General features: G+C 43.8%; 1 protein-coding gene and 2 pseudogenes across 3 annotated transcripts in view; all 3 read left to right on the top strand.

The window, feature by feature from the left end:
* Lsm6 (LSM6 homolog, U6 small nuclear RNA and mRNA degradation associated) overlaps nucleotides 1-15,362 on the top strand; it is a 16,285-nt gene extending 923 nt beyond the window's left edge. Inside the window, exons 2-5 of one of the 3 annotated variants that reach the window (NM_001191004.1) lie at nucleotides 145-243; nucleotides 7,150-7,254; nucleotides 10,170-10,283; nucleotides 11,985-15,362. In NM_001191004.1, the coding sequence (NP_001177933.1) occupies nucleotides 7,161-7,254; nucleotides 10,170-10,283; nucleotides 11,985-12,019 (243 nt within the window). In that variant the 5' untranslated portion in view covers nucleotides 145-243; nucleotides 7,150-7,160 and the 3' untranslated portion in view covers nucleotides 12,020-15,362. Of the gene's footprint in view, nucleotides 1-144; nucleotides 244-4,447; nucleotides 4,596-7,149; nucleotides 7,255-10,169; nucleotides 10,284-11,984 lie in introns of those variants that run through there. The other 2 variants (XM_030243855.1, NM_030145.3) reach the window with 2 other exon arrangements.
* Nucleotides 15,363-35,239: 19,877 nt separating this feature from the next.
* Gm45446 lies at nucleotides 35,240-44,453 on the top strand (annotated as a pseudogene).
* Nucleotides 45,580-65,268, top strand: Gm47209 (predicted gene, 47209; annotated as a pseudogene).

The raw sequence follows: 72,089 nt of genomic DNA, 5'->3' as shown, positions 1-72,089 counted from the left end.
AGAGAGATAGAGAGACAGACAGACAGACAGACAGACAGAGACAGACAGAGAGACAGACTGACTGACTGACTGCACATGTTAATCAGATGCTGGAACAGGAAGAGACAGCCAGTACCCATCTAGCCTAACTTCCTTATTTTGCAGATGAGCCTGGGGCCGTGACAGGTGAAATGGTGATGAGTTACGCAAGCTGCACAGATAATTAAGTAGCAGAGATTAGAACTCAGGTTTCCTGCCTCCCAAGTGAGTACCCCTAACGACTGCAGCAGCTCTTCTCTCACTGAAGGGTGGCCTACTAGATAATAGAACTTCTTTAAAGAAAGTTTTGTTTTGTTTTTAACTCCCTGGCTTATTTTCTACTTTTGGATTGAGGGACTGGAAAATAGAAAAGTTACATTTTTGTGTTCAGCACTAGAAATTTATTTATTTTTTTGAAGGTCAACCCTTTCAAGACTTTGACGATTGCTTCCAGCTTCCCCGTGTTGGGATCAGATACTTCTGATAAGTGCTACTGTTATCCCTCCCAGTACCGAAAAGTGCATGGACGTTCAGGTTTCCTCTGTGTTTACATATAAACTGTGCAGTCTTCCTGTGCCCTTCACATCATCTCTAGATTACTCACAACGTGCCATTTAATGTCACTGGTTGCAGTAGAGTATTGCTTAGGGAGTACAGCAAGGGGAAAGTCTGTGTCTGGGTAGCAGAGAGACCGCTGGACAAGTAATTACAGCTTCATTTTACCAGGTGAGGCAAGGTTGGCTGGATCCGTAAACACTTTAAACCCACAGACACAGAGGGGCTTGCCTACTCAGCATCTGGTTCTCACGCCAAGGCTCGCCTTTCCTAAAATCCCGTGGTGTTTAAGCCAGAAAACCGAGAGAGAGGGAACGAGGTGGTGGCTAGGGCTCCCTGGCAGCATTTCTGTCAGCTGACGTGTTGAACCACTCCCACCACTCAGTCCTTCGTTGTAGAGTGCTGTCCTCTGAGCCAGCAGTTCCCACCCCAAGGTCACAGCCCCTTTGGGGGTGTCTGGCGACCCTTCCTCGGGAATTGCATGTGCATATCAGAGATTTACATTACAAATCATAACAGTAGCAATAAAATTAACCTTATGGTTGGGCTCACTATACCATGAGGAACTGTGTTAAGGGCTCACACATTAGGGAGGTTGAGAACCACTGCTGTACACTGTAGAGTCTTGAGGGACATCCCTGACCTCTGTAAACTAGATCCTAGTTACCACTCTCCTGTAGTGACAGTACAGACTGTAGACATTTTCAAATGTCCCCAGGGTGAGGCACAAAAGTCACCTCTGGTTGAGAGCAGCTTGCTTTTAGGAGTTAGCCTAAGTAACCCAATTGTCAGGGCACTCATGGCCAAACCTGGACACCTCGCAAGGGTGACCTCTGACATCATATGCACGCTGGAGCAGCTGCTTCTGCCCCGCCCCACTACATAAGACAAACGAGAAAAACATGCAGTAAGAAGCAAACACTGAGTAAGTGTCAGAAATCTGTATGTGACCAGGCTTCTTCCTAGGCTTGGCTCTGACCACCAAGCATTTCTGTTTTCCTTTCTTTTAGTATTTAATGGTTGTTAGAAAAGAATTGCAGGCTCGTAGCTGTTGAAGTGCGTGCATGATGCTTTAGTAGCCATGCCTGTTTAGTAGCTATGGTTGTAGACGGGTAAGGGAGGGATTGGACTTTCTGATACCATCTTTGAATGCCTCTTCCACACACAGTCTGTTCAGGTGCCAAGACTACTAGAGAAGTGAGATTTTTCTTGTCCTCTTGAATTTTTAAAGTCTCTTTGGAGACTGAGTCTAACATGGCTAATATATATCACTGGGTGAATACAGTTTGATACACACACTGCATGTGCCCTTCCCTTTACTTCATTGTTTAACTATGAAAAAAGTTGCTGTAGAGCAAATATTCTCTTACTAGACCTCTTAGTGGCTTCTCTCAGGAAATAGAGTGCCATGACCATGCACTTATGAAAATAGGTTACTTACACGGGCCTGCATAGGAGGCAGGAGAGGGTGATGCTGCAGCCGTAGACATGAGTGTATCTAATTTTGAAGGAAGAACTTTTGCCAAGGTGACCCTGGCAGAAGGAACTCTTTTTCTTGTGTTTATGGTTCAAGAGTCTTATCTCTTGCTTCAGAAATTGTCAGAACTATTCCTTCTGCCTTATCCAATTTAAAAGATGAAAACTTAAAATTACTTGAGCCAAGTGATGGAAAAAATTGTGGTGTCAAGACCAATTTACTTGTACAAAATGGATTTATGGGCAAGTCATTAAGTAACAGGGTGTACCAAGGAAGCCTAATGAAGACTAATGCAAAGGGTCTGGCTTCCTGTGTGATGAATAAATCGAGTTTGAGTCAACCATACTTGTTCCATATAACTTCAAAAGCATCCTTTCAAACCACCGAGCAGAAAGTACGCTAGAGAACAAATGAGGGGTTTGCGTCCAGCTCCTCCTCTCATGTGGCCTGAAGTCTTCTGAGCAAAGCGCCTATCTTCCTATACAGTGTAGATTGTGGACACACAGGGAAGCAGGAGTCCAGAGCTATTGCTGTGGCTCTGCCACCTAAATAGGAAGCAGAACCAAGAAGATTGCTGCGTAGGGTTTTCCTGTGCCCTCCTACCATGGTATCCAGCTAGCTAATATCGGATAATTGACCCTGGGGAGGCTAACCCAGAAATCTTGGTCTCTCACCCAGGGGCGAAAGTGGCCCTGCACTCCTACAGCCACCTGTCTCCTTTTGCAGGGTAGATTGTACTTTCAAAGCCAGAGACTCAGTGCCCTTGCTAAATAAGGCTGGTGGCCTATGTCCAACTTGGCTCAAGGGTTCAGAAACCCTCCTCTGATGTGCCATGTCTGGGCTCAGTCTTGTCTTGGTAGCCCTCTGTACATAATTCCATCCCAGTCATGCAGCCTTTGTGAGATATGTCGATACTGGTGTGTTTCTCTCTCTGGAGAGGAAGTGCCAGGGACCCAAACCACGTCTTCCCTGCAATGGAGGCTTAGTAAGCCCTCCATGAAGTGTGAATTGCCCTCGGAAGAGGTGGATGTTAACTGAAATAAAGACCAAGCTTAACAGAGAGAAGGGTACAGACAGTTAACAGTTTTAAAGCACTGAGTACTGTCAAGCCTAGTTTATAGGTTTTTTTTCACCACTTTTTTCGTCCTAAAGCATAAATGGTATAGGTAGAGGTGAAATTAATAATCCCTACATTTTGAGGTCGAAGGATGTTGCATTCCCTGGAACTGAAGTTACAAGCAGTTGTGTGTCACCTGGGTAAGTTCTGGGAATCAAACCTGGGTCCTCTGTAAGAGAAGTCCATATCAACCACTGAGCAATCTCTCTGATTCAATTGTAGACTTTTTAGTGTAGAGAAATGCACAATCAATCCACATGTGGTCAGTATGTGTGTACATATGTTATAACATATAGTTTCAAAGGCCAATGTGTTTGCATTCATCTTTTAACCTTGTTTAAGTATCTGAACAACACTGTAAGTAGAGTCTGCATCTGCTTACCCTGACTTTTCTCTATGGAATAGGACACTACAGGGACTTACCTTTAAATAAGTTTCCCTTTCTTCCCCCAGTTAACATGCAGTATTAAGCTGAAAAAATTTCCTACATTTACTATGAACTTTGTTTTCAAAAACATGGATTTTACTTAGAATATGAGAGTGTGTGCCTGGGGTTAGCGGTATGTGTGTATACATTCCATTTGGAGGCCAGGGGTTGACTTTAATGGGCTCTACAAAGCTCCTCACGTGACCTCTCAGGGAAGCTGGAGCTCAGTGTTTTGGCTAGGCGAGGCTAGTTAGCAAGTCCCCTGGGGCCTCCTGTTGGTGCCCCTAGTGCCAGAGTTACAGGTGTGTCTCCGGGCACCTACCTTCTAATGGTCCTGTGGAGCCAAACCCAGGGTCTCACACTGAAACAATAGGCCCTTACCCACCAAACCAGCTTTCCTCTCATACTAGGTTTTGTTTTGGGGTTTGATTTTTAATGCAAAATAGATGCTCTTTGTATTTCTGATTGTACATGAAGGAACTGGAGTCGTGGGATTTAGCCTCTGGTTGGACTCGAGAGGACTCTGGGCCTTCAAGGTTAATAGTGTCTGTAGCAGTGTTTAGCTGTAGAACAAGCAGCATGTGTACACAATACGGATGTGTGGCTTAGAGGTGAGCAGAAGATTTGTTTATACTAAACTCATGAAAAAGTACTGAACCTGTCACAGTAGTTACCATTTTCTCTATAAACTCAAAACAACATAAATAAAATTGTTGTGTAGCCAGTGGCAGTTGTAATTTCAGCTCTTAATTAAGATTGCAGAGCTAAGACATGAACTGGCAGCTCAGTGGAAACATTGACATTTGCTGAGCAAAATAATCAGTTGATGAATTTCTTTCTTTAATCTTTGAAGGCTTGCGGGTATCAGCTGTGAATGGCCCAGGATTACCTGAGTACTTGGCTTCTTGGGTAAAGAGAATTGTTTTCCTTAGATTATTGTCCCTTTGATTTGTTCATGCCTCCTAAGAGAGTGCTTAACTTCTGGAGTCTCTGTTCCTAAGGTAAAACTCTGGCATGTATCCTTACGTTGCCTTGCACAGTCTGTACCTTTACACTTTTGTTGAACTGATGAAAAATCTGCCGCATGGCATTCCAGCTTCACCAAGTGGCTAAGCCTGCATGCATGGGACTGGGGAGCAGCTTCGCAGCACCGAGTGGGCCGGGCGGACACTGGGGGGAAGTCAGCAGTACTATCTATAGAGAAAGTGTAGTTTTATTGAAAACAAAAATGTAGAATTGGAGGAGCAGTGAGTGTTTAAAATAATATGTCTATACCAGCTTTTAAGTCTCATGCTACATAAGAGGTCACTGAACTTCACTGAAACAAAAACCAGTTTCTAGTCTCTATAATTTTTGCTTGAGTGACTAGTATTTTTCTTTATTTACTGAATATTTTTGAGAGGTAGCTATTGCACAAGTAAAGTTTGTAAGATATGATGGCCAACTTTGATATTCCTGGTCCAGTAAATTTGGGTATGCAATTCTGTTCTGTGTTTGACTCTTAGAAATGAATTTTCAAGACTTTTCCCCTTGTTACTTAGAGCACTCCTGCCATAATTGTAACTGAACAATTCAAAATCTAACTTAACTCTCTGGCTTTGAGTGGGTGTTTAGCTACCTGTAAACTGAGGATAAAGCAGTACCTGCTAGGGCTAGGGAGGTGGCTGCCAGAAAAGGGTTTGCTGAGTAAGCATAAAGACCTCAGGTCCCGGACCTGCACCCTTGTGAAAAGCCTGGTATGACAGCATGCCTGTCTTAACTAGGGTGTCATTGCTGTGAGGAGACACCATGACCAAGGCGACTCTTATCAAAGAAAACATTTAATTAGAACTGGCTTCTAGTTTCTGAGGTTTAGTCCATTATCATCATGGCAGGAAGCATGGCAGCATCCAGGCAGATATAGTGATGGAGGAGCTGAGAGTTTTTCATCTTGTTCTGCAGATAGCCAGGAATTCACACAAGAATTTAAGACCTCAGCCCCCCTCAGCCCCCCCCCCCCCAGTGACACACTTCCTCTAACAAGGCCGCACCTCCTAATAGTACCACTTGCTTTGGCCAAGCATTCAAACACGTGAGTCTATGGGGTCATCCCTAGTCAAGCCGTCAAGGGCCCTATAACTCTAGCACTGGAGATCAGAGACAGACAGACAGACGAGGGCGGGCGCTGGAGGGCTCCTTGCCCACCCAGTCTAGCCAAACCAGTAAGCTTTTGGTTCAGTGGAAAACCCTGAATCTAATAGAAGAGAAAGTGGGGGAAAGCCTCGAACACGTGAGCACAGGGGAGACATTCCTGAACAGAACACCAATGGCTTGTGCTCTAAGATCAACAGTCGACAAATGGGACCTCATAAAATTGCAAAGCAATAGGACAAAACAGCAACCACAGATTGGGAAAAGATCTTTACCAACCCTACATCCGATAGAGGGCTAATAACCAATATATACAAAGAACTCAAGAAGTTAGACTCCAGAGAACCAAATAACCCTATTTAAAAATGGGGAACAGAGCTAAACACAGAATTCTCAACTGAGGAGGTCCCGGGGACTGGACCACCAACCAAAGAGTACACATGGAGGAACCCATGGCTCCAGCCTCATATGTGGCAGAGGATGGCCTTGTTGGACATCAGTGGGGGGGGGGGGGGCGGCTCTTGGGCCTGAAGGTGTTTGATACTCCAGTGTAGGGGCATGCCAGGACAGGGAAGACAAGAGTGTGTGGGTGGGGGAGCACCCTCATAGAGGCAGGGGAGGGAGGAGATAGGGGGCTTCTGAAAGGGAGACCTGGAAAAGGGAAGACATTTGAAATGTAAATAAAGAAATATCCAGTAAGGAAAACAAAGAACAACAAAAAAAGAAAAACCCTGTCTCCAAACAATTGGGTGGATAGAGACGGAGGAAGACTCAGCATCAGCCTCTGGCTGCCACATTCGTGTGTAAGTGGCACTTTTGCACACACCAATAACTGCCTCATTGTAGTGAAGTTTAAGTGAATCCATACAGTGAAGGACTTAGGTACAGTATGTCTATATCACTTTTTAGGTTTCAATTAGGATTTTCCAGAGAAATGTTTAGATGTCAGTTGTTGATGAGTGGGCCTGCTTTGTTGGTTCGAAGTTGAATTAACTTAAATATTCTGTCATATTTTTGTTTCACAACAATTTGCTACAAGTTATTTAATGTTTCTATTCTGTTTTTATCAGTAAAGTGGGCATGTTACGCCTTCTCCCAGCGCCCTAACATGTGGCATTTATAGATGTCAGTACAGTTGTTAGCAGAGAACAAGTGTTCATTAACTGAGCCTTGGTGGTGGCAGCTGTAAGGGTGTCGTGTGTGACACATTAGGACAGGTGGTTAGGAATCCCTGCTCTGTAAACAGCTCTGAGGCTGTGCCCTGACCTGCTGGGGCTGGGGAGATGCGTGTGAGACACAGGTCCTCGAGTCCTTTCATGCTTCATTCCTTACAGATATGTTAAAGGCCCAAGAGTTTTGTTTTGCTTTTTGGTGAATAATTAACTTTAGTGTGTACATGTATTACTCTTTCCCGTTTCTAATCAGGGTTGTTAAACATGAGCCTGCGGAAGCAAACCCCTAGCGACTTCTTAAAGCAGATCATCGGACGGCCAGTTGTGGTGAAATTAAATTCTGGCGTGGATTATCGAGGTAGGATTTTCATGTTTGATCGTAACTGGTATAACCAAAATAAGAAAATGTGACTAACCTCTTAAATGTGCTCAACAGACCAGAAACATTGTTCATTGACAGGTTTTTGTTTGTTTTTTGTTTGTTAGTTGGTTTTTTTAATCTTCTGCCTCTGAGGCGGTTCGGGTTGTTGTTGTTATTTGCAGTTCCTCTTATAGTAAAATGCCTGCCTGTGGTGTGCTTTTGACTTGCAGTGTTTGTGAATTCTGTCTCCTGTCTGTCCTGAGGTCAGGTCTGCCTGAGTTCCCGGAAAGTAGCTAGGGAGTCATCAGCAACTCCGCTGTGCAGAGCTGGGACGAGAGGACACCTGGGTTCGGCAGCATTTGTTTTGGCAGAAGAGTTCACAGTTGGCAAGCTTTTATTTAGCCAGAATCATTTCACAGTGTGACCTTCACAGCCACGTAATGAAGTCGCCAAAGATGCTTTTCTGTTCCTGTAGAGAATCCTTTTTAAGGCGCTCTGGGTGCTGTCTTGTGATCCCAGCACTGGGGAAGAGACAGGAAGAGTCAGAGTTTGAGGATAATTTCAGCTATCTCTGATTTTGAGGCAAGCCTGGACTCAATATGACCCTATCTCAAAACAAAAACAACCAACCTGAAAGGAAATGAAGAATACTGAAGACAAGGCAGAGGCCATCGGAGGTGGACATAGTGTCATATGGTTGGAGCTGCATCTCAGCAACTCATAAGTAGTTCTGGGAAATGATAGCAGATTCTGTTTAAAATAATGACATGCCTACTCTTCTCAAATTGAGATGTGCTAAGCTGCTTAGGCTGTCTCACAGCGAGATGACTGATTCAGCAGAGTTGTGTGGCTATCTCGGTCTCTTCTCTAAAGTTCTTTAAACTTTTCCTTTCCCCACACATTGACATGTGTGCTAAGCACTTTAATACGTTGTCACTTTGTTCTCTATAAACTCTGAGATTTTGTGGTTGTTCTCACTAGGAAGTGAGGAGCTAGCACTTACTGAAGCTTGACTGGAAACCGGTGTTAAGAAATTGCTGACTCAGCAGATAAGAGCACTGGCTGCTCTTGCAGAGGACCCAGATTCAGTTCCCACCACCCACGAGGCATCTCACAACCGTCTCTAACTCCAGTTCCAAGGGATCCGATGCCTCTTCTGACCTCTGGAGGCAGAAGACAATGCACATGCAGGGGAGACACTCGCACATATAAAATGAAAATAAATATTTAGTAACCCACTAAGTTCTAGCACAGGGTATAGTAGTTCTAGTAGGAGGGTTCCACCCCCAGCACTGCCAAAAGGTAAGGGGCTAGAGAAATGGCTCTGCAGTTAGGAGTGCATAATGCTCTCCAAGAGGACCTGGATTCTATTCCTGGTGCTCACATTGGCAGCTCCCAACCTCCTGGAACTCCAGCTCCAACCTCTGGCCTCTGAGGACACCTATACTCGTGTGCATGTACCTACACCCATACACACCATAACAAGTAAAATGAAATCTTTAAAAACATAGAGGGGGAAATCACTTTGTTTTTGTCTTAGTTTTTTGACGTAAATAGCCTGTTGCCAATATTTTGTGTATGTTTGGTTACTTGCTTTTGAGTCAGGGTCGTCCTATGATAGCCAGCTATCTTCAAGCCCTTTTTCTTTCTGCTTGTTCCCTCCCAGTCTCAACTCACAAACAGTGAATAATAGTGATGTTACATTTTGAATGACCCTGTTGTCTAATTCCATATCATGCAGTGCAAGTTTCCTACTCGTCTCTGAATATGCTTTCAGTGTAGCATAGCAGAGAAGAAGCAAACTGGGAGACTGTCTTAAGCTTTCTTTGGCTAGGAAGTTATTGTTCTTGATAGTTGACAGTCCAGTCTGATTCTTTGAAAGTTTATCCCTTCTCATAGAATTCTGTTCGGTTAATGTCTTGTGCTCAGATTACACACACAGAGATTTGAAAAGAAACCTCTGTCTAGAGGATAATGGGGGCAGAGCAGAGAGCCAGGAGCATATTAATGAAGTTAAGATCTTAAATGGGACTATTGACTTAGTTAATTGAATTGAATCTGTGGTGTGTTTTTATTCTCTTTTAAAATATCAGTTTTGCTTAGAGATGAGAATTAGAAGCTTACTAGCTTCATCTTTTGAAAAAAATCTTCTGGTCAGATTTTAGAAATTTATGCCATCTTAACACGAGTAAAAATCCACCCGAGCTGTTTTCCTTGAAAGCTCCCTGGCATGTTTGTAGCCGTTTTTCTCTATTAGTTTTGATTTTAAAAATAGTCCAACTCTGACAAAACAGAATGCAGTGTGTTGTAATGCAATATGTTGCTCTCTGTTCCCAAGCTGCTCCTCGCTGAGAGCCACAGCTCTGAGATGGTCTCTCAGGAGCACCTGCTGTCTATTATCTTAACAGATTGTGGAGACTTCCTCTTCACCCTGGGTCCATTCATCTGCTGCAGTAGATGTTGTGAAAGACTGAGACAAACTGCCAGATCCCTATTTCACCGAGCGAGCGAGTGGCTGAAGTAACAAATGTCACCTCGATGGAGGCTCATTTGTCCCTGCATAGTTGCCATGTCTGTCCCGGGCTCCCATAGAAGGGCATTTTGGTTGGAATATTCTAATGCTTATACTTTTGTGAAGGCTTTCAAAGTTGCTGTGGTGAGCACACGTCCCAGGAGGGAGTGACAGTTGGCTGCCTGTCTTGTGGTGGATGCACAGCTCCTCTCATGCTCTGCCCGCCCAGCCTTCATTCACAGGGGCACCGAGGAAAGGCAGGCGCCTTTTGTGTTTAAGTCTATTGAGTTTTGTTTACAGTGTGAATTTTTATATTATGTGTCTGAAGGCTAATGAATAAAGTGATTGTCAGTTCTAAGATATAGCCTGTAATTTTGAATTCTGTCTTACTTTTCTCCAGGGGTCCTGGCCTGCCTGGATGGCTACATGAATATAGCCCTGGAACAGACAGAGGAGTATGTAAATGGACAGCTGAAGAATAAGTACGGAGATGCGTTCATCCGAGGAAACAATGGTAAGAGCTTCCCTTCCATTGAGTGTTCAGAATAGGCCGTTCCTGCGTGTAATAGGGAGCTGCGGGGCGTCTAAGTGTTAAGGTTCTCTTTACTTTTGCTTGTTTGTTGTACTTATATTTTAGGTCTTTAGTATAAACCAGGTCTGTTTGTGAGTGGGAAGAGGATTTTCCATGGAGGTTGGAACTAGAAATTCTCTTTCTCAGTTGCTGAGGGGTATTGGTATACTAAGCAGGCCCATTAGACCAGGGACCCAGAGGGTGTGCGGCACACAACCACATACTGTACTCTCGCAGTGCTGTCTGGGAGTGGAAGCCATCCTGTGCCACAAAACGCCCTTGACATTTAGCCTGTCCTTTGTCCTTTTTCTGTTCAAGATTTAGGTGCCTTTTGTGGAGCTTTGTACCTTTCCGTGTGTCAGAAGTAGGACAGAAGGCGTGGCTCTCAAGTTCTCTTCTTAAAAGCCTTAAAAGTTAGGTCTCGTTAGGAATTAAATATCCTGACTTTTGTAGACATACCTTGCTTGCAGTTCAGTAGAATTTCTTCTATTTCATGTTATTCTTACTTGCCCTCCTCCTTTTGCTTGGAAATATTATGCTCTTAAGTAGCCCCCATAGCAGGAGCCATTCCTACACTGACATCCACCTAGCCTGTCTGGTTTCCCAGGCAGTGGCTTTCCTCCTATTCTGATGGCTCCTACACTTTACTGCCATCCTCAGTAACAGGTGTCATTATTCCTACTACTTGTAGTTGGGTCTTAAAGAGGATCCTAGTTCACTTGATTGAAGTCTGTGCTGGACTCTTTGAGGAAACATCTACTGTTCACTTTGAACAAGCTTGTTCGTATCTGAAGATGTGTGGGATGGGAGAGGGAGGGTACACCTTAGGTGACAGCCTGACCAGAGCCCCTTTTGTCCTATCTCTGTGCAGCACACATTCCACTGTGCTAAGAATGACTGGCGAAAATACATGTTGGATGACACCAAAGGTTTATACTAATCTCAGAATAAGGACTTTGCTTTCTTAAAAATGTTTTCTCATTTTTTTCCTCCTATGGAAATTATCAGAGTAAACCAATTTACAGAGTAAACTGGGGAGATAAACGAAAATAATGCCATTTCTTTCTTTTACATTTTTTTCATGTGTATGAGTGTTTGTCTGCATGTCTGTAAGTACATCATATGCGTGCCTGGTAGTTGAGGAGGCCACACAAGGTCACTGGACTCCCTGGAACTAGATTTACAGTTGGTTGTGAACTGCTTTGTAGGAATTGGGGACCCAGCCCTGTTGCTCCGTAACATCTGCAAGTTACATCTGCTCTTAAGTGATGGGCGTCGTCTCTCCAGACACATGTGCTAGTCATTCTGAATGTGACACCTAACCTAACAGATCTGGCTGATTCGCCCTTTTCAAAACTTGTGATATAGCTATTTACAAATCATTCTTACATTTTAGGCACTTTCACTTTTCTAATTCCCAGTCATAATTTGTAAAGTCAGTAACATGCATAGATAAGACTAGTTATAATCAGGTAAGATGTCCAAGCCCGGTCTAGACGCAAAGCTTGTTTTATAGAGACCTTCATTGCATGGTAGAAACAGTCTTTTAAAGTGTTCGAGGTGTAGGCCAGGACCCATGAATGCCTTTAAAACTGAACCGATGCTGTGCCCCTCGAGTGACTGCTCGTTCTCTTGTCTTTCCAGTGCTGTACATAAGTACACAGAAGAGGCGGATGTGAAGACACCAGGAGGCAGTGCTCTTCAGAGATGGATAGATGAAGTGGTTTTGGTTCTCTTACCATCTTAGTTGGCCTGTTTTCATGGTGGCTGGTGGGGGTTTGTTTGTTTGTTTGTTTAATTGACATTGGAATAAGATAGAGGTATTGCATTACAGATCGACTCTTAAGTTTTTCACATTTATGTCTCAGTCTTTATCATTTCTGCCTGTACAGAATGCTAAAACTAAAACAGTTTGTTTCTCCAGGATTATTTTACCTAAGATTCCTGCCCTGTCATTCCATTGGTTGATTACGTATTCAGCTGACTAAGTGGTACATCCCGGAACCTGTGATCAAGCATTCTGGAGGCATCCTTTGTCTCTTTCTCTACTCACCATCCGTACCATTTAAAGCAGGTAGATAGAAAGTCATATGGTTTCAGCCTTGGGCTATAAAGGGACAAGAGGTCAGAAAATCAGCTGTTTATTTAGTCACCTAGTTAGTGGTGGTATCTCCACAAAGGAGTGCAACTGTAGAGTCAGGAATTGGAAAGGTCAGCCACGTGAGGTGAGACACTGCCTGGAAGCCTCCTGTGCAGTTAGACTCTTCATGTTAACTTGCTCCCTGTTGAGAGTGTTGGTGCAATGGCTGGTTACGCCAGCCAGGGGAGGAGCTCTACTGTTCCTGAGAAACTGGCTGTGGCTGAGGTGGTGCAAGCCCAGAGTGCTTAGACTCAGTTTCCAGGCACTGAGCTTCGGCTGCGAAAGTTTCTCCTGCTTTTTGCTTTAGCAAGTGGCCTTGGGGAAAGGGTTGTATTCTTGGCCTTCAGGTCACGTGACTCCCGCTGAGCGGGCTTGTGCTGTCTGTGGACTGTGTGTGGGTGCTTTGGTTGCATGGACGCTAGGGCTTTCCTTACCCTCCTTCAATCTAAACAGATCCCTGTCTCGGGAGGTCGGACAGTTTTAGAGCAATTGCCCGGCTGGAGGAAGTGGAGGCAGATGGACAGCTAAGGAGGGAGGGTGTGCTTTCTGGAGAGGTGTATATATGGCATTTGTCTAATTTAAATAGTAATCAGAAACAATTAATAACTCAGGAAAGAGAGGAGTAAGGTTTGATGGTGTGCACACTGAAAATAAAACACTTTATCCTAAGCTTCAGTAATTCATCACTTCCTGACAGGGGCTTGCAAAGGCACCAGTGTGTAAGTACAAATCACCAATTTGCTCTTTTATAAATGGCTTCTTTAAAGGAGAAAATGGATGTCTCTCGGAGTGGAGCACACATGTTCTCATTTGTTTTTTAGAGTGTGTGAGGCCGCCAGGTTACTGCATCCCTTCATTCATCCCCTCAGCTGCCCTGAAAGCAGCCCTGCTGTTATCTCCAGCAGTCTGTAACATCCCGGCTCTGCTCATTTCTTCCCTGACCTCCCCTCCAGCCTGCAGGTCTTTATTTCCCTCTTGCCATTTCTAGCTTAATAGCGCTACTGCAGAATATTGTTTTCATCCATGGAACCGCTTTTAATCAAGATGGACTTTGGGAAATGCTACCATTTTTATGGTAATAACCATATTATGCATCTGGACCAGCACATGTTGTCCCCTGTGCATACCTTCTTGTGATAGAATTCTGAAACAAATTGTAAATGGTAAAATTACTTTTTTTTTAACTGTAGTCTCCTCGTGGTCTGTGAATGGTTTTCAGTTGGATGGTAGCAAAGACAATTGTTGTAGGGTGAAAATTTTTCACTTGAGTAAATACATTTTCCGTGTCCCTATGCCCCCAACCACAGTTGCCACCATCTTTCTCTTGGGCCGTGACAAAACAGAATGTCTAGCAGGAAACAGAACTTGTGCTTGCTTTCCAGACTATCTGCCTTCATATTTTGTTTTGGTCTGTGAGCTATTCCTTGGCTAATCTTGCAGACTGAATCAATTCTTACTTCAAAAGTGTTTATCCCAAACAGAGCTGTAGACGAGTACAAATACAGATGGCGGCCATGTGGTCTGAACCATGTTCCCCCTCAGCCTGCAGACAGGGTTCACATCTTGAGCATCATGTTTGAGGCCATATGTAATGCATGCGAGGAGTTCCTAATGATGTGACAGATAGTAACAAATGCTTAAGGGATTTCCTCAAGGTTGGAAACAGCAGCATCGACTTAAGTGTGAGCCGCATCACCCTGGAGGCTACAGTCAGCTTCATTAGAAACAAGCACTGTGGGAAAACTGTCTTTGATATTCACAGTGCCTCTTGGATGACAGCATTCCAGGCCAAGGAGCCAGTCTGTCCCTCAGTGCAGATTAGCATACATGCCCGTCTTTACAGTGACTTTTGGTTTAAGAGAAAATGGTGTATTGGCTTGTTCCTCTTGTGGGAAGATCTCAACCTTGGAGTTCTCATAGCCAATCTATGCTTGTCACGTTTTATTTGTTTTTCCTGCCCCAAAACAAATTATTGGTGAAAGAAGCCAACTGCAGTTTTTCCCTCACGACCTTCAAGCGGCTGTGCTCCACAGCAGCTACCTGTTCTAATCAGCTGGCTTCTGAGAGTACACGGCTAGGTGTGCTCTGATCTGAATAATGTCCAGCAGGGGGTTTTATCCCAGGAGCTGCTGCCGTGTCTACTGTAGTTGGCCAAGCAGTTATGAGTGTTTCCATTGATCAACCATTTGTGATTCCACAAAGTCTTGCCTAAAGGACAGGGTGGACAGTATGCACCTCTTATGTAATAGGGCAAGAGACAGCCTCAAGTGATGCTTGCTTATTGTCTTAGTTGTTACTGCTGTGAACAGACACCACGACCAAGGCAACTCTTATAAGGACCACATTTAACTGGGGCCGGCTTACAGGTTCAGAGATTCAGTTCATTATCATCAAGGCAGGAACATGGCAGCATCCAGGCAGGCATGGTGCAGGAGGAGCTGAGAGATCTACATCTTCATCTGCAGGCCACTAGGAGAAGACTGGCTTCCAGGCAGCTAGGACAAGCTAAAGCCCACGCCTCAGCGACACATGTCCAAAGAAGTGCCACTCTCTGGGCCAAAATTCAAGCCACCACACTTACTTTCTTGAAAAGTTAGAGGAGCTAACTAGGGAGGGGAGTTGGAAGAAATGATGTTGATGATCAGCGCCCACTGAATGGCAGCTGTGGACAGGATCTATGTGGTACCCTAAATGAATAAGTGAGATACTACCCCCTGTGCACGATAGGAAGTCACTTGCAAGTCTGGCTATTTATAGGAGAAAGTACCTGACACTGTCTTTTTAGATGGGACAGGATTTTAAAATAGTTCATAAATGCATTTGATGTCTCAGCTATGTTCATACCTTAAAATTTCAGATAAACTTGGAACTGGAAAACCTTGAAATCTGATCTTTCCCATCTATGCATTGTTCATGGGTCTGTTGGTTTCCTGTTTTTACACATTTTTATCTATCCAACAAAAGCCAGATTTTCTGACTTAGCTAAATTCTCATGCTATCTTTGCCCTCACACCATTACACACCAGTTTGAATGCTATCATCTGAAGTATTGAAGGATTTATTTTCTTGGTAGTAGTTTAAGGTCTGTAGCAGACAGAAATGTAAACATATTTTAGAACTTTATAAAATCATCCAACATTTGAACAATTGAAATAGAGAAGTTTTCAAGGCCTACTTTGCAAAACTGGTCAAGTCCACGTGGGCTCTGTTTATTCTAAGCCTTCTAGTAGAAATGATCCTGGTCACATACACACACAAACTGGTTAAAGGAGGACTCGGTTTGTGAAAGCCTGCGTAAAATAATTTCAGAGAAGCGGGTTTATTACCACAAACTGCATATGTTAGTCCAAACACTATTCAGTGTTTCTGTCCGAAGCCCTATTGGAATTACAACAAAAAGGAAAAGCTAAGAATTTGTTGTGTACTACTGAGTAAATGGCCAGACAGAACAGTCCCCCTCCTGAGTGGTGTCTTAGAGGCAGTCTCCAAATCCTAAAGGTTTAAAACCAGTAACTCTGATGTTACAGGAGCCTATAGGTAAAGCTCTACTGTGGACACGCGGGAGAGTATTAAGAATTATTCCGTAGCCGGGCAGTGGTGGTGCACACCTTTAATCCCAGCACTTGGGAGGCAGAGGCAGGCGGATTTCAGAGTTCAAGTCTGGTCTACAGAGTGAGTTCCATGACAACCAGGGCTACACAGAGAAACCCTGTCTCGAAAAACCAAAAAAATAGAAGAAGAAGGAGGAAGAGGAGGAGGAGGAGGAGGAGGAGGGAAGAAGAAGGAAGAAGAAAGAAGAAGAAAAGACTCCTTCCCTAGCTTTTGTGTTTTTGCTTCGACTTGATGCCACTCACTTCTGATTCATATTAGCCAAGCAAGTTGCATGGCCATGATTTAAGTTTTTTCCAGTAAAATAAAATCCTTTCATGGACATAGAAAACCAAAAATCCTGGCAGAGATTGGTTAAACTTTGTGTCAATCATGCTTCTCCATAGAGACAGAGGGTGATGTGTATGCAAAGAGAGGCATGTGAAGGAACTGACGACACTCCTGCACTGGCAGGGTAGCCCTGCTGCAGAAGAGCTGCAGTTTGACCTGGAGGTAGCCCGTCTGTTAAACCCCTTCCTCTAAGGTCAGTCTTATTATTAAAACCTTCAGCTGGTCGGATGAGGCCCAGCGGCGAGGTGAAGATAAGGTGGTACACTACTTAGTTCAATCTTTTTACTAAAGTATTAATCTCATTTAGAAAATACTTACACAGACAGGGTAGTGTTTGACCGCATCTATGGTTACTGTAGTCCAACCCATTTATCACAAAGTCAGCCATGCGTTAACTAGCCTTTGCATTATCGATGTCCTTAACAGCCCTCTGTGAAGTGTATAGAAGCAGAGTGCAGTGAGATTTTTTTATTGCATTGAAAAGGGAATTTTTTAAGACTGAGTTCACAAGACCCGTGTCCCTAATGTCTTATTCAGTTAATCAGACCAAAGACAAATAGTGGCGACTCTATCATGACTTCAGAAGCTGGGTCTGTCTGGGTAGATTGTTTCATGCCAGGTTGACTTGTAGAATTCCCAGCTAATATATTTCTAGATTTCAGTGGAAATATTGAAAGTGATAACAGCAAAGCCAATATATCTTCTACCCACACTGTAGGTGGATGACAATGGAGCTTTTAGTCTGCATCACAGCACGTCTTGTTAAATGTTTCAAAGCTATGGGTTGTGCAACATCAGAACAGTCTAGGCATTAGGGTTATGTGGCGTGCTTTTTAGTGCATCCAAAACCCCTTTACCTCGAGGATGAATGTGCAGACTCATTCAAAACGGTGCAGTTATTAGGACTGGACTGGCAGTTTGCTTGTTTCCTTCTGACCGTGAGATCTTTGGTGGCGTCTGCTTCAGACCCACTTGTTATGGGGATTTTGATTTCTTTAAAAACACTGAAATATAAGACTCTGGTTTTGGTTTAATCCCAGGTGTAGGATACGGGGCTGCTTCAGATTGTCCTCATGCTCTAGCCAGCAGCAGATAGTTTCTGCAATTGCATGGCATTTAGAATTCTGGGGATTTTTGCAAATAAGTGCTAGGGCCTTGAGAGGTGTGGTGGGTTGTTGGTTGTTGGCTGGTCGCTGTTGGTTGTTGCTTGAGGTTTGATTAGTTGTGCACAAAGAAGAAATTAGATGTCCTGACAGTGAAGATCAAACTTGCTCCAAGCAACTCATATTCTAATCAGGAGGAAATAGTCTATCAATAATGCCACCCTGTTTCCTTTCTATCCTTTGTTCTCTCCTATCTAGTGTTAGGGGCTTGGAAGGGTGGAGAAGAGTGGAGAAGAGTGGAGAAACGAAGAACCCCACAGAGAGCGAGAGTCGAGCTACACCCACTCACCATTCCTCCCGAGCTACACCCACTCACCATTCCTCCCGAGCTACACCCACTCACCATTCCTCCCGAGCTACACCCACTCACCATTCCTCCCGAGCTACACCCACTCACCATTCCTCCCGAGCTACACCCACTCACCATTCCTCCCGAGCTACACCCATTCACCATTCCTCCCGAGCTACACCCACTCACCGTTCCTCCCGAGCTACACCTATTCACCATTCCTCCCGAGCTACACCCACTCACCATTCCTCCCGAGCTACACCCATTCACCATTCCTCCCGAGCTACACCCACTCACCGTTCCTCCCGAGCTACACCTATTCATTCCTCCAGCACTGGCATTGGTGCAGGTGCTTGCAAGGGGGGTTTTCCAGCATCTCAGAGGAGCAACCCGGACACCAACGCCTCTACACATACATACCCTCTGGTGTCCTTAGCAAAACTAATCCTGGTCACTAAATAAAAGTCTTTTTTCAGATGAAGACACTTGAGGCACAGAGGTTAAGTTGACAGGGTCACCTGGGGAGTCCCTGCAGTCAGAAAAACCACACTTGAGTGCTGGGTTGCTTCATTTCTGTCAATAAATCAGTTTTTCTTCCCTCCTATTCATGGAACAGGAAAAAAGTCCCAGGATGTACATGTAGGCTACTGTCTTCCACATCCAGAAATGCTACAGTGATTCATTACTGAAGTGTAACAGGGAAGAACATAGGTGGTCAGTAGGCTTTACACACTAGGCTTTTACACACTAGGCCAAAGTAGAAACCTGCCCCCTTGGCTTGTGTCAATAGACAACATTTGTAGAGACTTAGTTTTTGAATTATCTACCTTTTAAAGTTTGTTCGTCTCTAAAATCTTCCTGGTTCTAGTTACTACTCAACAGTCTCCACAGCAGAGGGTGTGCGTGCGTCATCAGCCTTCCCAGGACACTGCAGAACGGAGTCCGACTGTGGCCCTGCCCCCTTCCTCCTAAGCTCAGTACCAGCTCCATTTGTACATTACACACTTGCACTCAGGTGTGTAAGGGCAACTGGAGTGGTTAGGTGCCTTGTCTAAATCTTAAATGGCCACCAAAGGCTACGTGAGAAAGGCTTGGTCACCAGCTTGCTAGTGGAAGATATTGGGACTTTTTAGTAGGAGGTGGAGCCTAGCAAGTTTTAAGTCATTAGGACGTGATTTTGAAGGTTATATTAGAATTACTCCCCTTCCCCTTGTTTTTCTTTGCTTTTTGGCCACCACAAGGTGAGTATCATTGCATACTCACATGGTCCCTGCTATGGTGTTTTGCCTCACCACAAGCCAAAGCAATAGAACCACCTGATCATGGACAGGAAAAGCTGAGAAAAAAATAAGGCATCTTTGCTAAGTTGATTTTCTCAAGTGCTTTGTCATTGTGACAAAAGGCTGACTCATACATCTTGTCCTGTGACCTCTTTACCCAGCGCCCCGACTCTTTGCCATAATGCCTATGCTGTGTGTGCTCTTATACCCCTGACAGCACCTTTCCAGTTGTTCTGCATTCATCTTCAACCAGGCCAGTTTGTGTGTTTCATCTTATTTTTTTTCCCATTTTTTATTAGGTATTTAGCTCATTTACATTTCCAATGCTATACCAAAAGTCCCCCATACCCACCCACCCCCACTCCCCTACCCACCCACTCCCCCTTTTTGGCCCTGGCGTTCCCCTGTACTGGGGCATATAAAGTTTGCAAGTCCAATGGGCCTCTCTTTCCAGTGATGGCCGACTAGGCCATCTTTTGATACATATGCAGCTAGAGTCAAGAGCTCCGGGGTACTGGTTAGTTCATAATGTTGTTCCACCTTGGGTTTTAGTTACAGTTTCTCTTTTGATCTCATATTTTTCAACACAACACTTAAGAAACATTTAAAATAGAAAAATTTTCTTTGAAACTGATCATTTTGTAAACTCAGGAAAATTCCATGATGTCAAGAGGTGTAAACAGCCCTGATCCAGTGACTACTAGCTTCTGTGTGAGAAGAAAGGGTGAAACATGTATTTGGAGAAATACTTAAGGGCTGGAGGTGCAGCTCAGTTGGCTTGGTGCTAGCAGCATGGCTTTGATCCCAGGAACAACACACACACACACACACACACACACACACACACACACACACACACACACACACACCAGTAAGAGGTCAGGGGACTCTTCTCCCCAATTAAGCTGTGCTTTTCTAATCAAACATGTTCTGTCTCTTCAGAGAAGTGGAATTAGTTTAAGCCAGTAGGAAACCAACTAAAATGATCAAGTTAGAAGATGCAAGCTCTGTCCTTATTAAAAACCAGTGCAGACATCAATAGGAGTCCTGTTCCTGCCAGCCGTTTCTTTAGGGAAACCCATGTCCTCCCCTTCCCCCCTCCCCTGTTTTGTGGAAGAGCCCAGATGACCAGCTCTTACAGCACACTGTAGTCCCCATTCCTCTCACCCACACCTCCTGAATCACATTTCATTCTCTAGGTTGCCTCTGTGTGACTATCATTTCTATTTGTTACTTCAATACTAAGGATTGAGCCCAGGGTCTTGCATATGCCAGGCAATATGTAGTGGCCAAGCTATACCCCCAGCCTGTGTTTTTGTATTATTTTTATCATGTTAGCCATTCCTCGAGCTTCCTATGAGGGTAAGGATATGTTCCCACACCATAGAGTGTTACTGAGTGGTACCTTGTGGGAGACCCGGGTGCTTTAAGGAATGACTGGAAAGTGTTTCCCGTCAGGCATGAGTATGCGAGAGTTTAGAGCACACTGCTGAGATAACAGAAGAAACACCAAGGGGATGGCATGGTCATCAGTGAATGCTGTAGTTCAGTGCAGGACGTGTTCCCCAGGGGCTCATCCATGTCAACTCTTGGCCCTAGCTCTTTGAAAAGGTTGTAGAACCTTTAGGAGGTAGAGGCCTGCCTGGAGGAAGGTTCCTGGGGCCAGGCCTTGGAAGTCATGGTAATCAGTCTCTGCTTCCTGAGTGAGGCTGCTACAAACCTCAGACCATGCCGGTGAAGGCCAGCTCCTAGGTTCTCATACCTAGAACCTAACCTTTCAGACTGAGTTCAGTGGAACCCGTCCTTTGGGTGCCTTATCACTGATCAGAAACGCACCATACAAGAGCAAGTGACAGGAACTGTGGAGAGAAAGTAACGGCCATCTTGCCATGCTGACCAGAATAAAGAACATGGAACGTTACAGCCAGGCACATGCTACGGCAGCTCTGTGGAAACAGGTGTCAGATGGCTCAACATCCGCAGGTCTGTGAGGACTCAGCCTGTACACAACCTGGAAAGAGAAAGAAAACCTTCAGAGAGATGTTTTGGTTGCTTTGTAAGTGTTTTGAAGTATACATGTTCAATTTGGTTAATTTGCGCAAGAGCCTAATATGCCTCTTACTGTCCTACGAGTGAGGAGACACTAACTTGCTCCATATCCCGTCAGGGCAGGGAACAGGGCAGAAGGTCACTCACTGTCTGCCTTCAGGGACAGTAAGCCACATGAGTAAGTCAAGGCCATCTGCAACTCAGTGCTGAGGCCTTCAGAACCTGGACAGCAGAGGCAGCAGGGTAAAGGCTAGGATTGTGTTTTATTTCTTCAAAACATTCCTAGGTGAGAAACAATGCACTAATTGCAGGCTTCTCTAGGTTAACTCCTGGTTAACACACAAAACAACCTACAGGTGGCACAGAAGTTGGGAGCCTGTGAGTGAGTGGGGGGTGGGGAGAGATGTGGGCAACCTTTGTGTTTAGATTGTATGTAGAGAAAGGAAGTGATAGGCCAGTCACAAAACAAGGTTAAAATCTTGAAATTGGCTTTGGGGTGGGGGTTGGATGGCTGAGTCATGCTTTTGTTTGTTTTAAGGTAGCAGTTTGGGTTTTGTTGGGTTTTGTTTAAGACTAGCCCCGGCTGGCCTAGAACTCAATATGTAGACCAAGCTGACCTTGAACACACAGAGATCCATGTGGCCTTGCTTCTTTAGTATTGGATCAGAGGTGTGTGCCACTATGCCGGGCTAACACTCTGCTTTCAGACAGGTCCTGACCACAGAACATTTTCACTGCTAAGTATCTAGAGCATTAAAGTAGAAGGCTAGTCTAATGTGGCATTACTGTTGTCCCCCAGTCAGCACCTTCCTGGTCATTCTCCTGGGCCAGCCTCTGGCACTGAGTGCATCATTTCATCTCCAGAGCCTACTGACTCATGGCATAATCATGGTCTCTGTTAATCCTTAAACACCGAACAGTTTCTCGGCTCAGTGCAGAAAACCACAATGGAGTAGTTGTTAGCGTGACCAGAAGACTGGTACCTGCTCTCAAAAGAAGCAGCCGTGTGATAGCAGGCTTTCAGTGTGCTGCTGCCGTTCGTGACCATTGCACCGTCACTCTCTTCACCAGCTCCTCAGTAAAGGAACGAAGGATTCTCCACATGATGGGGAACAGGCAAGCACAGAGGGCTGGGAAGAACAGTGAAGAGAAGCGTGTTCGTGCTCCCCGAGTTCCACTCCCAGCACTCACGGTAGACAGCTCACAGCTGCCTGTAACTCTAGCGTCAGGGAAGCCGGTGCCCTCCCTCGGGCCTCTGCAGGACCGGCATTCACATTCACAACCCCACACGCAGATACACATAGTTAAAAATAAGCAAATCTTTTCAAAAGAGAGGCCAGAATAACGGTTTTTCTTGAAGCTCGGGAGAAGCACAACTGCTACCTGCTGCTGTTGAATGGAATTCTTGGCGTGGAGGCCCAAGCAGTCTCGCACACTTGTTTTCTAGTCTGGAGTATGCTGTGCTGTAGTACAGCGTGAGAAATGCAATCAACTTAGTAGGCAAGAGTCTACACTAAAAAGATTAAATAGAAAAAAAAATCCCTGTTCAAATGGAGGAATTTTTAGTGTTTTTGTGTTAGGCTCATGTTTCAGATGGTGGTTGAAAACTTGAGAGCCGCTGTGTGCTTCTCCGTTGCTTCCTTAATAGGCACTGTGGCAAAGAAGCCTAGGGATGTCTGTTCTGTCTGTTCCGTCCACCTCCCAGGAAGCTCTGCTTTTAATGTTAAACTCCCACTTGTCCCATTGTAGCCTGAATGGATTGGTCATGCCTCAACCCTGACACATGCTGGATGTGTGATCATTGCTCAAGTCAACGTGCATCCTTTTTAAAACTTTTTTATTTTATGTGTATGAATGTTTGTCTGCCTTGTATGTATGTTGTCATGTGTATACATGATACCCATGGAGGCCAGAGAGGATATCAGATCCTCCGGAGCTGGAAGAGTGTGTGTGTGAGTGTGTGTGTGTGTGTGTGTGTGTGTGTACTCACAAACGTGCACACACATGAGCACACATACTCCTGTTGAGGAAGGGGACTGTGGGTGAGCTGCCATGTGGGTGCTAGGAAACAACTCCCAGACTTTCTCTTTCCCCACATTTATTAGATATTTTCTTCATTTACATTTCAAATGCTATCCCAAAAGTCCCCTATACCCTCCCTGCCGCCCTGCTCCCCTAACCACTCACTCCCACTTCTTGGCCCTGGCGTTCCCCTGTACTGGGGCATATAAAGTTTGCAAAACCAAGGGTCCTCTCTTCCCAATGATGGCCGACTAGGCCATCTTCTGCTACATAGCAGCTAGAGACACGAGCTCTGGGGATACTGATTAGTTCATATTGTTGTTCCACCTATAGGGTTGCAGGCCCCTTCAGCTCTTGGGTACTTTCTTTAGCTCCTATATTGGGGGCCCTGTGTTCCATCCTATAGATGACTGTGAGCATCCACTTCTGTATTTGCCAGGCACTGGTAAAGCCTCACAGGAGACAGCTATATCAGGGTTCCTTCAGCAAAATCTTGCTGGCATATGCAATAGTGTCTGCATTTGGTGGCTGATTATGGGATGGACCCCCAGGTGGGGCAGTCTCTGGATGGTCAAACAAATTAGTGGCCTTTCTCTACACAAAGAATAAACAGGATGAAAAAGAAATTAGAGAAACAACACCCTTCACAATAGTCACAAATAATATAAAATACCTTGGTGTGACTCTAAGGAAGTGAAAGATCTGTCTGACAAGAACTTCAAGTCTCTGAAGAAAGAAATTGAAGATCTCAGAAGATGGAAAGATCTCCCATGCTCATGGATTGGCAGGATTAATATAGTAAAAATGGCTATCCTGCCGAAAGCAATCTACAGATTCAATGCAATCCCCATCAAAATTCCAACTCAATTCTTCACTGAGTTAGAAAGGGCAATTTGCAAATTCATCGGGAAAAACAAAAAACCTAGGATAGCAAAAACTATTCTCAACAATAAAAGAACCTCTGGGGGAATCACCATGCCTGACCTGAAGCTGTACTACAGAGCAATTGTGATAAAAACTGCATGGTACTGGTACAGCGACAGACAGGTAGATCAATGGAATAGAATTGAACACCCAGAAATGAACCCACACACCTATGGTCAATCCCAGACCTCTTTAAGAGCAGCTAGTGCCTTTTAACTGCTGAGCCAGCTCTCTAGTATGTACTGTGTGTCTTTTACCTAAAGGCTGTTTCTAAAAATGAAAATATTACTATTAATAAAACAGTAATGTTTTCCAAATATCACTATTGTAAAATCAACTTTATTTTCTTACATTGATTTACTTATGGAGCTGTAGAGTTGGCTCCATGGTTAAGTGCACGGACTACTCTTACAGATTGCCTGGGCTTGAGAAGAGCTCAGTTTGGTTCCCAGCACACACGTCAGGTTGCCCGAAACCCCCAGGGGATCTGAGACCTCTGGCCTCTGCAGGACCCACACGTGCCCACACACACAGAGACATAATTTAAAGTTATAAGTATAAATATAAAATACTACTTATTTTGTGGTACTAAGAATTGAATCCAGGACCCTGCAGAAGGTAAGCAAATGTTTTGCCCCCAAAATACACTCTCAACACAGTAATTTAATTTTTTAGAGAGAAGGCACTGTTTGTTTGTTTGTTTGTTTGTTTGTTTGTTTGTTTTTGAGAAAGCACATTTAAAAGCTGGACAAGCCTAATTTTTCCCGTCAGGCCTTCAGTTCCTGGAGAAAACTGCCACCAACATGCTCCCTCCAGGAAGACACTTCTCATACTCTCTTTCGAAGTGCACACTGTGGAGTCAGTAAGCTGCCTGCCCGTGTCTTCTGAATGCACTGCACACTGCACACGCTCACTCTGTTCTTCTGAATACATTGCACACGCTCACTCTGTTCTTCTGAATGCGCTGCACACTGCACACACTCACTCTGTTCTTCTGAATGCACTGCACACGCTCACTCTGTTCTTCTGAATGCACTGCACACGCTCACTCTGTTCTTCTGAATGCGCTGCACACTGCACACGCTCACTCTGTTCTTCTGAATGCGCTGCACACTGCACACGCTCACTCTGTTCTTCTGAATGCACTGCACACTGCACATGCTCACTCTGTTCTTCTGAATGCAGTGCACACTGCACACGCTCTGTTCTTCTGAATGCACTGCACACTGCACACGCTCACTCTGTTCTTCTGAATGCAGTGCACACTGCACACACTCTGTTCTTCTGAATGCACTGCACACTGCACACGCTCACTCTGTTCTTCTGAATGCACTGCACACTGCACACGCTCACTCTGTTCTTCTGAATGCACTGCACACGCTCACTCTGTTCTTCTGAATGCAGTGCACACTGCACACGCTCACTCTGTTCTTCTGAATGCAGTGCACACTGCACACGCTCACTCTGTTCTTCTGAATGCACTGCACACTGCACACGCTCACTCTGTTCTTCTGAATGCAGTGCACACTGCACACGCTCACTCTGTTCTTCTGAATGCACTGCACACGCTCACTCTGTTCTTCTGAATGCAGTGCACACTGCACACGCTCACTCTGTTCTTCTGAATGCACTGCACACTGCACACGCTCACTCTGTTCTTCTGAATGCACTGCACACTGCACATGCTCACTCTGTTCTTCTGAATGCAGTGCACACTGCACACGCTCACTCTGTTCTTCTGAATGCACTGCACACTGCACACGCTCACTCTGTTCTTCTGAATGCAGTGCACACTGCACACGCTCACTCTGTTCTTCTGAATGCACTGCACACGCTCACTCTGTTCTTCTGAATGCGCTGCACACTGCACACGCTCACTCTGTTCTTCTGAATGCGCTGCACACGCTCACTCTGTTCTTCTGAATGCAGTGCACACTGCACACGCTCACTCTGTTCTTCTGAATGCAGTGCACACTGCACACGCTCACTCTGTTCTTCTGAATGCACTGCACACTGCACACGCTCATTCTGTTCTTCTGAATGCACTGCACACGCTCACTTTGTTCTGTTTACAGTGTGCAGTGTAAGAAATTACTTGCAAGCAATGAAAGTAGCTGGGCTGGGCAGAAGAGCTTATTGATAATCCATTTGAATAACCTTTTATGGTGACATGTGCCCCACCTGCCATGGGAATCTAGCCTCCAAGGGGGACCTTGACCTAAAATACAAAGGAATGTCTAACTTACTCAGAAGACAGGAATACAAAAAAAAGACAAGAATACAGTTTAAAACTTTTGTTTGTTGTTTTAGAACCTGTTCTCAATTTAAAGCCTAAGTCTCTCTCCCCCCTCCCTCTTCTTCTCCCTCTCTCTCCTCTCTCCCCCCCTCCCTTCCTCTCCTCTCCCCCCCCCCACCATTTCTCTTTCCTCCACTTTGAGTTTCTTCCCCACCCCTGACCTAAGAAAAGCATTTAACATTTGTCCTTGTTTAATTTCATCTTGTTAGATTCAGCTCATTGCTCTGGCCTGAGCTCAAGACCATTTTTTATCATTAATCTGTCACTCAGTTGCATGCCAGATCGGCCTAATGTCTGGCCAGGCCGTGGCTGCATCCTTGCCACACCTTCTTCATCCACCGAGAGACTTCAGAGAACCCCATGCGAGCCATGAGATGAAGCTGACAGTCAACATTCCTGGTGGAGAGGCTCCCAGTCAGCTCACAAGTTACCTAGTTACCCTGACATCCTTTTAGTCCATTGTTCCTCATAGGCCATAAAGGTAATGAGAAGTGAGGCTTGCTCCACTGCCAGGAAGCTCAGAGCCTGGGCCAGCCTCCATTTTCATGGATCTCAACCGTGTGTGTGTGTGTGTGTGTGTGTGTGTGTGTGTGTGTGTGTGTACATATATATTACATAATTATGTATTATATATAAATAAAAATAAGGGGTGGCTCAGCAGTTAAAGATGTTTGTTTAATTATGAGGACCACAGTTAGATCTCAACACGCACATAATAATAAGCCAGGCATCCTGCACAGTAAATCTGGTTTTACGGAAGGCAGAGCCAGAGGGATTGCTGATGCTTGCTGGCTTCTGAGAGCCACTGCCTCACAGGAAAAGTGGAAACTGAGAGAAGATAACACCTAATGCCCTCTCTGGCCTCCATGTGCATATACATCTCCACTCACATACATGTCCACACAGACACACATGAATACATACATACATACATACATAAGTCTTTAAAAGATACGTAAAACTGAATACATGTAAAGTATTAGGATTGTCCAGATACACAAAACTAATTGAAGATATAAATACATTCACATATGAACTTGTAGGGAGGGATTTACTGTCACAATTATGGGGGCTGGGAGATTTCTCGTGCTGGAATTGTAGGGAGGCTTAAAAGCTAAAGTTCAATATCAAATTCCCCTTGGTGGAGTAGCGCCCACAGTCATCCCCATGGTGGAGTAGCGCCCCAGCAGCCAGAAAACTCAGCTGTCTTCTGTTTTTATTTACTCAGATGCTCAGTACCCTGGGTGGGTGATGCTTACCCACACAAGGGTGGGCCAACTGTTTGCTTGAGCCACCAGTCAAAGTCAGTCCTCTCAAAACACTGTCCCAGACACACCTAGAAATAATGTTTAAATAGTTACTTACCATCCCAAGGTTTGTGAAGATGACACGGTAAATACACAAAATTCAAAAAAGCTCTAAACAGACAACAAAAACCTAGGATTGTGTCTGTAATCATAGTATTTGGGAGGCTGAGGTAAGAGAGCCATACTATCTAGGCCAGCCTGGACTATGCAGTAAGTGAGAACTTCACTCAAAAAAACATTAGTAAATGGATCAAAGACAAAATCTGAAGAAAATTTGAAAAAGTAATTTGTATATTATACATACCTATACAAAGTAAGTCTTAACTTGGGACCTCTCTCTGTCTTCTTTATTTCAAGTAGTCTCATTTCTTCATGCCTCACAGAAAAGCAAAGCATGTTAGCACTGCCCTATTGGAATTTCGGGGTAATATTTTTCTCCTTCAGTGCACAGGTGAGTCAGGCTTTGGAAGGAAATACAGGTGCTCTGATTGGAGGAGTCCCTCCAGTGCTGGCTATTGCTGCTCCTTAGCCTGCTGAAGGAAGAGAGCAGACTATCAGGGCAAGGGCAGCAGTAAGGTGGGATTGCTGGCTTAGTCTGTGGAAGCTTAGTTAAGCCCTCAAGGTTGCCCCTGTCATGTGAACAAAGAGGATAGGTTGCAGTCTTAGATCTTTTTCAAAATCTACTTTAATTAGGGTTCTTAAACACTTCAACCTCCCTTCTAACTCACTGACCAGAGGTAGCAGAGAAAGAAGGTTAATAGGAAAAGAGTTGTTTAGAAATAGTTCTTTGGAATGACTCCAGTCTTCACTGTCAGGATATCAGCAGTCTAGTCCAATAGCAAACACCAAACATGAATCAGTAGCTGAGGTTTGATCCAGCAGAAACTGCAAACTGGCAGCGGAAGCAGCAGGAATCAATCAGACTACCACGAGAAGTTCTTTGGTGCATGAAGTGGAAATTCCTGCTTTCTTTGGAGACTCAGTTGTGTCACATGATGTTTTTCTGAAAACCGTCTTATGAGATGTTTTGCTGTAGCAGACACCTAGGACGAAGTTTTGCTGAGAACAGACAAGTGTTTTTCTGAAAGCAACCTGGAAGAGGGGCATGTGATGTTTTGCTAGAGAGGATGCTTGAGAGAACCCGTGATGTTTAGAAAAAGTATAAATATAACCCAACAGACAGTGGACAATGCTGTGTCATATTGGTTCACCTTGCCACTCTTTGCTGGTCTTCCTTGGGCTTGGCTGATGTTGGTCTTCACTGACAATGCTCTCTGGTATTGGTTCACTCTTTCATTCTTTGCTGGTCTTCCTTGGGTTTTGCTGATTATCGTTTGTCATAATTTCATAGAGAGAAACTCACCAAAGAACTTACGGTGGTGTTCCAGTGGCTTTTTGAGGCTTCTGCAGACTCAGGCAGAGCCTCATGGTTTCTTCTGGATTGAACTACCATTGCTGGTTTGTGAATGGTGTTTGTCTTAGTCAGGGTTTCAATTCCTGCACAAACATCATGACCAAGAAACAAGTTGGGGAGGAAAGGGTTTATTCGGCTTACACTTCCATGCTATTGTTCATCACCAAGGAAGTCAGGACTGGAACTCAAGCAGGTCAGGAATCAAGAGCTGATGCAGAAGCCATGAAGGGATGTTCTTTACTGGCTTGCTTCCCCTGGCTTGCTCAGCCTGGTTTCTTATAGAACCCAAGACTACCAGCCCAGAGATGGCACCACCCACAAGGGGCCCTCCCCCTTTGGCCACTAATTGAGAAAATGCCCCACAGCTGGATCTCATGGATCCCAATTGAAGCTCCTTTCTCTGTCATAACTCCTCATGTGTCAAGTTGACACACAAAAGCAGCCAGTACAGTCTCTGCAAGTATTTTGAGTGACTGAACCGCTGATATCCTGACAATGCAGACTGGATTCGCCCCAAAGAACTATTTCTAAACAGGTCCACACCCTCCCTTGCCCTATAAATCTTTCCTTTCCACTACCTCTGGTGGGTGATGGGCTAGAAGGGAGGTTAAAGCATTTAAGTACACTTATTAAAGTAGGTTTTGAAGAATATAAGCCTACAGGCTTGTTTCTCTCTACAAAGTTGAAGCCCAGCAAAGCACTGCAAGGTTTAGCAGTGCAAAAGCGTCCACTCACTGTCCGTGGGGTTATAGTTATATTCTTTCTAAACATCGTGTGACCTCTCAAGTATCCACTCCAACAAAACATCATATGCCCTCTCACATATCTGCTTCAGCAAAACATCCTCTCACAAGACAGCTCCCAGAGAAATATCACGTGATACAACTGAGTTTCCAAAGAAACCAGAGATTCCTACTTCAGTAGGTAGCATGGAAAAGTCAGTTTCTCCTTCCACTTTCCTGATTGCTGTCATGGGTCAGAGCAAATTATTAGTTTTTTAAAAGTGTAGCAAGCTCATGAGGATGATCCATGCTAATGAGCTAGGGCTGTGCTCAGAGGACCCATGGAATTCACTGCTGTCACAGACAGTGTCTGAGAACTTACCTGAGTTGCTGATAGTGAGGTGAGACGCAACGTTTCAAGGTGCTGAGGCACTGCCAAGATTCAGGGTCAATCAATCTACCTGCTCCACACAGGACTTCAGCAAGGAGGCCAGCCAGGTTTAATGTCTGTGTGGTGGAGGGCCATGAAACAACAGTCCCAAGGTTGGTTTGGAGTCACTACAGCCTGGGGTTGAGGGTCATAAAACAAAAAGGAGGCATTTGTCCTGTGCAAACACCCTATGAACAGGAACCAGGGAGTCATTTGGAACTTGCTGCTCATAGTTGCCTAAGAAACATGTTTCCTTTTTTTCTTTTACTGAAGTAGATTTTGTCACGCATTGTGTTCTGGTTATAACTCCTCACACTCTACACTCAGCTCCTCCTATCTCTCTCTCCTCTGTCTTTCATTAGAAAAGAACGGGCTTCTACGAGATAATCAAACATGACAAAATAAGATATAATAAGATAAAACAATACCACATCAAGGGTGAACAAGGCAACCAGACAGGAGGAAAAGATCTCCAAGAATAGGCACAGGAGCCAGAGACAAGCACTTGGGAATCCCATAAAAATACTAAGCTAATATATACACCGAGGACCTGATGCAGCCCCATGTAGGCTGTTCTGCTGTCCCCTAACCCACCTGGCTCTCATAGTCTTTCTGCCTCCTCAGGATTCCCTGAGCTCTGAGGTGAGGGATTTGGTGTGCATACTATCCATAGAACAAATCAGACATTGGTTGGCTTCTCCCACACGTTCTGTACCATCACTGCCCTAGTTTGCAAACACTGAACAGGTTGTAGGTTGAAGGTTTTGTGGCTGAGTTGGTGTCCAGGTTTCTCTTTCAGTGGCCTGCACAGAACCTTCCTGTTCCACAGGGACTGAAATGTAGGGGTCAGGGCTCCAGGTAGGCACCAGCTTGACTTCTCCATGGTCAATGAATTGTGTGGGTGTTGTTTTCAACAATGGAACCCAGCTGACAGTTTGCAGAGAGCAGCCTTTTGTCTTAGCAGCAGCCCGGGTTGATTAGGGAGTTCAATGGGACCTCCTTGACCAACGACTCAATTGAATGTGCCCTGCTCTCACCACTGGAAGCCTTGCCTGGCTACAAAGATGACTAGTTGGGACTCTGTATTCCGCATTACCAGGACCCCTCACTAGGATCACCTTCATAGATTCCAGGAAGTTTCCACTGAACAAGGTTTCCACACCACTCTCCAAACCACACTCACCCCCTACTCCAGGCATCTTTCCCTCCACCTATCTCTCCCACACCTGATCCCTGCAACCCTTTCACATCCCCACCCACTCCTAGTCTACTCATAAAATCTACTTTATCTCCAGAGAGAGCCATGTGCATACACCCCAGACCCCTCCTCTCTACCTAACTTCCTAGGGTCTACATATTATAGCTTGGTTATCATTTACTTAACAGCTAATATCCCCTTATAAGTGAATATATATTATATTTATCTTCCTGGGTCTTGGATACTTCACTCAGTATGATTATTTTTCTGGTTCCATCCATTTGTCATTTTTTAACAACTGAGTAATACTCCATTGTGCAAACGTACCACATTTTCTTTATCAATTCTTCGATTGAAGGACATCTAGGTGGTTTCTCCAGTTTCTGGTTATTATCAACACGGCACAATGAGCATAGCTGAGCAAGTGTGCGTGTGATCGGCTGGATTGTCCTTTGGATATGCTGAAGAACGGTATAGCTGAGTCTTGAGGTAGATTGATTCCCACCTTTCTAAGGAACTGTCATATTGATTTCCATGGTGGGTGTACATTGTTACACTCCCACCAACAATGGGAGGACTGTTCCCCATGCTCCACATTCTCACCAGCATGAGCTGTCACTTGTGTTAGTGATCCTACCCATTCTGACAGGTAGAACCTCTAAGTAGTTGTCAATTGCATTTTCCTCATGGCTAAAGATGTTGGACAGTTTGGCAAGTGTTTCTCATCCATTTGAAATTCCTTTGTTGAGAATTCTTGGTTTAGATATGTCCTCCCATTTTTAATTGGATTGTCTTGTTTTGTTTTGATATCTTTCTTGGTTTTGATATATATATATATATTGGATATCAGTCCTCTAACTGAAGTAGAGTTGATAAAAAATCTTTTCCTAATCTGTGAGCCACCATTTTGTCCTATTGGCAGTGTTCCTCATCTTACAGAAGCTTTTCCGTTTAATGAGGAAACGTATTGATTATTTATCTTAGTGCCTGTGCTATCAGTGTTCTAGTCAGAAAGTCTTCTCCTCTACCAATGAGTTCAAGGCTATTCTCCACTTTCTCTTCTGTTAGGTTCTGTTAGGTTTTATGTTGAGGTCTTTGATCCACTTGGACTTGAGTTTTGTGTATACGGTGATAAACATGGATCTATTTGCCTCCTTCTACATGCCAACATCCAGTCTAACCAGCACCATTTTTTGAATATGCTTTCTTTTTTTCCATTGTATAATTTGGCTTCTTTATAAAATAAAAAAAGCAGGTGTTAATAGGTGTGTGGGTTTACATCTGTCTCTTCAACTTGATTCCATTGATCAACTTGCCTGTTTTTATACCAATACCATACAGTTTTTATTACTATAGATCTGTAGTACAACTTGAGGTCAGAAATTGTGAGAACTCTAGTAGTTCTTTTATTGTTCAGGTTGTTTTAGCTATCCTGTTTTTTTTTTCTTATGAAGTTGAAATGTCCTTTCAAGATCTATAAAGAATTATGTTGAAATTTTGAAGTTTCTATCATATGAGTCTTTCACTTACTTGGTTAGAATTACCCCCAAGATATTTTATATTATTTTAGGTTACTGTGAAGAGTGTTGTTTCCTGGTTTCTTTCTCAGTTTATTTGTCATTTGCATTTAATAGGAGGGCTACTTTTTTAAAACTTAATCTTGTATCTACCCACTATGATGAAAGTATTTATCAGCTGTAGGAGTTCTCTGGTAGAATTTGAGGGGCCGCTTATGTATATTGTCATATCATCTGCAATTAGCAATACTTTTACTTCTTCCTTTCCAATCTGCATCCCCTTGATATCTTTTAGTTGTATTATTGCTCTGGCTAGGACTTCAAGTACTATGTTAAATAGATAGGGAGAGAGTGGACACATTTGCCTTGTCCCTGGTTTTAGCAGAATTGCTTTAAGTTTCTCTCCATTTAATTTGATGTTGACTATCAGATTGCTGTATATTGCATTTATTATTTTTAGGTATGACCCTTTTATCCATGATCATGTCAAGAATTTTATCATGAAGAAGTGCTGGATTTTGTCAAAGACTTTTTCAGCATCTAATGAGATGCTCATATTTTTTCCAGTTTGTTTATATGGTGGATTGCAATGAGATTTTTGTATGTTGAGCCATCCCTGCATCTCTGGAATAAAGCATACTTGATCATGGTTGATGATTTTTTTGATGTGTTCTTGAATGCAGTTTGCAATTATTTTATTGAGTATTTTGCTTTTAGGTTCATATGGAATATTGGTCTGTAATTCTCTTTTTTCATTGTTGTTGACTCTTGGTTTGGGTATTAGGATAATTGTGGCCTCAAAAAATGAATTTGGTAGTGTTCCTGCTGCTTCTGTTTTGTAGATTAATTTAAGGAGTGTTGGCATTAACTCTTCTTTGAAGGTCTGGTCCTAGACTTCTTTTGGTTGGGAGACTTGTAATGACTGCTTCTGTTTCACTAGGTTATAGGTATATTTAAATTGCTTATCTGGTCTTGATTTAACTTTGGTAAGTGGTATCTATCAAGACAATTATCCATTTTTAAAATATTTTTCCAATTTGACGGAGTACAAGATTTAAACGTATCCTTATGATTCTCTGGATTTCCTAGGTGTAATAGGTGTAATATCCCCCACCCCCCACCCCGTTTCACTTCTGGTTTTGTTAATTTAGATATGTTCTCTCTGCCTTTTAGTCAGGGTTTGTCTATCTTGTTGATTTTCTCAAAGAACCAAGGCTGTTTCATTGATTCTTTTTACTCTCTTTGTTTCTATTTTATTGATTTCATTCCTCAGTTTGACTATTTCCTGCCATCTACTCCTCTTGGGTGTCATTACTTCTTTTTGTTCTAAGCTTTCTGGTGTACTGTTAAAATTACTTGTATAAAATCTCAAGGTTTTTATGTGGGCACTTCATGCCTGCATAAACTTTTCCCTTAGCACCACTTTTATTGTGTTCTGTAGTTTGAGTATGCTGTGTATTCCTTTTCACTGATTTCTAGAAAGTCTTTAATATCTTCCTTTATTTCTGCCTTGCCCATTTGTCATCAGCAGAGAGTTTTTCAGTTTCCATGGGTTAATGAGCTTTCTGATGTTGTTTCTCTTGTTGTTGATGGCTTTAATCGGAGTTATTTCATTTCTCTTGTATCTGTTGAGATTTGTTTTGTGTTCTCCTACGTGGTCAATTTTGGAAAAAGCTCCATGAGGTACAGGTGAAATGTCTTATAAATAAATATAAATCTTCTGTTAGGTTCATTTGGTTTATAAAGTCTGTTAGCTCCAGTATTTCTGTTTAGAACTGTCTGGATGACCTGTTTGTTGGTGAAAGTGGGGTTTTGAAAGTTTTCCTGGGTAGAATAATCTGGACTTGCATCTGTGGTCTCTTAGAGTCTGCAGCATATCTGTAAAGTCCTTTCTGTCTTTTAGAGTCTCAATTGAGAAGTCAGATATAATTGCAATAGTTTGCCTTTCTGTGTTACTTGCAGCCTTTTAATATTTTTTTCTTTTTTTTTTTTCCTTTTTCTTTGTTTTGTATTGTTTTGTTTATTATGTGAAAAGGGAACTTTATTTTCTGGTCCAATCTGTTTGGTGTTCTGTAAGCTTCTTGTATGTTTATAGGCATCTCCTTCTTTAGGTTAGGAAATTTTTCTTTTATGATTTTGTTGATAATATTTTCTGAACCCAAAGTTTTTATTCTTCTTTACCTATCTTTTTTTTTTTTTAGGTATGATCATTTTTTCAGAGTCCCAGATTTCCTGGATGTTTTGTGTCGGAGTTTTTAGATTTAACATTTTTTTTGACTTATGTATCTATCCGTTTTTCAAAAGCATATCTTCAATGCCAGATATTCTCTCTCCCATCTCTTGTATTCTGTTGGTGAGGCTTGCCTTGTAGTTCCTGTGTGAACTCCTACATTTTTCATTTCCAAAATGCCCTCAGTTGTTTCCTTTATTGCTTCTATTCCATTTTCAGGTCTTGGACAGTTTTATTGTTTTCTTTAACTGTTTGTTTTCTCCTGGCTTTCTTTAGCTGCCTGTTGTCTATTGTGTTTTTAAGCTGGTGTCTTGGCATCTGGATTTGGGATGGTTACAGTCTAGGTGCTGATTTCTGGTTTTGTCTTTGCTAGGTGGGTGTTTTGTTCTTTTCCTCTCTGAATTTTCTGAGAGTGTGATGGTCATGTGCTGCCCGTTGAGCTGTTGTCTTCACAGGGAATGCCTGCTGGATGACTTGAGGGGGAGGAAGGTTGGAAGAGATCTTGTGATTCACTGGGGATGGGGCCACAGAGAACAGGGAGACCACAGCAGGTTTCCGGGTACAGAAGTGGAAATGAGACTGGGGGATTGGATCTCAGGAGCAGAAGGAGAGGTGTGAGTCCACCTTCAGGCCATTTGTTACCTTTGGAGGAGCAGCCCTTCTGGTTAGCAGAGGCTCCTGTTGGTGTTAGGGTCTGGGACAAAGTAACAAGTGGGGGAGGGAGGTTGGGAGGAGATGGTTTGTGGGATCCTCAGGAGATGAGGGCAGGAGTGAGGAAAGGTACATCTGATGTTCTGTTGTAGTGCTAGGGAAGAGATTGGGGGATTTCGGCCTGGGGGAACAGAGAGGAGAAGGTCTTCAGGCAGCCTAGCTGGTTTTCAGGTAGATGTGGCCTGTGTTGAAAATATTTTAAAGGAAGCACACATACAAGCCTGACACAGACTTCAATATTTGGGATTTTGGTATTTCTCACCATTAGGCAAGATAGGGGATGGACCCATTCAGTTGTTCCCACTCCAGATAGGCAGGGAGCTTAGATGTCCCTTGTCTATTTTTTTCCTTTTCTTCTTTCTTCCTTTGCTGGAGATTGGGTCCAGGGCCTCATGTGTGCCAATCACCACTCTATCCCCTAGCCACATCCCCAGCCCTAGCCCACTGCTTAGATGGTGTGACTACTTTTGTTTCGGGGAATAAATTGCAGGATGGAAGGAATGAAAATAGTTGATGATATTTAGATACTCAAACGTAAGTGCTACATTGATTTTTAACAAAGAGACAATGAAAATACTCTCATCATTTAAAATTGTTCTCTGAGAAAATTAGCCATAGGGGAGGGCAAGGAAAACACATGCAATGTCCAAAAACCTAAGGAGGACTTGGGAAGTGGAGGCATGTGTTAGTGTTGTATGTTATATATAAGTTAAAATATACACATTGGGAGGGAATGCTTCACAGTCAGTTCACTGGGGGAGAGCAGGCTTAGAACATCAGGTCCACAGTGAAAGAAAGTTCCAGGTCTTATCTAGACCTTTGCTACCATTAGAGAAGCAGGAAACTGAACTGCTATCATTAGTAGGCCCTGAAGAATCAACACACTATTTTTTGATCACATGGTGACCATTTGAACCCATATAGAGGCTGGGATGTCTCGGAATTGTTCTGATTAGTCCTGACTTCAGACAAGTTAACCTTTCTCTTCCTCAGTTTCCTAATCAGAATGTTTTACAGGGTAGTGGTGAGAATTACGGTAAAGTCTTGGCTGTGTGAGTCCCTGAAAAGCATGGACTTCTGAACAGAGAGATGCACGCATCTTGGTTGGCTTGTACCTCCAGCTAAATTGTTGTTGTTGTCATTGTTGATGCTAGGAGAGCTGTTGATGCTAGGTTGTTGTCGTGTGAAATATATTTGCATGAGTGCACATGCTCATGCCTGTGTGGAATCCAAAGAAGGATGCCAGGTGTCTCCGTCTCGTCACTCCCCACCCCAATCTCCATCCTCTGCAGCCCTGGGATCACAGGTTCATGCTGCGATACCTGGCTTTTTCATGGGGATCCAAACTGGGGTGCTCATTCTTGGGCAGCAAGAGTTCTTAACCATTGAGCCACCTCCCCAACCCTCTGCTAAATTATTTAATATGTGATTCACAGGATGTCTGGTACTGTACCACGGTGCTACAGCACGGGAGCTAAGCGATTGTAAACTGAGTCCTACTAACCAGGGGCTAAGTCTACAGAAAAGACAGCGGACCTAAAGCTGATCTGCTACAGTTCAGAGCAGTGGTAGGCCCGGTGCCTACGTGAGGATCAAGTGCAAGCACAGTGACAATACATAGCAACTGTGGATGGAGAGGCTCACCCCAGTTCCTCAACAGTGCCACTGAGCAGGTTTCCAAAGGCAACAGGAAATTCTCTCTGCACTCCAGGATCTTCTCTTTGTATGCTGCTGTCCCAACACGGGGCCACATCTCTGTGGTCATTTATCGCATTGTTTGTAATTTTCTGCTGCTACACTAGTCTCAGTTACCAGTTCCAGAGAGAAGGAAAGCGCCTGCTATTCATCTTTATAGCCCCAGCACGTGACCTGTACTTGGTGGCATTTAGTAAAGGTTGGCTGGAGAGTGAATGCTCAGACCGCATTGCCGCCATTTATAACACTGACTGCCACCAATGTCTCCCTTTCAGATACTGAATTGAATGTATTTATTTTTCTAAGCTTTCTAAGTGTCGGGCAGTTTTGACACCCTCCATTGCCTCCTTAACAAACAGTTTTCAAAGTTTGGGGATTCTTATTTTTTTACTTCCATTTCCTCTATCAGCAACTCAGTTAAGGGGAATATCACTTCAACTCCGAATGCTGACAGCAAATGGCTGACCCCACCATTACAACCTCTTTCCAGCTCACTTCTGCTGGTCTGTTCATCCTGCCTATCTATCCAGACTCCAAGATTTGAAGCAACCTCTCTTGCTTCTAATTGAGTTGTTCTATCCATCTCAGACACTGGCAACCTGGGTTTTAATCTTTCTTCTGACAACAGCTTCTAATCACTGCCAGAGTGTCCAGTCCTTACTACATCCTCATGGGAAACTATATCTTGCCTATTTCACAGATGGGGAAATTGGGGTGCTTTCGTATGAACTTGCCAAGGTCACACAACTGGCATTTGATATCTAACTCTAGAGCTGGGGGCGGGGGAGTATTTCACTATGTAGTCCACATTGAACCTGCACTCACTCTGTAACCTGGTCTGGCCTCAACCTGTCCAGTATCCTGTCTCAGCCTCCTGAGAGGGTAGTCAGATAGTAAGTATGTATGCCATCATACCTGACCAGAGTTCTTGACCTTGCCTCAAGCAAAATGGCCCCTTCTAGAGAAAACCTGTTGATAGTTTCATATACAGCTCTGTTTGCACATGTTGCTTTGTAGTTACTAACAATTGAAATGTAAATGTAGGCTGGGGATATTGCTTAGTGATAGAGTGTTTGTCTAGAACTCACCAGGTTCTTGAGTAGGTCCTCAACGTACCAGTGAAAAAAGAAGAGAGGGCAGGATGTAGGGAATGAGGGATGGAGAGAAGGAGAGAGGGAAGAGGAAAAAGAAAGAGAAGACCCCTCCATGTTAGTGAAAACGCTGTTTGTCTGCACCATTCCATGGGAGAGAGGAGGAGAAGATCAGGGAACAAACTAGCCCCAAGTGATTCTGGTTTTTAATAGTAGAAACTATAAAAAATTTGTCTAGAAAAAAAAGGCAAAATTAAAGTTGAACTTGGAGAGAAACATAGAAATTTCTTTCTTAGAGACAATCTGAGTACCTCGGAATCTATAGAAATTTCTATTTACTTTCATTTTTATTTATCAAGACATTAAAATGTTCATTACAATAAAGTCAGCTCAAATCAGCAATGTCCATATAGAAACACTGGTCAGCTTGGATGGAAGTTCTTCATGGAGAATGAAGAACACAGTGAAAAGTAGGTCCTGAGGCAGGCCTGCAAGTGTGAGCTCCACACATCGTGCTGCATGAAGATGCTCTCCATCCAGGAGGGCTGCAGGAAGGTGTCACTGGTGGTGCGTATGGACCAGACCTGAATCCACATAAAGATTGTATAAGAGCAGCTCATTTTTCTACTGTTGTCTCTAAACAAAGCATCAAGCACATGTATAGTTCTCTCACTGGAAGAAATCTAAGAGATTATTCAATTCAGACATTTTATTTTATACCCGGGGCAACCCAGAGAAGTTAAGTGATTTGCCAAAGAGTACAAACCGGCTGATTTATAACCACAGAACTCACCACAAGACTCCTGTGTGTGGCAGTAATATAACTGTTCTGGTCAGGGCCGAGGGATGACAGTGTAATGGATTTTGTCCTGCTAATCTATCAAGACTCAGCCAAAAAGCTAGTATGAAATGCCCTCCAACAGATTCGTGAAAGGAAGGAAGGCTTTCTTACTTTGTAGGACATACATGCTGAGACTCAGTCCTGCTCACTGCTCTTTGCCTGTTCTCTCTCACTGTCATACTCCGTGGGCTCCTGGGGATTTCAGGGTACCTCTGTGAGCACAAGCACCCCTGGCTACCCCCCTATGCTCATGAGCCCTTCCTGTGCGTCCTTCCCTACACCACATGCTAACTTTGTACTGTTTTACACCTCAGTGGCATCTTGGTATATGAATATATTTCCATTCTATAGATGAGAATGCAATGGCACTTGGAAGCAGAGCAACCCTGAGGAACCCCGTTGTTGTAGCTCGAGAGCTCTGTGCACTTAAGTAGAATCTGGGCGGACCTGGAACCAGGCTTCACCTGTAAAATGGGACAACAACACTGCAGTCCTCAACTCTTGCTTCCGAGGAAACTTTGTTTTGTTTTTCATGACAGGGTCTCTCTGTGTTGCCCTGGATGTCCTGAATCTCACTCTGCAGACCAGGCTGGCCTTGAACTCAGAAAGATCTGCCTGCATCTGCCTCCTAATTGCTGGGATTAAAGGAGTGTGTCACCACCACCCATTCCACTGAGGTGATTTATTAGCTACTTTGCTAAAGTTCCTGCTCCCATGTAAGCATTGCACACACACACACACACACACACACACACTGCTATATGTCTTACACATCTTGTATATGGAACCTTGCCACTGTCAGACCTGCCCCTATAGCATCACCTCTGTTCACCCACTTTCCCTGGCACACACTGGTGCTTGCCTACCAAGTGTGGTTCCTGAGCACTTGACATTCTGCTAGTCTGAACTGAGATGTGCTACAAGTAAAAGATATACATGGAGGACCTGGAGAGATGGCTCAGTGCTTAAGAGCATTTCCCGTTCTTATAGAGGGCTGGAGTTCAGTTTGCAGGACCTACGCACAGCACGGAGGTCTGTAACTCCAGTTCTCGGAATTCTGACATCCTCTTCTGGTTCCACACCACACATGAAGGCAAAACATTCACACATGTAAAAATCTTTTTTAAAAGCAATAGATGCTGAACACCAGAGACTACTGTGTAAAAAGTGCAAAATATCTTGCTAATAAGTTTTTGCACCAGTTACATAAGAAATATTACTTCTAATATATTCAGCTTGTAGATATCCCAAAATATATGACATTAGTTTTAGTTTTTACAAGACATGTAAGGGTTTTGTTTTGGTTTGGTTTGTTTTGTTTTATACATGTGGCTCCATTTTGGTTTAGCATTGTGGAGTAGCTTTCTACGGGCCGTCATTGTTACTATTTATTGTTGGTCCGCTATGGATTTCTACGCTCTGTTATTGTTATTGTTTATTTGTTGGTCTGCTGGTCATGAGTGTGGAAATGACAGGCGTCGTGTCAGGCATCATGTCTAGGCTGTGTCTGGAGGCAATCTTCTCGTCTCCAAAAGAAATGTTCCCTGAGTGACCAGTGAGATGAAGTGACCACGCAATCTTAGAAAACATGATGAACAGCAGTTCCCCAAATTTTCCAGCCACTTAAGTTTTCTCATGTCTTAGGAAGAATTGAGATTTCTTCTGTCCTAGCGGGACAGAAACTCAGAGGCCCTGGATTTTAAACATTTGGTTTCATTTGGGGTGATGGTGATGGATTGGGGGTGCTGCAGTCCCAGGTCACAGGAGGTCAAATTCCCTGAGTGCTTATAGTCTCATTTACCCAGGCAATGGTAGTCCACCCAACATGGTCTCTCAGCCAGTGCTTTGGTTTAGTAAGACACTCTCCTCAGTGCTCTGAAGTAGAGACCGCGTGCCTAGTGGTGAGACAACTGCTCTCTCTGGAGAAGTGTCTCACCTGTCCCACTTTCACCATCTAGGGTCCTCTCAGTGGCACCCTGCACTCATCAAGACATTAAAGCCGACCCAGGCCATGCCACCCACCAGCACTCTGCATCTCTTCACTGCCATCACAACAAGGATGATGCTGATGTATGCGCTGCCCCTGGGACTCCATTTTGAGAACCGCAGTCTCTCTGCTATTACCGGAGGTGATTCTGGGTTGGTTTTTGTGATTAGGTGGTGGTCGTTGTTTGAGACAGTCTCTCTACATACCCTTGACTGTCCTGGAACTCACTCTGTAAAGCAGGCTAGCTTCAAATTCAGAGATTCCCCTGCCTCTGCCTCCTGGGTGCTGGGATTAAAAGCATGTTTTTAAAACCCATCTTGCAGGTAGGGGTCCTGGGTGACTTTGGACGTCCACTCAGCCAGGTTGCCGAAGTGGCTTAGCATGTGTCCTAATCTCTCTGCGTGTAGGTTGGCCTGTGCCACAAACATGCTCCACCAGCTCCTCGGGCAAGCCGAGAAACATCCCAGCGGGGTACTGGAGCAGCACTGTATGTGATGCGCTTGCCACTGTTCAATCTAGATGTCAGCTGGGGCAGGAAGAACAACCCAGAGCCTTGGAACAAACTGGGTCCCAATAAACAATAGAAGTTCTACTCAGTGAATGAGGACTACAGCAAACTGAAAACGAAGGCCCAGACGTCTAAACTCTGAAGGTCACTGTAAAGCTGCTGATAATGAAGGTCTTTCAGAAGCCATCCGCACAATTTTCCACATAAGCAGGAAATACGTCTCTGAATACATGAAATCATGTTGATTTTTTTGGAGTTTATTACACTGATGAATAAGTCTCTGAAACTTGAAAAGAAAACCCATCTTGCTTTGTGTTATTTTTGAGACACAGTTTTGCCAGGTAGCTCAGGCTAGCCTTTAATTAGACATTTTTTTGCTACAGTGTCCTGAATGCTGGGATTACAGGCAAGAGCCACTATGCCCTTCTGGTGATTCCTTAAGTTTGTGAATTTCAGTTTTAGTATAATCCACATGGAAAGAGTACTTTACATGAATTGTTTTAGCACGAAGCTTTGCTGTTGGCTGTCAGTCCCAGGGGTAACCTGTTCACCCCGTATTGACTCTGGAAGCACAGAATGTTAGGATAGGTTGGCTTCAAACATCTTCCCTTTGACAGACAAACCAGGATGGAGCCATCTGCCCTCTGCCAACTTAGGTGACCACACCAGGTACATGTAAAACCAGCCCCAGCTCTTTCTAGCTCTTCTCCCGACCTTGAGCACAGCCACAGTTAGAGGCTCAGGGTCTGAATGTGCTTTTAGAGAAAAATCATGGGATTTAGGTTGGATTTAGACACGGAAGAATAGTTCCTATTGGCTCTAAGGATTAATGGTAACAGCCAATGTACTGTTAGGGGAAAGACTGGGGGAAAGAAAAGACAGACTTTAGGGTGTGTCTACGCAACTCTGCCTGGGAGCTGCCCCACCCCGACAAGAACAGTGTGTGTCTAGGTGAGTGTGTGGTTTTCAAGGTTCGTGGAAGCAGATGGTAAAACATGACCTCTAGGTCTAAAGTGGGGAAGTGTGGTAGGCCTGGGAGTATGTCCTCTCCTCTTTTGGCCGCTGTTTGATCCATTATTTCTGAAAGACTACCACACAGCTACCAGCAAGGGTTCTGGGAACATTCTCCGGTTGTTCTTGTGAAAAGAACGTGGCCAATGCTTTGTCACCTCCCCTGAGACTTCTCCTTCGGCTCACCAGGCACTATCTATCTGATAATTCCTAGGAAGCTGAAGTCGTGACCCTTGCGGAATAGAGCCTTGTAGAGAATAAGGCAATCGGGAAAAGGCACTGTCTGAAAGACCCTTAAGAAGAGTTGGGTAGATCATGTTCCTCCCTCTGCATTCACCATAACCCAACCCTGGAGGAGAGTGTGTGCATAGCATAGGACACACTGCGTGGGTCATCTGCATTGCTTTGTTAGGCTGGAACCCCTGCTCGTCCCCTGCACAAGCTGGGAAACCCCGTCTGTCCTCCTTCCCCCATCCTCACCTGCACAGTGAAAACTCCAGGCTAACACATCTTTCCCGGCTCGAAATTTCCTGCAACTCACTCATGAGGCCCACACAGGGACTCAGCTCTTTTACCTTATATGGGCACAATCCCATAGATGCTGAAAAAGTCTTTGACAAAATCCAGCACTTCTTCATGATAAAATTTTTGACATGATCATGGATAAAAGGGTCATACCTAAAAATAATAAATGCAATATACAGCAATCTGATAGTCAACATCAAATTAAATGGAGAGAAACTTAAAGCAATTCTGCTAAAACCAGGGACAAGGCAAATGTGTCCACTCTCTCCCTATCTATTTAACATAGTACTTGAAGTCCTAGCCAGAGCAATAATACAACTAAAAGATATCAAGGGGATGCAGATTGGAAAGGAAGAAGTAAAAGTATTGCTAATTGCAGATGATATGACAATATACATAAGCGGCCCCTCAAATTCTACCAGAGAACTCCTACAGCTGATAAATACTTTCATCATAGTGGGTAGATACAAGATTAAGTTTTTTAAAAGTAGCCCTCCTATTATATGGGCACAATCCCAACTGGTAGCTTACATGTCATCACCCTGTGCCCAAGACCTGTAAACCCCCTTGTTTTAACCTGGATGTGTGATGTCGCTGACCTTCACCTGTGAGATCGGTAAACCCACTTGAGAGCTGCCTCTTAATAAACCTGCCTTTATCCACTTTTAGTCTGGTCTATATCTGTATCACCACGGGAGAGAAAAAGCCCACTTTCTTCTCCTACTACTGTCACCACTAAAGTATTTTAGATTTTTTTTTCCTTTTAACCTACTGTTAAAAGAGGAGAGTATTGCCAGGCAGTGGTGGCGCACACCTTTAATCCCAGCACTTGGGAGGCAGAGGCAGGCGGATTTCTGAGTTCGAGACCAGCCTGGTCTACAGAGTGAGTTCCAGGACAGCCAAGGCTACACAGAGAAACCCTGTCTTGAAAAACCAAAAAAAAAAAAAAAAAAAAAAAAGAGGAGAGTATTGCTTTCAATTACAAATAATAGCCAAACTTTATCAGTGCCTGAGCATGGGACTATCAAAAGGTTAAAAAAAATTTTTTTAAATGCCTAAGATTGCGCTAAATATCCTAGAACCCCTGTAAATGTAGAACTAGTCCTGGTGGGAGTGTCATGTGACAACACTTTCACTGTGGAGACTCAACACATATATCTGATCACCCCAGATAGGGATCCCACAACAGACAGGACAGATAGGACTCAAAGACCGCTGCATCACCAAGGCCCACCCCAGCATGGGTGACAGCTCACAATCCTGGGAACCACAGCACACTGGGCATCCTGCAGGCAGCTCAGCAGGCTGGCGAGTGTCCTTTCCAGGTGCCTGGGTTGCTCTAAACCTCTCCCAGAAACTGGTCTGGTCTCAAATCCTCTTTCTGTCTTTTCTCCTGAGAGTCATCTTTGCAGCTTGGCTTCCTCCTCCTCTGAGAGGGACTCCTCACCTTTATTACTTACTCTGGCAGTGATCTGGTCAGTTTCAGGGACTTCCTAAACTCTTTTGAGTTGTTACCTTCCTGTTTAAGGAGCTTCCTGCAGGATGAAATATTTTAACCTCAGAGGAAACTAACAGAACCGAGACACACAGGCCAATCCCTAAGGCATGCTGGCCATTCTAGGCAGTCGGGGAGCTTTGGGGAAGAGTCAGACACAGGTTTTAAAAAGAAAGGTGGGGAGCAGTTAGGAGAAAGCCTTCATGTTGACCTCTGGTTCCCATCCATGTACCTGTATGCACACATGTGCACACGCACATTAACAAGTGCAAATGCACCATACTAACATTAACAAAAACATGGACATAGCCGGGCTTGTACTTTTGACATTGACCTTGGGAAACAGCACTAAAATTACTGCAGAGGCAAAGGGAGCCCAGGATTCAGGCCTGAAAACCATCTTCTTCAGGACAGGAACTGAGACCAATGTTTGTCACATCTCAGAAAAGCCCAGGATGAGAATCCTAGCTGTCCTTGCAAGTTGGACTTGTGCCACCCTGACTCTAGCTTCCTGCTTAGCTGCCTTTTCCCATGGTTCCAGCACTCAGGCCTGTGAAGGCATGTGGCCCAGGCACACACATACCTACCCCAAGTACCCTGGTACCCACCACATCACCATCCATACCAGCAGGCCTTCCTACATGCCAGGAGCCAAGATTCCAGGTATGTGTGTTAGCTCACAGGAGCATGAGTTCTAGGGAAAGTGCCTAGTGTGCTTGCATAGGAAGGAGTGCCCTGAGAAACAGTGGGGTTAAACCCAGGAAACAAGTATTTGGCTGAAAAGAAGCATGCACCATGAAAACCACACAGTGCAGAATGACAGCTATCATTATTAGGAAAGAGACCACAATTGAGATTATTACAAAAGATTATTGGCCAATACGGTAAGATACAAATATATCTTATCACAGATAACTAGTGTGTTTGCCCTGAACAAGCTTCATGTATCATGTGTGTGTAAAATATCCATTTGGTCATTTATCATCATGAAGATGATAAATTTATTCATTCATCTTCAGTAAGAAGTGAAAGTCTTATTTAAATACAGTAACTATTTCTCTATGTGTTCCAACATATCAGGATTCAACTGTAGATGGATGCAGTACTAACAGTTAAAAATAAAATATTTCCAGAATTCAGGAGGCCTTGCATTCAATCTCCAGCATAAACTAACTAACTAACTGACTAACTAACTAACTAACTAACTAACCAAGCAACCAACTAGAAAGCAAAACAGCTCCTGTTAGCCTCAGGTCTTTTCTTCTGCCTCTCTCAATTTGGTTAGGCCAGGGAGCTCTCGTATGTGAACTCACATAACACATTATTTTTGCTTCTGGCTTACTTCACTTCTGTTTTCAGGGGTTTTGGTTGATGTTAGGGATACATCAAAGAGAATTGCATTTTAGTATGGCAAACATTGTTGCCTCCAGAGAGTTAAAAGCCTTATAGGTTTAGCACTTGCAAATACGTCCTGTAGTTTTTCCATAGTTCTACCAGTCTTAGTTTTTAAAAGATAACACATTTTATTATTTGCTGATAGATAAAATAGCACGTGTGTGGAAATGTGTGTGTGTGTGTGTGTGTGTGTGTGTTCGTGCATCCTTGAGTATGTAGGTCGGAAGACAACTTACAGTAGTGGATTCTTTCCTTCCACCATTTAGGTTCTAGGGGTCAAACATGGGTCATTGGGTTTAACAACACTCTTATTTGCTGAGCCATCTTGTTGACCCGTGAACACTTTTAAAACAGTGACTGAGCTTATTATATTTTCTGTTTGTGTCATTTCAGGCTTTTGAGGAGCTCAAACTTTACATACTTAACTTAAGTATAATAACTATAATCACTCTGTCTATAATAACTATACATCACATGCCAGAAAAGACTCTCCCTCTGAGACATAGCCTCAGCTACTCTGTATCCATCCCAGACATAGCCTCAGCTACTCTGTATCAATCACCCACCTTACAGGTTACAAATACTTCTCAGAGCCCATCATTTGTCCTTCCATTTCATCTGCATTCATTTTTTTTATATAACAAACTTTATTCCCCTTGGTTTTCTAGTTGAACTTTGGCATAGTTTCCTTTCTTCCTTTTTTGTGTATGGTGGATAAGTCCATAACATGTAGTTGATAAAATTTAAAACCCCAAGCTAAGCTCCCCGGCTTTAGAATGGCTGATCTCACCATATAGAAGTTCTCTGAGATGCATAGAATTTGATAGTAGGAAAGCATTTGAGTGCTTTCTTAAAGAGCTGTGTGATGACGTCTTTGTTGGTTTATTACAATAACGTGATTAAAAATAAATAAATGAAAACTAAACAGTTCTTGGGGGGGGGACCTGCTTTATTTCTCCTTCTGTTATGGCAAATTAGTTTTGCTTTAAGGACATTCTTTTTTATTATTCTTTTTTTTTCAATTTTTTATTAGATATTTTCTTCATTTACATTTCAAATGCTATCCAGAAAGTCCCTTATACCCTCCCCCCACCCTGCTGCCCTACCCACCCACTCCCACTTCCTGGCCCTGGCATTCCCCTGTACTGGGGCATATAAAGTTTGCTAGACCAAGGGGCCTCTCTTCCCAATGACGGCCAATTAGGCCATCTTCTGCTACATATGCAGCTAGAGACACAAGCTCCGGAGGTACTGGTTAGTTCATATTGTTTTTTAAAAGGAGATTCTTAATTTCAATATTTTTAAAAGAAAAAAGAACAGTATTTATAGATTTTTATTGCATTTTAACATATCTTTTAAAAAGCACTGTGAATGTGTGTGTGTGTGAGTGTGAGAGAGAGACAGACAGAAAGAGAGAGAGAGACAGAGACAGAGAGAGACTATATGCCATGTGTGTGCAGGTGTGTGTGTGTGAGACTATAACCAAGTGTATGCAGATGTGTGTGTGTGTGTAGCTGTGTCTGTGTGACTATACACCAAGTGTGTGCAGGTGTGTGTGTGTGTGTAGCTGTGTCTGTGTGACTATACACCAAGTGTGTGCAGGTGTGTGTGTGTGTGTGTGTGTGTGTGTGTGTGTGTGTGTGTGTGTGTGACTATATGCCATGAGTATGCAGGTGCCCATGGAGTCTAGAGAGGTCAGCAGGTCCTGGAGTTGGACTTGTGAGCTATTTTACGCTGCCTGGCATGATTGTTGACAATGGGAACTCCTGCTCAACAGTGGCAATCGTCCTTAACCACCAAGTCATCTCTGCAGTCTTTTATGCACCTCTTTATCCAATGGAGTTTATTTTGGCATGAGACGGGAGTTCGATTTTCCCCACTAACGCATGACCTATGCCTAGCGGTGGGACTGAGTGCACCACGACACTTAATGGTTGGTTTCTATCACAGTGTCTGCCCAAAGCAGTCGCGACTCCACCAGCTCTCTGCTGCAAGCACGCACAGCGGCTGGTCACCAGTTAGTGGGCACCTTTGTCTTTAATCCTCGCCATTCTAAACTGACTTGTTTTGAAGAGACTGATACTGTCACTCACTCTGACAACACCCCGAAGAGGACACTGTTGTTCATGTGGAAAGTCCCTGCCCAGCCTATGGGGACGTTAGGTTCCTGTAAGAGAGCAGGCACAGCGTGCCCCTCCATATCTGGGCACACTTTCTTTGGAGTGGAGTCCCTTTCCCCCCTTACAGATTTCTCTTCTCCTGGGGGCCACTTTAGAATAGGCGCTGGGTCCTTGTGGCTCCCGTGCTAAAGAGCCTATGCAGAGTGAAACTAGAACAGAACTGTGTGCCCCGCCACCCCTGTGTGTGTGAGTCACAGTCCTGGAATGTGGTACTCCCCTCCTTTGTGCCGAAGAAGGATCAGACCTGAGCCCTGGAAAAGTATTAAAGAATTGGTACCAAAAGAGACGCCAAGGCAGATGGACAAACAGACACTTCCCTGCCCTTAGTTTCAGGGCCATGTTCTCTAAAAGTGGGAAGAATGTAAAGTGCCTACTGTGTGAGAAAGAAGACCTGACTTTAATTCCCAGGGCCCACATTAAAAAACAGGCAGGGTAGCCCCCATATAATCCCAGCACTGAGGAGGCAGGGACAAGCAGATCCTAGGACTCACTGGCCAGCCACCCTATCTGAATCGGCAGCTCTATCTAAACAACAAGGTGGACAGTGCCTGGGGAATGACATCCTAAACTTACCTCTCACCCACACACATGCAAACACACACATGTGCACCTGTACACATATGAGTGTGTCACACATGTATACACACATTTGAAAAAAAAACAAACTAGACATGATAACATCAGCATGTACCTCATAGGGCTGTATGAGTGTGAAAGAGCCCCGAATGTGCAGGGTGTCACGATAGCAACCTGCTACTTAGACTGTATATAAGTACTACATGGAATACTTACACAGTACTGCGTAAATATTGCCATTACTCAAAATGAGATATGATTTTATTAAGTTGTGCATTGTATGTATGTGTTTATGTGTATGTGTGTGTGAATGTGTGAGAGTGTGTGTGAGTGTGTATGTGTGTGTGAATGTGTGTGTGAAAGTGTGTGTGTGTGAGAGAGTATGTGAGTATGTGTGTGAGTGTGTGTGTATGTGTGACTATGTGTGTGTGAGTGTGTGTGTGTTTGTGTGTGTGTGTGTGTGAGAGAGAGAGAGAAAGAGAGAGAAAGAGAGTCTGTCTGTCTGTCTGTCTGTCTGTCTGTCTGTCTGTCTGTCTGAGGTGAGGACACATGCCATAGCACCTGTGTGGAGATCAGGTCATGTTGGAGTCATGAAGTGGAAGGAGTCTTCTCCTTCCACTCTGTGGGTCCTGGGGGTTGATTCGTCTGAGTTCTGGAATCACAAGTGTACATACCTTGCTGTGAATGCTTTAACAATGTAGCTGACAGGATGCAGCAAGGGACTGGTAATATGTTGAAGAACTGAAGACGAAAACCTTTCAAGTGAATCTAAACAATCTAAGAAGAGGCTCTTTTGTCAAAATGAAGAATTCTTTGGTATGGTTGTGATTTTTGTTTGGGGGTAGCCCTGTGCATGTGATCTTCCCTAAATTCCTGTGTTTCCTGAGGAGGAGTTACATGGCTGTACACACTCTCCTAATAGCTATTGAATGTTCTTATGTTGTTGTTGCTTTTACTTTATTTTATTTTATCTTTTTTTTTTTTTACACTCCAAATTTTATCCCCCTCCCGGTCCACCCTCTGACTGTTCTCCATCCCATACCTGCGACATCCACTCCAGTAGTGACTCCAGTGACAGGCCTAGAAACCTGGATGCAGTCCCGAGGCGAAAAGTTCACGGAAACTTAGTATCCTGGAACCATGGCATCCTGTATAACAAATGCTCCAAACTTGCCCTTGTGTTAATCTGTGAATGGATCTGTCTGCTTTCTTTCCGAATTGTTTTATTATAGGTGTCTCCAAGCAATGTCTTGCCAAATGCCTAAGCAAAATTGAACTTTCCTTCCTGGCCTTCACCAATGCCCTAGGTAGTCCTTGAGCCGATCCTGGGCTTGGAATTCAGTAAGAATGTTGCCTATTCAGTGACATTTAGAATTGCCTCTAGTATTTTAAGAGAGATAGTGAAAGAAATCAGGCATTACTATCTACTACATAGAGTTAGAAATCTCAGGGCAAGCTTAGCAAAGTAAGTTTAGAATTCTTATTATAGTTATATATAGGAGACTACACTACTTATTAGTAGAAAGTCCCCACACACACAATCACTTATAATAAAAGCTGAGTCACTCCCATATACAGGAATTTACAATGGGTTAGGAAGTAGGGCAGTGGTTTAAGGAAGAACTAGAGTACTATATCATTCATGAGATGGTTAGCTAGAGCGGAACTCCTAATTAGAACCATGACTTGGGCATGAAAGCCCTTGCCCCGGGAATGTAAAGACCTCACACCTGGCTTCTAAGACTATAATTGACCTTAGATAGAGCTGACTTTGTCTCAGTTGTTTTATTGCCCAGTTTCTGCCAGTCTTTGTGTTTACATTCCTCTGTTTTGTGTAAGAGTCATTAAGTATCCAGTAACCTCATTGTACCTTGCCAATGTGTCACCTAACTTCCCTATTTTCTTCTGTATTAAAAGTCTGATGCTCAATTTGAGAAATTACATTCAGATACATCACACTCTCTCTGTGTCTGCGTCTGTTTATCATCTGCGCCGACTCCTTGCTCGCCTGTAACCGGAATTTCTCCCTTGGACTGGGGGCGGGGGAGGAGGGCGACTGAGGCCCATACCTATGACCCACCCCCCTGTCTCCATCCTCCTACCTCCTACTCCTACCCCACCAGACCTCTAAACTCCCTGGAGCCTCCAGTCTCTTGAGGGTTAGGTGCATTTTCTCTGAATGAACCCAGATTCAGCAGTTCTCTACTGTATATGTGTTGGGAGCCTCATATCAGCTGGTGTATGCTGCCTGGTTGGTGGTCCAATGTCAGAGATCTCAAGGATCCAGGTTAATTGAGACTATTGGTCCTCCTACAGGATCATCCTTCTCTCAGCTTCTTCCAGCTTTTCCCTAATTCAACCACAGGGATCAGCAGCTTCTGTCTACTGATTGGATACAAATATCTGCATCTGACTCTTTTGGAGGGCATGGAGGGCAGTCCTGATAGGTCCTTTTTTTTTTAACCATGATTTAAATATTTTCAACTGTTCAACTGTTGATATTCAACAAAGAAAATAGTTATTTTAAGATATACTTCATTGTTATGTCTCCCTTTTCAATTCTGATTTTATTAATTTGGATACTGTCTCTGTACCCTCTGATTAGTCTGGCTAAGTGTTACTCTATCTTGTTGATTTTCTTGAAGAACAGCTCCTGGTTTTGTTGATTCTTTGTATAGTTGTTTTTGTTTCTACTTGGGTGATTTCAGCCCTGAGTTTGATTATTTTCTGTAGTCTACTCCTCTTGGGTGTATTTGCTTCTTTTTGTTCTAGAGCTTTTAGGTGTGCTGTCAAGCTGCTAGTGTAAGCTCTCTTCAGTTTCTTTTTGGAGTCACTCATAGCTATGAGTTTTCTTCCTACCACTGCTTTCATTGTGTCTCATAAGTTTTGGTATGATGTGTCTTCATTTTCATTAACTTCTATAAAGGCTTTAATTTCTTTCTTTATTTCTTCCTTGATCAAGTTATCATTGAGTAGAGCTTCCATGTGTATATGTTCTTTCCATTGTTTGTGTTGGTATTTAAGACCAGTCTTAGTCTGGGGTGATCTGGTAGGATGCATGGAATTATTTCAATCTTCTTGTATCTGCTGAGGCCTGTTTTGTAACCAATTATCTGGTTGATTTTGGAGAAGGTACCATGAGGTGCTAAGAAGAAGGCATATTCTTATGCTTTAAGATGAAATATTCTATAATATCTGTTAGATCCATTTGGTTCATAACTTCTGTCAGTTTCAGTGTGTCTCTGTTTAGTTTCTGTTTCCATGATCTGTCCATTGCTGAGAGTGGGGTGTTGAAGTCTCCCATTATTATTGTGTGAGGTGCTATGTGTGCTTTGAGCTTTAGTAAAGTTTCTTTTATGAATGTAGGCGGCCTTAGATTTGGAGCATAGATGTTCAGAATTGACAGTTCATCTTGGTAGATTTTTTTCTTTGACCAGTATGAAATGTCTTTCCTTATCTTTTTTTTTTTGATAATTTTTGGTTGAGAGTTGATTTTATTTGATATAATAATAGCTACTCCAGCTTGTTTGTTGGGACCATTTGCTTGGAAAATTGTTTTCCAACCTTTTACTCTGAGGTAGCCTTTGTCACTGAGGTGTGTTTCCTGTATGCAGCAAAATGCTGGGTCCTGTTTACCTATCAAGTCTGTTAGTCTATGTCTTTTCTTGACGAATTCCTCAATTGAGTCCATTGATGTTAATAGATATTAAGGAAAAGTGATTGTTACTTCCTATTATTTTTGTTGTTAGAGGTGAAATTATGTTTGTGTGGCTATCTTCTTTTGGGTTTGTTGAAAGATTACTTCCCTCCTTCTGTCGGTGCTTTCCATCTAATACCTATCCTTTGTAGGCCTGAATTTATAGAAAAATATTGTGTAAATTTGGTTTTGTCATGGAATATCTTGTTTTCCCCATCTATGGTAATTGAGAGTTTTACTAGGTATAGTAGCCTGGGCTGGCATTTGTGTTCTCTTAGTGTCTGTATGACATCTGCCCAGGATCTTATAGCTTTAATAGTCTCTGGTGAGAAGTCTGGTGTAATTCTGATAGGTCTGCCTTTATATGTTACTTGACCTTTTTCCCTTACTGCTTTTAATATTTTTTCTTTGTTTAGTGCATTTGGTGTTTTGATTATTATGTGACCAGAGGAATTTCTTTTCTACTCCAGTCTATTTGGAGTTCTGTAGGCTTGTATGTTCATGGGCATCTCTTTCTTTAGGTTAGGGAACTTTTCTTCTATAGTTTTGTTGAAGATGTTTACTGGCCCTTTAAGTTGGGAATCTTCATTTCTTCTATACCTATTATCCTAGGCTTGGTCTTCTCATTGTATCCTGGATTTCTGGGTGTTTTGGGTTAGGAGCTTTTTGCATTTTGCATTTTCTTTGACTGTTCTGTCAATGTTTTCTATGGTATCTTCTGCACCTGAAATTCTCTCTTCTATCACTTGTGTTCTTTTGGTGATGCTTACATCTATGATTCCTGATCTCTTTCCTAGGTTTTCTAACTCCAGGGTTGTCTCCTTTATGTCTCTTCTTTATTGCTTCTATTTCCATTTTTAGATCTTGGATTGTTTTGTTCATTTCCTTCATCTGTTTAATTGTGTTTTCCTGTAATTCTTTAAGGGAGTTTTTAAATTTCCTCTTTAAAGACTTCTAGCTGTTTACCTGTGTTCTCCTGTATTTCTTTAAGGGAGTTATTTATGTCTTTCCTAAAGTCCTCTATCACCATCATAAGAAGTGATTTTAGATCCAAATCTTGCTTTTCCTGTGTGATGGTGCATCCAGGACTTGCTATGGTGGGATAATTGGGTCCTAATGATGCCAAGTAACCTTGGTTTCTGTTGCTTATGTTCTTTCGTTTACCTCCCACCATCTGATTTTCTCTATTGCTACCTGCCCTCGATATATCTGACTGGAGCCTGTCCTTCCTGTGATCCTGGTTGTGTTAAAACTCCTCAGAGTTCAGCTGTCTCTGTGATCCTGTGATTCTGGGATCCTGGGATCCTGAGATCTTGAATGTGTCAGAGCTCCTGGGAATCAAGCTGCCTCTGGGACACTAAGATCCTTGTGTGACCAAGCTCCTGGGATCCTGGGATCCTGTGAACCTGGGCATGTTAGAGCATCTGGGAGTGGAGCTTTTTCTGGGTGTTGTGAGACTGCCTGCAGAGTTAGCAACCAAGGTCTGCTCAGGACACCTTTGATCCTATGATGCTGGCCATGTTAGAGAGCCTGGGAGTGGAGCTTCCTCTGAGTATTGTGCCCCAGGTCTGCTCAAGGCACTAGCCTGGACCAGAGAGAACCTGTGCCGCTGGGTGGAGTTCCTGGGTGCCTGGGTCCCACTGGTCCCAGTTACTTCAGTTATAGGGGCAAATGTTGTGTCCTCATCTCTGATCCTATGCTGATGTGATATTCTTGGTTTGCATTTTGAGTCACTTAAATGCCCAAAATTTCAAGCTGGGCACGTCTGACCACAAGAGCCCCAAATGTTCTTATGTTAAAGGAGTGAAGTCGTTCAAGGGAGATAAAGTAACCCCTCCAGTTCTGTGCACTTAGACTCCTGCTCTTCCGCATCTAATATGCTCTCTCCTTGTATTGGAGTAGTCCAGGGTATTGCTTACTAGAAACTCAGTCTACAAGTCCCTAGTTTTCTTTCTGTGGTCTACCAATCACCAAGTCATATTTGTGTCCTGGGCCAGGATTGGATTGTCCATAGTCTCAACAGTCACACAGTGGAGGTCCCTCTGCCACCCTCTACCACATGCAGCCTGAGTCATGCAGCCTGAGTCACCAGGGCTAACACCTTGCCAGAGGCCAGATGCTGCTTGGGAACAGGCCCAGGTACTGCTTGCTGGTTGCTCACATGCCTGGCTTCTAGCATCATTTTAAAGTGCTCTATTTCCACTTGTTGCTTGCTAATCCAGGTTCCTCTCTTTATGAAACAAGCAAAATGCATCTGCCCTGAGCAGCTGCAGCTGCCTCTAGGGATGCGATCGAGGTCTTGAGGGGGACCACTTGTACTTTCAACGTTTGTTGCAACAAACAGGTTTTATTAACTCAATATACTGAACCGAGCTGGGGCCCCAGGGTGAGGGCAGTTAGAACCATGCTACAACCCAGGACACAGCACACACCTTCTTGGGAGAACTCTGTTCTTGCAGGTAGCACAGTGTTTCAGTGTTCCTGTGGATCTGTGAAGCTAGGGGTGCTGCCAATAATGAGCTCCTCCTCCTCCTCTGCCTCCTCCTCCTCCAATTCCTCACCTTCCTCCCTTTCTCCTCATCCTCTTTTTCCTGTAGAAGTTATGCCTGATGTCCCATGCTTCAAGAAATAAGACTCAGACTCGCAATATATCTCACGATATATTTACAAATGCCTTGGCCATTTAGCTAGGCCCTTCTCTGACAAGAATCATAACTTAACATAACCCATTTATTTTGATCTACATTCTGCCACATGGCTGGTTACCCATGCTCAGGTACCATGCCTCCATCTCCTTACATCTTTCTGACGAATCTTCCTGTGCCTGACTCTATCCCAGAATCCTTTCTGTTCCTGGAAGTCCCACCTTCTATTTCCTGCCTAAGCCTGTAGTAGAACAAATTTATGTTTATCCCTAAATAGCTTACAAATAAATAAGGCTCAGGCTATTTTATTTGGCTTTGACAATTACTGGGGATAACCCCTAATCTACTCTTCTAACTGCTGGCCTGGCTATGTCTCCTTAATGTTTCTCCTGGTCACACATTCATGGTCCATCTGCTGTGGTGGCTTCCTTCCCTCCTCTCATACTTCCTCCTTCTCTTCCTGGTCTTTTCTCTCTTCTCTTCCTTCTCCATCCCCAACCAGGTAACTCAAAGCCCACCTACCTCTAATCCCTGCAGTAGTTGGCTGCAGCCATTTTTATTTCACAGGTAGTTTTAAATCAAGGAACAATGTTTTCATGAAAAAGCTTGTAACTGGGAGGATTTACTTGTCCCTTCAGGTACAATACATAACAACAGACCAAACCTCAATATAAACCATAGGCCATAGGCTTTCTAATTGACAGGCGATTCGTCCATACAATACCCGAGATATTTTCTCTATATTCCCCTCCTCCTTCTCTCTTCACCCCCTTTTTCTTCTGTTATAAAAGTCCACACGATATATATTTTAGGTAGGCTGGCCTCGACATTACTATGTAAGTAAAGATGGCCTTGAACTCCTGATGTTCTTGGCTCTATGGCAGATTATTCAGTGCTGGGGATTGAACTCAGGGCTTCATGCAGAAGGCTCTTTGCAGCCTAGACTGGAGAGGAAAATGATGAATCAGAGTGTGTCACTGGGAATCCACCTTTTCTCTGCTGACTGCACAGGACTGTGCTCCACTGCCCATGATCTTTTGAAACAAACAAACAAAAAACAAAAGAGGCCTAAAACAAACAATCCCAAACTCCTAATTAAAAGTTCTTGGGATGTGGAACCTTCCAATTGTTTATCTTTGTGAAACATCTCTGAGAAAATACACTCATAGCCACTTCAGTGGAGGTTTGAATGAACAATGTTCCCCACAGGCTCAGTGTTTGAACATGTGGCTCCCAGCTGGTGGCGCTGTTTGAGGTTGTGGAATCTTTAGGAAGTGTGGCTTTACTGAGGAATATGTCACTGGGGACAGGCTCTGAGGTTTTATAACTTAGCCTAACTTCCTATTCTTCTGTTTCCTGACTGCCAGCCTGACCTTAAACTCTTGCAGTCATGCCTTTCCTGTGTCCCCTTGGGAGTCATAAGCCAAAGCAATATGTTAGGGGTTTTTGGTTGGTTTGTTTGTTTGTTTATTTGTTTGTTTTAAGACAAGGTCTTATTGTGTAGCCATAGCTGGCCTAGAAGTATATAAACTAGCATGGCCCTGGACTCACAGAGGTCCTCATGCCTCTGTTTCCAGGCTGCTAGGATTAAAGGTGTGTGCCACCACACAGCCCCCTAAGTTACTGTTTTTTGGGGTTTGCTCAGGCAAACAGACCCAACCACAGATGTAGTCAACAGAGTATCAGTAGTGGCCAACACTCCTTTCCTGTTCTCACCCCAAAACCCTTTTTCTTCTCCTGTAGTACAATGTCTTGTTCAGAGTAATTTATAAACAATACACCTGTGTTTCTCAGAGTTCTAGAGACTGGGAAGTACAAGATCAAGTTCAGATCACTTCCATGTCTCGTGAGGGCCAGATGGTGTCTTCTACACATTGTCCCATGGAAGAAAGAATACTTTGTTTTTCTCAGACTTCTCTTTTAAGGGTGTGAAGCCCTGGTGACCCACTTACCTGGTCCTGGCTCTGCCTCTTGCTGCATTGCACTGGAGTTAGTGCCAACAGAAGAGTGAAGGGTGGGTGTGTTTGTAAGACTTCGGGGAGCCTTAGCTTACCTGGGACCCACTGAGTGAACCACGTGGAGCTGGGATTGATGCAAAAAGCAAGAGGAATTTATTGTTCCAGTGCACTGGGGTCATCCCAGACCTGAAGGAGAGTTAGCAATCCCCAGTGCCTGTTCAGCGAGTTTTTATATGGTTTCCAGGGGCAGAATAGAGCATCAGCAACTAGGCACAATATGATTGTCAGAACAGTTCACCCTTTAAACTGATTGGTCTTTAAGGAATAAGGTAACAAGGACTTCCCTTGTCTGAAGGTGGGCAATAGTCAGTCCTGCAGAATGTGTCCCCACCCTCAGGTCGGTTCCTGCCCAGTGGTCTGAGAAATGGTAATTAGCCTCTCCCTTCCAGAGGAGCAAGTGTTTCATGACCTTCCCAAAGTTCCTAAGCTGACCTTTTCATGCTCATACTACTGCAGCAGCTATGTTAATTGCTCCTGAGCACAGTTCATTCTTGTAACTTTTAATGTTGGCTGTACAAGGATTTCTCTTCCTAGACTGGATGTTTAGAGACAATTCTAAGTCTGTTCATTTTTACATCTCTAGACACCACAATAATCTTAGCTTGCAGTGGGCCTGTAGGAAATTTCTAAGCACTCAAGAAGTCGGGTAGAGCCGGGCGTGGTGGAGCACGCCTTTAATCCCAGCACTTGGGAGGCAGAGGCAGGTGGATCTCTGAGTTCAAGGCCAGCCTGGTCTACAAAGTGAGTTCCAGGACAGCTGTATAGACAAAGTGTATAGACAAAGTGAGTTTCTATACAGAGAAACCCTGTCTCGAAAAAAACAAACAAACAAACAAACAAACAAAAAAGAAGTCAGGCAGGAATTCCAGACCATCCATTTACTACGTGTCTGAGCTAGGATGCTGCTTTCCTCAAGTTTCTGAGAGAAGAAAACACTGGAAGAAAAGAGTGTCATGCAATGGCCCAAGAAATGTTTAACAACGCTGTCTGTGTGAGCATAGCCTGTCAACCACTGCAGTTGACCAGCATGCCTCCCTGCCAAGATCCATGATTCCCTCCTGCTTCAACATCCCTCATCTGACTCTGATCCTCAAAACTGGCCCAATTTTGCAAATGCATTATTCTTCCCAGCTTTCCCACCTTCCCCACATGGTCCAGTAAATACCATTTCTCCTCTTTCCAACCAGGCCCACTCAGAAAGCCTCCAAACAGAAAAGCCCAGTTCCGCATTCCTGACAGCTCTCCCAATCTCCCTCACCTGAAGTCACCAGTGATCTAAGCCCCACCTCCTCTATACCTCATCCTGACTCTCCCAGCCCTTCTACACATGCCCAGCATGATGCAGATACATCATTTTCCTTCACCTCCAGTCTATAAAAGAAGCACCTTCCAGGCCACCTTCTGCCTGCGCCTCTCTCTGGTCTCATCCTTTGAGACTGCTGAACTTGTCTGGGAGCCCGTTTCTAAATAAACCTGCCCTTTTTTTTTTTACTTTTAATTCAGCTGAATTGACTTATTTCTTCAGTGGAGAAAACCCATCAATTACCAAGGCTAGGGAGATGGCTGAGCAGTTGAGTGTGCTCTTGCAGAGGAATAGAGTTTGGCAGCACCCACAGCCACTTTTAACTCAGTTTCCAGGGAACCAATGCCTGGGGCCTCAGCAGGCACTCATGTATGCATTACACATTCATGTATGTATCAATCACCCTTACACACATACACGTACTTAAGAAAAAAAAAGTCTTTTAAAAATAAAGCAAAGAAAAGAAGCTAATTGTCTAGGACATGTGTCCAGAGTCGGAATGGCTGAGTGGAACTTGAATCCAGACAGTAGTCGCTCTGCAGTGCGCTCTTGCCCATCCACGGCCCTATTCTTGTTGCTGTGGGTCCTCACATTTGAAATGGTGCCCAGTAACTTTCCATTTGCCCAACAACATTAACTAGATGCCAGCGGGAAATCAGATGGTAGAAGGGCAATGACTTTGTCTCTACTCAAGGGGAATACTGAAGTCATTATTTTCACCAGGAAAGCTTAGTGTTAATATTATAGCAGACGCTTGTAAGGCTTTTTTTTTTTAATTTTGATTTTCAGGGTTCTACTTTTCTTTCTAATTTCTAGTTTTTGGCAGAGATGAAAAATATATAGTGAATTGTGGGGATCTGAGGAAGTCTTAAGTGAATGTATACTGTTAGATGTGGTCACGGCCATGTTGAGGACCCATAGTCCCTGAGATCCATGGGAGTGTATATTGTTAGACATGGCATGTTATGCCTATGTCTCAGGGACCCCAAAGGACACGGAGGAGCCAATTCTGGTGCAAACACACAAGGGTCTTTGTTACAAGCTTGAGAGCAAGGACTCTCACCATCACAGTGAGACAGAAGTGAGAGCCTCGAGTCTAGAGGTGCAGGGTATTTACTGTGTGTTGTGGTTACAGCAAACGAGAAATTTCCATACAGGTCAGCAAATTAACATTTTTAAAACTGCATTTTGGGGCTGGAGAGATGGCTCAGCGGTTCAGAGCACTGACTGTTCTTCCAGAGGTCCTGAGTTCAATTCCCAGCAACCATCTGTAATGGAATCCAATGCCCTCTTCTGGTGTGCCTGAAGAGAGTGACAGTGTATTCACATACATAAATAAATAAATCTTAAAAAAAAAAAACTGCTCTTCTGGTGTAATCTGCAGGAACTAAACATGGGGGCAAAACCACCTGAAAGCAGGATGGCTAGGTTATCTATTTTCTTTTTCTTTCTTTCCTTTTCTTTTTCTTTCTTTCTTTCTTTCTTTCTTTCTTTCTTTCTTTCTTTCTTTCTTTCTTCCTTCCTTCCTTCCTTCCTTCCTTCCTTCCTTCCTTTCTTCCTTCCTTTCTTCCTTCCTTCCTTCCTTCCTTCCTTCCTTCCTTTCTTCCTTTCTTCCCTTTTTTTTTTTTTTTTGAGACGGGGTTTCTCTGTGTAGCCTTGGCTGTCCCAGAACTCACTCTGTAGACCAGGATAGCCTCAAACTCAGAAATCCACCTGCCTCTGCCTCCCTAAGTGCTGGGATTAAAGGCGTGCACCACCTTGACCCTGCTGTTGTAGCCTGATAGGCTGTTGCTAAGAGGGGGTTGCCATAGGATGTTTGCTCAAGTAGACTTTGTGGTTTTCTTCCTGGAATCAAAAATAGATTTGGTTTGGTTCTACAGGCACAACCATAGTGAGGACCTGTAGTGCCTCAGATCCATGGAATGTATATTGTTAGACATGGGCACAACCATGTTGAGGACTCATAATGGCTCAGATCCACAGGAATGGCAAAGCCTCCCCTGACTGAGGCTCTGAGGGATGACAACCCCTCCTCTGTTGGAATGTGACTATTGACAGTGTTGTGCAAGAACAAGTGCTTATGCACCATTGACCAGTGTGTGCAAGTACAAGTGAGTATGCACTATTAACCAGTGTGTGCAAGTACAAATGCTTATACACTATTGACCAGTGTGTGCAAACCCAGCAAGCACATCTTCTTTCTCCCTGGTGCTTACAGAAACTTGCCAAGCTCTCATTCTGTGCCATACATAGTACAAGTTCTGAGGTTGGTGGCTCTCAGAGGGAGCAAGCCCACCTGACTTGTTGATGTGTCTGTTCTTTGTCACCTTACAGCTCAGTCAGATTCCCAGGATCTGATGATGAGAGTCGTGATAAGCAATGGCACCATGCTCCTTATGTTCTCTGCACGGTGGTCATTAAGAATGGACAGGTTTAGAAAGGCAAGAGACTCCTCTTTAAAAAAAATTTAAGAACTAGATAGTTTGGTGTCTTGTCAGGGACTTAATTTACTGTGCTGATTGTTTGAATGTTGACACTTCTTAGTTACTTTCATTTATGATCATCCTGAAAGCATATTGGATTCTTATCATTACCATAGTTGATTGCATCAGCCAATATGGATGAAATGCTTCTCTGTCTTTGTGAGGTGTCCTCAGGTCTCTAATGGATTCCCAGTGCCTGCTTATCTTTAATATAGAAATTCTAAGAAGTCTTTGCTTTTGTCCTTACATGAGCTAAAGATGAGTGTTGAGGTCTTATCTTTCACTGTCTATTACAATGCCAAGTGTGGGCTCCCAAGACCTGGAGTTTGCATGTAGTTTCTGTTACCCTGATCCAAGTTATTTCTGATTCACAAATAAAGATGCCAACAGCCCATTCCTACGCAGAAGAGACATAGGTGGGCTTTAGGTTTCACAGGCTTGGAATTGGAGGAGAACCATGAAAAGAGAAGAAGCAGGCAGGAGGAAGAAGGAGAAGCTGCCATGGATTAGGTGAGCCATAAAAACATAGCCCTGAGGGCTGGTCTATTGGAGTTAAGAGAAGTACAGATGGAACATAATAAATAGTAAGTAGTAACACGGGGTTATTGATAGGAAAGTACATACTAACACCTTGGAAGGTAGGCAGCTGCCCAGCTATTGTGCTATTTGGGGCTTATTGTAAATATAAAGACTGTGTGTATTTTTTACCTGGGAATTCAATAACCAAAGGGGAGTAGAAACTCTGGGCAGGGATTAAAGTAATTTCTACAACAGATGTGAACATCCTAGACAATGTTCTTTCTAGCATTAGAGTGACAAAGTTATTGTGGGATACAGAGAGTCTGTCTCAGTCACCTTCACACACATCTACTGTAAGCAGCAATGGCCAGCAACTCAGTGGAGAGATCAACCCAATCCTACAACTATCTCTGGATGTCTATAAGTTAGAGATGCTTGTGACTCTCAGAAAGGGGTCCCTAACATGCTCCACTATGTTCATAGCAGCCTTATTTATAATAGCCAGAAGCTGGAAAGAACCCAGATGCCCCACAACAGAGGAATGGATACAAAAAATGTGGTACATTTACACAATGGAGTACTACTCAGCTATTAAAAAGAATGAATTTATGAAATTCCTAGGCAAATGGTTGGACCTGGAGGGCATCATCCTGAGTGAGGTAACACAATCACAAAAGAACTGAAATGATATGTACTCACTGATAAGTGGATATTAGCACAGAAACTTAGTATACCCGAGATATGAGACAATTTGTAAAACACATGAAACTGAAGAAGAACGAAGACCAAAGTGTGGACACTTTGCCCCTTCTTAGAATTGGAAACAATCACCCATGGAAGGAGTTACAGAGACAAAATTTGGAGCTGAGACAAAAGGATGGACTATCTAGAGACTGCCATATCCAGGGATCCATCCCATAATTAGCCTCCAAACGATGACACTATTGCATACACTAGCAAGTGTTTGCTGAAAGGACCCAGATATAGCTGTCTCTTGTGAGACTAGGCCGGGGCCTAGCAAACACATAAGTGGATGCTCACAGTCAGCTATTGGATGGATCACAGCGCCCCCAATAGAGGAGCTAGAGAAAGTATCCAAGGAGCTAAAGAGATCTGCAACCCTGTAGGTGCAACAACATTATGAACTAACCAGTACCCCGGAGCTCTTGACTCTAGCTGCATATGTATCAAAAGATGGCCTAGTAGGCCATCACTGGAAAGAGAGGCCCATTGGACATGCAAACTTTATATGCCCCAGTACAGGGGAATGCCAGGGACAAAAAGTGGGAATGGGTGGGTAGGGGAGTCAGGGGGAGGGTATGGGGGACTTTTGGGATAGCATTGGAAATGTAATTGAGGAAAATACATAATAAAAAAAAGAAAAGAAAAGAAAGAAAGAAAGAAAGAAAGAAAGAAAGAAAGAAAGAAAGAAAGAAAGAAAGAAAGAAAGAAAGGGGACCCTAGACAGTGTTGTTTCCATTCTGAGCACCCATCATAAATAATAGCTGATGGGTTGGACTACTGAATTGGACAGGGTTAACCACTTAGCTGTTTAGGAGTCTGAGAGGAAAAAAAAGATGGTGGCCAAAATTAACATTAGGTGTGTGATATATCTTCATAGAGCTACTGGCTAGAGGAGCTGGGTATGAAAATAACTCAGAGACGTTGAACCCTGAGATGTGTGATAAATAGACTACACTTTTAGTATCTGAAATATAATTTTAATGTAAAGTATCAATGTATATATTTGTATTAAGTACTAAACAAATGGCAGTACTCATGAGTTCTTTGCTTTCTCACACCCCTCCTCCAACTCTCCTTTCTGGCATCTGTGTCCAAACTCAGGATTTATACCAGGGAAATCTGGTTTCATCAAAACACAGAAGAAAGAGAAAAGATAGCCTTTTGTTTCAGATTCTTTATGGTCCCTTTCACTCTTTTAATTCCCTTCCCCCGCCTTAAGGACTCAGAATGATCTGAGCTTTGATTCTTTGGAAACCTGCCTGTCCTTGGATAAGGGTGAGCAGGTAAGAGTGTGCATGGTGGGAGGTGAGACTTGGTATTTTAGCTCTGGAGTGGGAAGTGTCCAGCTGAGAAGGAGCTGATGGATGAGCAGCCAAAGCTAGAGAGAAAGTAAGTGTATGATGTACAGTGCCCTTATTCTAATCAATACCAGCCTTTCTGGTCTATGCAGTGTCTCTGGAGTTATTGGAAATTGTAGAAAATTGTTGGTTTTAATAATTTGTTTTCCCACTTAGCTTTGTTTAATAATTTCTCTTTCCTCTTTACCCACCTTCATAAAACTAGCCTCAAAACACTGTGTGGTACCAGTGGTCAGATGAATGGGCAATATAAAACATGAATCCTGAAGATTCACTTTCCCTTTGACACTGCAGAAGGTACACCAAATAAAGCATGGTATAGTATTCTCACTTAAAATTATTGGAACCTACAGTAAGAATAAATGTTCCTCACTGCTATGGCCTGTCATAAACAAGTATCTTCAACGTTCTCACCAGGAATGATATAATCCTTTGTTTGAATTTGGGAGTCTTTTAAAAGACCTCAAGTTTGTTCATGCAAGTAGCCCTGAGCTCTAGTGGGTTTTCCATTAGCTACCCTTCCCTGTCAGTAACATATACATATTTATCTATTTAGTTTATTAATCTGATTCTTCTAAAGCAAGCAAGAGGTTAGATTTTCAACTGCTACCTGGGATTCTTTGTGGAATACAAGTCACCTACTTGCAAACTAGATGAAGATCTGCTCCTTTCACATCATTTTCTTTTGTAGGACAAGATGACAGCCTCTAATAGGTCTGTGATGGGCCCTGGTCCGCACATTGCTCATATTCCCAAGCCTCAGCAGGTTTGGTCTCACTGTGAGTAGAGCTGAGGCCACTCCAAGCCCTGACTTCTGTACCTTGGGCACATCTGGGAGCCAGTCAGACCCCTCAAAAGATTCTGATAGCTCTTTATATGAGACACAGCACAGGGAGCAGAGTGTGGAGAAGGCACTGCAGAGGATGGTATGGGATACCTTAGCAAGACTGACCTAAGGCCTGAGGTAATGCTAGAGGGAGCCGGTGCCTCTTTGGTGATGCAGCTCAGGACTCCACAGCTGGGAATCCTGATTTGCTTGTCAATCACCCTGGGTGTGGCTCTGGCTGCTGGACTTTGCTTTCTGTATCCTCAGTGTTGCCACAAGCGGACAGAAAGGGTCCCCCAGTGAACCTACGGCAGATGCTGTTGACAACAGGGAGGTGGTGCATGTCAGGAGGACAGGTGATAATAGTCTTTCCGTAGGGAACAAGAATCTTGTCCTCTCAAGAGACCCTTGGACTGGGCCCCTCAGTGGCTCCACAGAGGGTCTTAGTCAAAAACGAGCTAATGAGAATTCCTGATGAGGCCAAGTCCCCATGGTGCCTGCTGTCAATGTATCCTGAGCTCAGGAAGCAGTAAAAGGGCAGATTTCTCAACAGAGGGAATTCTTCTCCAGCTTTGTTGTCTTAATGTCTGTAATTTTGCATCTTTTTTTTCCTTCTTGCAATTAGACGTTCTGTTTGAAGAGTTAAACTCGACAGAATGAATATTGTATAACCTGCTCATTAGCTAGACTCCTGTGGCCGTCAAGCTTCCTCTGTTGCCTTAAGGTGGCTGCAGAAATAGACATTCTGTCCCCCATAGGGTCCCAGCCTTGTCTTCTCTCACCCTTTGAAAAAAGTTGTGTTGGGGTTTAGCTCTTGCAAGAAAGAAAGATTTGTACTCCTCCCTGCGTCTCTCTAAATCACCCAAAACAGAGTTCTCTTTTCAAAGCTAGAGTTCCAAAACTTGCTGGAAGTCTGGCTCGGTGAAGCAGGTATAGGTGAGGGCAGTTTGTCTGTCTGCTAGCACAGGATTCTAGGTCTGTCACTGTGGGGCATATCCAGAGCAAGCAGTTTTAGAGAGCTTGGTCGAGCACAGCTTGGGAAATGTACCTGTGCAGTGCAAGCCCCAGCCCCAGAATGGAACGAGCAAGCCTTTCCATTGGGTGCAACAGATGTGGGGCTCCCCAGCATTTACATTGATGAAGGGCATGTGTTTTCCAGCAGCTAGCAGGCATGATGCGTTTTGCCAAAGGTCAGGCTAAAAATGACCTGATCAGCTTGAAGAGCAGCCATTAGTTGGCTTATCTGGGGAAGAAAGCATCGTTGATGAAGACGATTTGCTCCCCTGACTTTGTGAAGCTCATGTGGTTGAGCAAGGGCTGTACCAAAGCACCAGGTTCTGAGACCATACACACAGGTGTCTGTGTGTGATAACACATTGGGATTAGCTGGAAGCAGAAGTAGACCCATTATAGAGTGGCCATTTGTATTAATATGGAGACATAAAACCCACCAGTATGGACAGGACATTTATCTTCCACCCAAGTCCTAACAGTAAGGTGATGGAACTGCTGTCTTGTATTTAGCCCTCGTAACTCGATGAGAACAGGCTCATGAAGTTCTAAGAACAAAACACTCGTGCTGTGCCCCACTCAAGGGCAAAGACACCGTAGAGCAGATGTGAGAAAGGCATCACTCTGGTTTTTACTGCTGATTTTAGCTCCTTGGGTAGTGACCAAGAGACTCTGCTCTCCTGCATCCGGGTGAGGCGGTGCTTGGATCATTAGATACGTAAAACCTAGGTAAATTGTACGTTCACAAATGCATGTGCTCTAAGAATGCTGTGGAAAGAACCAAACATATTTTATTCCAGTGAGGGCCACAAGTATCCCTTCTACACATCTAACAAAAAGACATCCTTCTTACCTCTGTCTCCTCTAAAGTGAAGATAAAGATCCCAGCCATGTACCTTTACTTGACCTTGTCACATGCGAGCCATTCATGAGAGCTTTTGAGATCTTCCTGTGCAAGAGGGAATCTATGTATCTGTCTGTCTTTCTGTGTGTGAGTGTCTGTGTGTATGTCTGAGTGTGTCTATGTGTCTGTGTATGTCTATCTGTATGTGAGTGTCTGTGTGTCTGTATGGGTATCTTTGTGTCTGTTTGTCTGTATATCTGTGTGTGTCTGTGTATATGTGTGTGTGTCTCTCTCTCTGTGTGTGAGTGTCTGTGTGTATGTCTGAGTGTGTCTATGTGTCTGTGTATGTCTATCTGTATGTGAGTGTCTGTGTGTCTGTATGGGTGTCTTTGTGTCTGTGTGTCTGTATATCTGTGTGTCTGTGTATATGTGTGTGTGTGTCTCTCTCTGTGTGTGAGTGTCTGTGTGTATGTCTGAGTGTGTCTATGTGTCTGTGTATGTCTATCTGTATGTGAGTGTCTGTGTGTCTGTATGGGTATCTTTGTGTCTGTGTGTCCGTGTATATGTGTGTGTGTGTCTCTCTCTCTGTGTGAGTGTCTGTATATGTTGAAAATAGAAAGCTCTAGAGCACTGTTATCTGCTGACATAGAACAAAGTATTGCAGAACATGGTATGTTGTGACAAGAAGTAGTACCAGTGCTTCTCCTTTATCTTTGAGATAGCGTCTCACTCCATGGCTTGGAATCACTAGGTAGTCTAGACTTGTACCTGTCCTCCTGCTTCACCCTCCTGGGCTCTGGAATTACAGCTGTGTGCCATTATGTCTGACTCTACTACTTATGTCTTTCCTGATTCTGGGGCCACCTAGGTGGGACTGGGAAGTTCTCCTTGTGTCTACCAGCATCTCCTGGAGAGCTCCTGTCGGCTGTTGATGAAGGTAGGAGCAGCGGAGGTCCTTTCTGTGGCTTCTTACACTGATACAGTCTCAGAGAAAGGGTTCTGAGTCTGAAAAACCAGAAGTCCCAGCTCTCCTAAGACTTGGCCATGGTGGGACACAATTTTACTTATGTCATTACGAGCACTGTTGGTCTCAGTAAACCACAGAACCAGGCCTTGTTCAGAGGTGTGGATAATATATTTCACTTTAATGGGCCGTGAAGGAGCGATTTTATAACTCTCTTTAATTCACTTCACCTTCCAACTAGACTGCATCTCTACCCCGAGTACCCACATCACAGTATAAGAAGGGATTGTTCATCCCTGGAGAATGCCTGGGGTCAACTCTCTCACAGAGCAACCAGGAGATGAGTGAAATCCCCGGATTTCAGAGTGTTGAAATTAGAATCTTAGATGTCTCTCAGGGCCTCCTGGTTTCAAAGTTCCATCTCCTGCTTATGACACTGTTTGGGGCCTTTAAAAAGTGGGGCCTGGGTGGTGAAAGTAGCTATCTAAATGTGGGCCATTAAAGTTATAGTGATTTGACCATGGGTACCCTCTGCTGTGTGCCATTATGTCTGACTCTACTACTTATTTGTTTTATTTGCTAGTTCAGTTCCAGGAACAGGAAGAAGAATCATTAACAGATAAGCTTAGGCAGTCTCCTCTCCAGGCACTTCAGGTTTGATGTAGAACGATTATGACAGATCTCTGAGCCTCATCGTCACCCCAGAACAGTGGATCACTAAAGTATCCTCCAGGATTAGCAGGATGAATGTGTGCAGCGCTTAGCTATCTAGCTGTAAACAGCTCACTAACCTGTCATGCCTTGGTCCTCAGTGGCAGCCTACAGCAGCCACACTGTCTCTATATTTACTCTATGCTTTGGTCACGCACACAAAATGTCATTTCCTTTCCACTACTGGTCCTTAATTATCACCATTATTACGGGATGACGAGAGAGATGGATGGTAAAGTACTCATCTCCAGAAGCAGAAGTGTCTGAGTGTGGTCCCCAGAACCCATGGAGACGCAGCTGATGTGTGTTCTCTCTTGTAATCCCAGTGCCTGGGAGGTGGATCACTAGGGTTTTCTGGTCAACCCACCAGGCTCAGTTGACATGCTGCCGGAGTCTTCGTGGTGACCAGTGGCTGCAGTTCTTGCATGGAGCAGACACTCTTGCTGACACATTTTGACTAGGCTCTCTTTTGAGAAGGGCAGCTGGCGCCCATGAGCCTGTAGAACATCAGGGGAGCCCTTTGGTCACTGCGATTTTGAAGGTCCTCTAAATTTGGCTCAGAGAAACCCTTGAGGCGAGGGAATAGGAAGTGCAAACTTAATCTGAAGGCTGTTACTAAAGCACAAAGCCATTAAAAGTTTTTTTTTTTTAAAGTCAAAAGACTCAAAATGCAACATCTTAAAATAGCGTGTTTTTTTTTTTTTGTTTTTTTTCCCTTGTAAGAGCAGCTACAGACTTGTTCAGCCAACATTTTCTTGGAAGAAAGAAGGTTTGGGGCTAAACACACATTTAAGGAAGAATATTGGAACACCAGTTGCTGAAAACTATTTTAAGCAAATGCTTTTATATCTATTGTGCTGACTTAATGTCCACAGCTCAGGGGGAAGGGTGGGTCTGACATTTCTAGTTGCTTGTGCTTTGTGGATACAATTTTGGTAAATTGTAGCCATGTACTCTGTAGCTTTGCTGATCTGTGCCTCTGTTGAGGCTGTCTACATTATTTGCTGTTTTCATGTTTGTTTCTTCTAAAAAATTAATTAATCCAAAAAACAGGTCACCAAACTATAACTACTTAAACAAGTGCCACAGTTTCTTTCAAAGTTGTCTGGGGTGGGCTGGCGATTTATGAATGAATTACAGATGTTGATTAGTCCCTCCTTGAGGCCTGGCCTGCTTGGCATTAACCAGACTTTCTGGAATGTAGAATATTTTGATGTTGCATTCCCAGCTTTTCCCTGTCCTGCAAGTGGTGCATGCTGGGAATCTCTTTTATCCAAGTGGGGAGCATGAAACCCAAGACCTCTGCTCTTCTTAAGATGACCCTGCTCTGCCTGCAGTGTCTCTGCAACAGCCTCGCCCTGTGTCAGGGTCAGGGGGATCTTCCTGATACTTTAGTGTTTGAGTGCTTTGGTTATTCTGTGCATGTGTGCATGTGTGCGTGTGTGTGTAAGTAGTGTGTGCATATGTATGTGTGGCATGTGCATGTGCATGTGTGATGTGATGTGTATCTGTGCATGTGTGTACGTGTGCATGAGTGCATGTGTATGCATGAATGTGTGTTTGTGTGGCGTGTGGGTATGCATATATATAGTGTGTGTGCAAACACATGTATATAGAGGCCAGAGAACAACATCCAGTGTCATCACTTGTTTTGAGAATGTCTCTTAGTGGCCTGGAGTTTGCTGACTAGGCTAGCCTGGTGGCCACTGGGCACCAGGGCTCCCCCTACCCTTGCCTTACTAGTGTTAGGATGAAATATGAGCACTACTACACTTAGCTTTCTGTACAGGTGCTGAGGACTGAACCCTGGCCCTCGTGTTTGCTTCTCCTCAGACTCTGGTTATCTGGTTTTCTAAATACAAAAGCAAATGCTAAACGTTAAAACAACAACGACAACAGCCACCCCTCCTTTCCTATTGACAGTGATGCAGCTGCCAGGAAAACTCACTTTTAAATGTCAGCAATGTCACTGTCTTTGACATCGTTAATGGATTTCCATTTCTCTCAGAATACTATGTGAACATCTGATGGGGCTAACCAGGCCCTCACCTGCTGCTGATTTGCACACATTCCCAGAGCAGCCGTGATACCCTGAGGACCACAGACCTCTGTTCCTCTCCCTTCCTCTTGAATCCTTGTCTGGAATTTTATTTCCCAAAGCCCAAATCCTCAGAACCTTGTTGTTCTGTTGCCTCATCAGTGACTCCCTTGGTCCCCAGCCCCTTGTCTTATGTATTTGGTTGTGAGTCTAGCCTTTAACAGCTGAGCCATCTCTCCAGCCCTAAAGCCACTTCTCAACTCCTCTGTCTCTGTCCCAGCCCTCATTTTTACCTGACTGTGTTCTTAGCACACCACAGGCCAGAGAGCTTCCCAGAGGTGAAGCCTTTTTGGCTCACTGCTACATCTCAGTACATAGTTCCTACTGCATTTCCCTAACACACAGCAAACCATCAGTAACTGTATAATGGATGGATATGTTTGCCATCTGTACTGTTAGGAGGAACTCTCGGTGTGCACGGACTTTGGACATCATGTACGTTGAACAGCTCTGGGATGCTTGGCAACAAAGCTGCTGTTTTCCACTTCTCCTTCTTCCCTGGCTGTCCCTTCTCTTTGCCTTAAGGCCCTGAAATTTAAGACTCCAGCAAGCACAAGCAGAACAAGTCCCCCTTTACTGGTGGGAACAAGGCCACAGCCTGGGAGCTGGGGTTCTCTTCCTCCATCTTCCCTGATTTTCAGACCCACGTGTCTTTCCACCACACTTGGTGGTTCATTTGTTTTAGGAAGTCTCTTGGATGCTGCAAATATTTCTGCAGCTCTGGAAAGAGTCAGGAATGGAGCAGAAACGTGTGCTGGGGTGACTTACCTACAGCTGCTGCTGTTGGACCCAAAAGGGATGCAAGGAGAGAAAGAACAAAGGATGTGTGTCAGTGGGGCCCATGGCAGGGCAACGACCACTGTCATCTCACTACCCAGCTAAGGGACACTACTACTAAGCATCTCTCAGAGACTTACTCAGCCTTCGCCACAATCTTCCTATGTCTGAACTTGCTTCAAATGGTACCTTGGGAGCATCTTCCTCTCTCAGCTGATAACAGGGTGTTTTTTTTTTCTCTCCCAAAGTGTTTTGTTACTTTATAGAGGAAAGAGGCTGCCTGGAAATATATTCTGTGGGATATTAAGGAATGCATTTATTTGATTTATAGACAGACGAGGCAAGGTTGCTTGAGAGGCAGGGAACCAATGGGGATATCCATGTTGACTAATGATTAATTATTATATCTAGAGTGATGTTTTCCCATCAACTGATAGGCTGGAGAAATAGAGTGGAGCTAGGTTAGTGCCATGGGTCAGAGATGCTGCCTCTGCGCTTTCAGATTGCAGTATCCGTTACACACAGCACCTTCTCATTTAGAAACATAATTTGTTGTTCTCCCACACCAAAAGAAAAAAAAAAGCCCAATATTTCACATGCAAGGCAAAGATTAGAATTGCTGCACAGGACCAAATACAGTAGGTTATGGTGTCCCTGAATCAAGGGCACCAGGCTCCTGGTACTGAGAGAGCTGTAGAAGGCAGTGACTTCTGATCTTCATTATGCAAATGCACAGCCTCCTGAGCTGAGCTGCTTAACCTCCTGAGGGGAGATGTCACCGCTCATTTCAAGCTCCAAATGTAGCCCCAGTGTTAG

Source organism: Mus musculus, chromosome 8 (genome assembly GCF_000001635.26).
Source record: "Mus musculus strain C57BL/6J chromosome 8, GRCm38.p6 C57BL/6J".
In the NCBI taxonomy this organism is placed as follows: domain Eukaryota; kingdom Metazoa; phylum Chordata; class Mammalia; order Rodentia; family Muridae; genus Mus; species Mus musculus.
This window is presented reverse-complemented; position numbering and strand designations above follow the sequence as displayed.